Raw genomic sequence first — 72,089 nt, forward strand, 5'->3', positions numbered from 1 at the left:
AGTGTTGAAAACCCGCCAAAGTTCAATTAATAATTTTCTTTCAAAATTCTTCTCAGACATTTTACTGCTCATTATAATTTTATTTTAATGTTTGTTTGTAACTTCTTTTGGAGGGAGTACATATTTTATTTTTTATGTAGTAAAAGTTAGCCTCTATAAAATTACGTATATTACCAGCTGATGCTATCCACCATTACTGCTTGAAAACTGCGCCTATTTTCTCATTGTCTGTCAGCTTCAAAACAAAATTACGTATTTCGTGGCCATCTAGCAGATGCGCGATGTCTGTGTAAGCCCCTACAATAATTTGTTTTTACTTTTGCAGGTTTACTGGAATTATATTGACTTTAATTGTCCATGTGGCCCCGTTAAAATGATTTATCGCATCTATATAATAATTCTACTGAATTACCTAATTTATTTTTTTATTACATAAACATTGGCATACCATATTTAGATTAAAATTGACGTCTTATTGGTCTCACACAAGATTCTGCACGTTCTGACAAAGACTACGCCAATTTGTTTTCGTCCATAACTAACAGGAGTAATCAGATTCCATGTATAGGTCATGTTTTATTATTTAAAAAGTTTTTATTTTTTGAAAGTAGAGAACCAGTTTGTTTACAGTGGTGTTACAATTTTTATGGCAAGGATTGTACTTACTCTTAGTCCAGGATCAATGGCCTGTCCCTGAACCAACCGGCGATCTTCTGCGGGTCTTTCAGTATTTCCCTACATTATTTGGGCATACATGTCTTACTATACGCAACAGATTCACGGAATTTCTGACGTTTCCCACGTGTCATTTCTATGTGTTATAAGCATTACAGATCTCTCAGTGACTGGATAAATATTCCGCATGCGTGCTAATGACGGTCTTTCCCCTCGTCCCTATAGAGCGCTGTGGCATGGAAAGACTTTCAAAACCCGTATGAGCGACTAAAGGTCCGTGACAGATTGAACGGCACTGTCACGGAAATTAGAATGCTTGTCGGTGAAAGTCGAAAGTTGTAAATGTTTGTGGCCCCGCAGGCCATTGCCGCAGACAGGAATAAGGGAACGAGCTCTGACTACCATGGGAAGAAAGCCATAAGGTGAAGAGAATGCCGCTGAATGTTAGATTTAGTTCAGTTTGATCAAGATATGTTTGCTGATAACTCAAGTCAGCCCACTTAATAACATTTTGTGTTTATGGCATTAAAATCACAAGCTGACCACTTAGAGATGCCACAGTGGGAGACATTCCATAGCCTGATGAAGCCGAGAAGAAACCACTTTTGGAAGAGTATTGTTTTCGAGCGCTACTTCGGGTTAATGTGATAGCATTACTTCTGCTGCGAACAGCTGATGAACAATGCCATCACAAACTTCCGTCACAAAAGAACCAGAACACTCATATTCGTACAATATAAAATATAAAACAGTACCAAAATGAATGAAGAAACAATGTGACGTATTAACAAATAAAGAATAGTTGAAATATCATGATACATACGTACTACGACAAGGTAATACACAAAAGAAAAAAAAAAATCATTTCGACCTTCGGGGAAAGCAACGTCTTTACGAAGATGACAAACTAAAAACACCAAATCGGCATGAAGTATACAACATGCTTGGCTATGCGAACGACAGGCGTTTCAGCGGAACCGCACAATATAGGGAGATATACGACACTCACAGAAATCGCATAGGACTGTGTTGGTCGTTTGCGAGGACGCGTTCGGCCTCGTGTGTCACCAGCATTGAGTAGCACCTTGTATCTTTTCCTCAGCAGTCGTATAGCCAGTTTCCACTTCCTCCTACAGTCCAGAGGTACACGAACCCACCACTGTCCGCTGCTCACGCCCGAGTGAGGACAAAACGGTCAGATGTTGCACACCAGAAGACGCAGTCACAACAAGGTTTCCAGGGGATTCCAACGGCACCTAAGGTGTTTAAAGCAGTAGACTGTAGCATTTCAGCTGTGCCCGACTAGTTTCCTGGACAGCGACCAAATACCTTTGGTACCGAACACAATAAGCACAATCGTATTCATTTTATACCTTCTGAAAACTCAAAAAAGATATACACAGAAAACAATCAGTATCAATTGAGAAGGGATAGAGGTAGAATTAAGTGACTGGGTCTATTAAAATTACGATCCACACAAAATATAAACAAGAAAAATAGAAACTATCACTAAAACCGGTTCTACAAAGTTCTCAGTTCAATGTCAAAAAATCATGATACTTAAAAAAATGTAAACAGCTGATGTTCGTAGATTACGGTTTCACAAAATGCTCGAAAAATATGCAAGGACTTAGAAAATACACTCCTGGAAACGGAAAAAAGAACACATTGACACCGGTGTGTCAGACCCACCATACTTGCTCCGGACACTGCGAGAGGGCTGTACAAGCAATGATCACACGCACGGCACAGCGGACACACCAGGAACCGCGGTGTTGGCCGTCGAATGGCGTTAACTGCGCAGCATTTGTGCACCGCCGCCGTCAGTGTCAGCCAGTTTGCCGTGGCATACGGAGCTCCATCGCAGTCTTTAACACTGGTAGCATGCTGCGACAGCGTGGACGTGAACCGTATGTGCAGTTGACGGACTTTGAGCGAGGGCGTATAGTGGGCATGCGGGAGGCCGGGTGGACGTACCGCCGAATTGCTCAACACGTGGGGCGTGAGGTCTCCACAGTACATCGATGTTGTCGCCAGTGGTCGGCGGAAGGTGCACGTGCCCGTCGACCTGGGACCGGACCGCAGCGACGCACGGATGCACGCCAAGACCGTAGGATCCTACGCAGTGCCGTAGGGGACCGCACCGCCACTTCCCAGCAAATTAGGGACACCGTTGCTCCTGGGGTATCGGCGAGGACCATTCGCAACCGTCTCCATGAAACTGGGCTACGGTCCCGCACACCGTTAGCCCGTCTTCCGCTCACGCCCCAACATCGTGCAGCCCGCCTCCAGTGGTGTCGCGACAGGCGTGGATGGCGGGACGAATGGAGACGTGTCGCCTTCAGCGATGAGAGTCGCTTCTGCCTTGGTGCCAATGATGGTCGTATGCGTGTTTGGCGCCGTGCAGGTGAGCGCCACAATCAGGACTGCATACGACCGAGGCACACAGGGCCAACACCCGGCATCATGGTGTGGGGACCGATCTCCTACAGTGGCCGTACACCACTGGTGATCGTCGAGGGGACACTGAATAGTGCACGGTACATCCTAACCGTCATCGAACCCATCGTTCTACCATTCCTAGACCGGCAAGGGAACTTGCTGTTCCAACAGGACAATGCACGTCCGCATGTATCCCGTGCCACCCAACGTGCTCTAGAAGGTGTAAGTCAACTACCCTGGCCAGCAAGATCTCCGGATCTGTCCCCCATTGAGCATGTTTGGGACTGGATGAAGCGTCGTCTCACGCGGTCTGCACGTCCAGCACGAACGCTGGTCCAACTGAGGCGCCAGGTGGAAATGGCATGGCAAGCCGTTCCACAGCACTACATCCAGCATCTCTACGATCGTTTCCATGGGAGTATAGCAGCCTGCATTGCTGCGAAAGGTGGATATACACTGTACTAGTGCCGACATTGTGCATGCTCTGTTGCCTGTGTCTATGTGCCTGTGGTTCTGTCAGTGTGATCATGTGATGTATCTGACCCCAGGAATGTGTCAATAAAGTTTCCCCTTCCTGGGACAATGAATTCACGGTGTTCTTATTTCAATTTCCAGGAGTGTATATGAGTGTTCTTGCGGAATGGCTTGTGTTTAGTTGTACACTCCTGGAAATTGAAATAAGAACACCGTGAATTCATTGTCCCAGGAAGGGGAAACTTTATTGACACATTCCTGGGGTCAGATACATCACATGATCACACTGACAGAACCACAGGCACATAGACACAGGCAACAGAGCATGCACAATGTCGGCACTAGTACAGTGTATATCCACCTTTCGCAGCAATGCAGGCTGCTATTCTCCCATGGAGACGATCGTAGAGATGCTGGATGTAGTCCTGTGGAACGGCTTGCCATGCCATTTCCACCTGGCGCCTCAGTTGGACCAGCGTTCGTGCAGGACGTGCAGACCGCGTGAGACGACGCTTCATCCAGTCCCAAACATGCTCAATGGGGGACAGACCCGGAGATCTTGCTGGCCAGGGTAGTTGACTTACACCTTCTAGAGCGCGTTGGGTGGCACGGGATACATGCGGACGTGCATTGTCCTGTTGGAACAGCAAGTTCCCTTGCCGGTCTAGGAATGGTAGAACGATGGGTTCGATGACGGTTTGGATGTACCGTGCACTATTCAGTGTCCCCTCGACGATCACCAGTGGTGTACGGCCAGTGTAGGAGATCGCTCCCCACACCATGATGCCGGGTGTTGGCCCTGTGTGCCTCGGTCGTATGCAGTCCTGATTGTGGCGCTCACCTGCACGGCGCCAAACACGCATACGACCATCATTGGCACCAAGGCAGAAGCGACTCTCATCGCTGAAGGCGACACGTCTCCATTCGTCCCACCATTCACGCCTGTCGCGACACCACTGGAGGCGGGCTGCACGATGTTGGGACGTGAGCGGAAGACGGCCTAACGGTGTGCGGGACTGTAGCCCAGCTTCATGGAGACGGTTGCGAATGGTCCTCGCCGATACCCCAGGAGCAACAGTGTCCCTAATTTGCTGGAAAGTGGCGGTGCGGTCCCCTACGGCACTGCGTAGGATCCTACGGTCTTGGCGTGCATCCGTGCGTCGCTGCGGTCCGGTCCCAGGTCGACGGGCACGTGCACCTTCCGCCGACCACTGGCGACAACATCGATGTACTGTGGAGACCTCACGCCCCACGTGTTGAGCAATTCGGCGGTACGTCCACCCGGCCTCCCGCATGCCCACTATACGCCCTCGCTCAAAGTCCGTCAACTGCACATACGGTTCACGTCCACGCTGTCGCGGCACGCTACCAGTGTTAAAGACTGCGATGGAGCTCCGTATGCCACGGCAAACTGGCTGACACTGACGGCGGCGGTGCACAAATGCTGCGCAGCTAGCGCCATTCGACGGCCAACACCGCGGTTCCTGGTGTGTCCGCTGTGCCGTGCGTGTGATCATTGCTTGTACAGCCCTCTCGCAGTGTCCGGAGCAAGTATGGTGGGTCTGACACACCGGTGTCAATGTGTTCTTTTTTCCATTTCCAGGAGTGTATTTCATGCACCTTAACATAGGCAACTCCCTACATCATCCGCCCCAAGTGTGATAATGCAATCTAGGTTGCCTATCCATAATTTCTGACCAGTTTTATTCTGGCTATTTCTACGCCGATATTTTTTTTTTATAGTTACGTTCACGGTCAAGTTTCTCATGTAACTTTCACAGAAGTTCGACGTGCTCTCCACTAGACGAATGACAAACAGCCAGACAATAGCTAGATTCGTTTCATACGTTTACGACCATGTCTAAATTTCGCGCATTCACTGCTGTTGCTACGTATCATCGCAGTTCATCCAACGTTGTTGGAAATTAAGGCACTTAGTCGGAGTCTTTCACATGTTGTTGTTGTTGTTGTTGTTGTTGTTGTTGTGGTCTTCAGTCCAGAAACTGGTTTGATGCAGCTCTCCATGCTACTCTGTCCTGTGCAAGCTTCTTCATCTCCCAGTACCTACTGCAATCTGTTTAGTGTATTCATCTCTTGGTCTCCCTCTATGATTTTTACCCTCACGCTGCCCCCAACACTAAATTGGTGATTCCTTGATGCCTCAGAACATGTCCTACCAACCGATCCCTTCTTCTAGTCAAGTTGTGCCACAAATTTCTCTTCTCCCCAGTTCTATTCAATACCTCCTCATTAGTTATGTGATCTACCCATCTAATCTTCAGCAGTTTTCTGTAGCACCACATTTCGAAAGCTTCTATTCTCTTCTTGTCCAAACTATTTATCGTCCATGTTTCACTTCCATACGTGGCTACACTCCAAATACTTTCAGAAACGACTTCCTGACACTTAAATCTATACTCGATGTTAACAAATTTCTCTTCTTCAGAAACGCTTTCCTTGCATTTTATATCCTCTCTACCTCGACCATCATCAGTTATTTTGCTCCCCAAACAGCAAAACTCATTTACTACTTTAAGCGTCTCATTTCATAATCTAATTCCCTCAGCATCGCCCGATTTAATTCGACTACATTCTATTGTCGTCGTTTTGCTTTTGTTGATGATCATCTTATATCCTCCTTTCAAGGCACAGAAAAAAAATCATATACCGTCATACGTAGAAACCCAGTAGGTCATTAGTGCGATTCAGTATTCCTACACCAGTCATGCTGTAGGAAGTGTAGTGTCGTACGTTTGAGGAAAAACGCGCGCCACAGCTGCAACTGAATAGCACTAGTCGAAACGGAGAACTCAGAAGCCTTATATTTCTGTCATATCTCCATCTCGGCTAGACACACATCGGGTAACGGATGAGCGAGCTAATAGGGAAGTTAGCTCTACATCTGGTTGATTACTACCAGTAACCACATAAACTGGCAACTTGTAACTCGTACAAAGATAAACTTCAAGTTTCTGTGGACAGCCGGCCGGTGTGGCCGTGCGGTTCTAGGCGCTTCAGTCTGGAAACGCGTGACCGCTACGGTCGCAGGTTCGAATCCTGCCTCGGGCATGGATGTGTGTGATGTCCTTAGGTTAGTTAGGTTTAAGCAGTTCTATGGGACTGATGACCACAGATGTTAAGTCCCATAGTGCTCAGAGCCATTTGAACCATTTTTTTTCAGTGGACAAGTATATCTTAATTCAGGAGACATACTCTTGTGAAATCGGATGAATGTTTGACTTTTCAGTCGTAATGATAAGTTAGTTTTATAATAAATTTGTCAATACAGAAGTTATATCTGTAAACACTGCGTGAAGATGCCTGTGCGACTTTTTGGGTGTGCCAAAATGAACGCACATAAGCATACACAGGGGTGGCCAAAAGTAAGAACCACAAATGCAACACTGTACCAAGCCTAAAAGGTTGAGGGAAAACTTTTGACACTGAGAACAGCTTCCAGTCGGCTCGGAAGAATGGATACACACTGAAGAGCCAAAGAAATTGGTATCGGCATGCGTATTCACAGATATGCAGACAGGTAGAATACTGCACAGAGGTCGGAAATGCCTATATAAGACAAGTGTCTGGCGGAGTTGTTAGTTCGGTTTCTGTTGCTATAATGACAAGTTATCAAAATTTAAGTGAGTTTGAAGGTGGTGTTACAGTTGGCGAACGAGTGATGAGACAGAGAATCTTTGAGGTAGCGATGAAGTGGGAATTTTTACGTACGACCATTTCACGAGTGTTCCGTGAATATCAGGAATCCGGCAAAACATCAAATCTCCGACACCGCTGCAGCTGGAGAAAGATCCTGCAAGAGCGGGACCAACGACGACTGAAGAGAATCGTCCAACGTGACAGAAGTGCAAGCCTTCCGCAAATTGCTGCAGATTTCAGTACTGGGTCATCAACAAGTGTCAGTGTGCGAACCATTAAACATAACATCGTCGTTTTGGCCTTTGGAACCGAAGTCTCGCTCGTGTACCCTTGATCATTGCATGACACAAAGCTTTACGCCTCACCTGGGTCCGTCAACACCGACATTGGACTGTTGATGACTTGAAGCATGTTGCCTGGTCGAACGAGTCTCGTTTCAAATTGTGCTCGAGAGGATGGACTTGTACGAGTATAGAGACAACCTCATGAATCCATGGAACCTGCGTATCAGCAGGGGACTGTTCAAGCTAGTGGAGGCTCTGTAATGGTGTAGAGCGTGTGCAGTTCGAATAGTATGGGACTCCTGATACGTCTAGATACGACTCTGACAGACGACACGTACGTAAGCACTCTGTATGATCACCTGCATCCATTCAAGACCATTATGCATTCCGACGGACTTGGGCAATTCCAGCAGGTCAATGAGACACCCCATAAGTCCAAAATTGCTACAGAGTGGCTCCAGGAACACTCTTCTGAGTTTAAACACTTCTGCTGGCCACTAAACTCCCCAGACATGAGCATTATTGATCTGGGATGCTTGCAGCGTGCTTTTCAGAAGAGATCTCTCCCCCTCGTTCTCTTACTGGTTTGTGGACAGCCGTGCAGGATTCATGGTGTCAGTTCCCTCCAACGCTACTTCAGACATTATTCGAGTCCATGTCACGCAGTGTTACGGCACTTCTGCGTGCTCACGGGGGCCATACACGATATTAGGCAGGTGTACCAGCTCCTTTGGGTCTTCAGAGTAGGTCCTGTGTGGTTTTCAAGGGACCTGTATACCAATCTTCCTCTAAAATAGTGGCAAGTTCAGGTAATTATGATGGAAGTGGATAACTATCATGCACCCTTTTCTTCAAAGTAAACCACAAAGTATCAATGATATTGAGATCTGGTTAGTGGTGGCCATGGGCGATGCGACAATTCACCCTCGTGCTCACAAGATTGTGTGCATAGGCCCTGTTGACTTCGATCAAAGGATCACAATTTGAGACCGAACCATCATGGGATGGACTTCATCAGCAAAATTGGTCACATAATCCTTAGCAATAATGGGATTTTGCAGAGTAACCATGTGGCCGATGGAATACCACGTTATGGCTGCCCAAATCAGCACCGGACACCCAGCATGCTTCACACTTGCGACGTGAAGTCGACCAGAAGTTGGAAACTGTGAAACAAGATTCATCCGACCAAATGACATTCTTACATTGCTGCACAGTCTCGGTTTTACGGCTTCAGCACCATGTTTTCCTGTTATGGGCATATGCATCATTGCTGAGTCGTTTTGCGATTCCTGCTCGTATTGCAGTTCCCAGCTTAAGGAGCTCCCTTCGTGTTGTGTTACTATTGACAGGGTCCGTTAGTACGACATTCAGCTCTGCAGTGAGTTTTGCAGCTGTCGTCCTCTTACTTTTCGTTGCAATCCTCTTCAGTTATCGTCCATCAGGATCCCTCAACAAACATTATCGTCTACGTTGTGACTTAACGGACAACGTTGTCCCGCCGTCTCTGTATGAGGTATAAATATTCGATACTGCGCCTCGTGCAACTGAAACATGTACGTTTGAAATATGATTGAAGTTCCTTAACTGACAGTAATCTGAAACACAACTGTTAGAATGGGAATGGCATGTGAACGTGTATTTTATCTCGTCGCTTACGCGGTTTGCCCTGTACTGAACTTTACTGACTGCGTGAATATATATTTAATTTAGCAGCGAAAATATAAGCTATCAATAGCTTTAAAGCTAGCCAAAACTGCATGAATTTAGGTAACACAAAACTGAATCTCTGGTAACAAAACAAAACTTGATCAATTTTAAAGTAATGGTACGTGTGCTTAATGAATGCTGAAGTAATAAAAGTTCTTAGCTTTAACTGCGCAATGGTAACGCTCTTCGCACTGCTCTCTGTTAGTACTTTAAATTGCATAGTTAGCAAACAGCTGTTGTGCAAGGCTGTTGATTAGCATACGTTTTAATTAAAACGAATATGACTGAGACAATAACTTCTTGAGTAAAAAAGTTAATCATGGATCTGGGAACTGTTATTGACTTGGGATAAGTGACAATATGGCACTAACTTTAAAACTTTGACTCTTTGAAAATTAATATTGATCACAATTAACACATTCAATAAACTGATTATACATGAACAATTAGCTTTAAAAATCATTGGATGTGACTGCTATACATTGTTTCAATCATCATTTATGAATGCGGGCATTGCATTAGTAACAAAACAACTTATTTTACCTTAATTATTTCCAACTTCTGTTGAGATTCCTTTTACAGTTAGAAAATATCATAGTATCTTTGTCCAGCAGACAAAACTTGAAATTCCTCCATACATCTCTCTATCTAAATTTACTCTAACACATTACCCACAACACCTTGAATCAGCGATCGCTGTTGAGCAGCGACGCTACTGCACCATCTCTGGTTCAATATAATATTTTCTTTCAAAACTTGAATTAACTTACCCTATGTATATACCTTCCACAGCACCAAACACTCCAGCTCCATTGGTCACAGACGCACCACCACCTGACTCCAACAATTTGCCCACCTTCGAACTCACTCAGGATAAAATGCACTCATAGATCAGATTAGATTAGATTTACTTTCACTCCAATTGATCGGTAGTGAAGAGGTCCTCCAGGATTTAGAACACGCCAGAGAAACAATAATATATGACAAATATTTACAACTGAAACAAATGAGCTAACGTACCTTCCACAGGTCCCAAGTGGAATGATTGTCATTTCTTTAATGAATACGATATGAAAGAATCATTTTACAAATACTGATGCACTGAATTTAAAATAAAAAAGAGTTTTTTTATAAGGTAATAAATATGTAGTAGAAATACTATAATACTTATTTACAATGAACACATTACTGCACTGAAATGGTGCAGAAGTTAGATTGTACTTACATCCACTGTGCGGCTGGTCCCGGCGGAGGTTCGAGTCTTCCCTTGGGCATGGGTGTGTGTGTTTGTCCTTAGGATAATTTAGGTTAAGTAGTGTGTAAGCTTAGGGACTGATGACCTTAGCGGTTAGGTCCCAAAAGATTTCACACACACACACTTATTTACAATGAACACATTACTGCACTGAAATTGAGCAGAAGTTATATTGTACTTATACACACACACACACACACACACACACACACACACACCAAAAAAATGTTGGTTCTACTGAGAAATTCATCAATGGAGTAAAAGGAGTTGGCCACCAATAAATCCTTTAGGCTTCTCTTAAACTGAATTTCATTGGTTGTTAAGCTTTTTATGGCTGCTGGAAAGTTATTGAAAATGTGTGTTCCTGAATAATGCCCACCTTTTTGTACAAGACTACATGTCTTTAAATCCTTGTGAACATTATTCTTATTTCTAGTACTGATTCCATGAATTGAACTGTTGGTTAGAAAAAGTGATATATTTTTAATGACAAATATATTGCGAAGCAGTAGTTAGTATCCCTAGTTCCCTAAACAGGCTTGTGCAGGATGTTCTTGATTTCACACCACATATAACTCTTACTGCACGTTTCTGTGCCCGGAAAACTTTAGCTGGGCTTGATGAATTACCCCAAAAAAATAATCTCATATGACATTATGGAATGAAAGTAAGCATAGTATGCCAGCTTTTTCATTTTTATATCCCCTATGCCTGACGCAATTCACATTGCAAATAGATTTGTTAAGATGCTTCAGCAGTTCTGTGGTGTGCTCCTCCCAGTTGAATTTATTATCAAGCTGTAATTCCAAGAATTTAACATTGTCCGCTTCTTCTATCTGCTTGTCATCATATGTTAGGCACATACTTGTGGGACACCCCTTACAAGTTCTGAACTGCATGTAGTGTGTTTTTTGAAAGTTTGGTGGCAAAGAATTGGCTAGGAACTAGTGACTAATGTCCACAAATAGTTTATTAGCCGATTTTTCTAAGATTACACTTGATTTGCTATTTATTGCAATGTTTGTATCATCAGCAAACAAAACAAACTTGGCATCAGGTAATATTACTGATGAAAGGTCATTGATATGCACAAGAAAAAGTAAGGGCCCTAAATTGGAACCTTGTGAGACCCCACATGTAATTAGTTCCCAGTTGGATGATGCCTGATAGATTAATACATGTCACTTTCCTAATAACACACTTTTTTTCCTGCCAGAGATATAAGATTTGAACCATTTTGCAGCATTTCCTGTTACACCATAATATTCTAATTTACTTAAAAGGATATTGTGATTTACACAGTCAAATACCTTCGACATATCACAAAATATACCAGCTGCCTGCAATTTTTTGTCTAATGAATTAAGTACGTTTTCACTGTAAGTGTAGATAGCCTTCTCAATATCATAACCCTTTAGAAATCCGAATTGCGACTTTGACAGTATGTTATTTGAGATATTATGGTTATAAAACCGATTGTACATTACCTTTTCCAAGATTTTTGAGAATGCTGGCAAAAGTGAAATTAGACAGAAGTTTGATGCTATTACCTTATTTCCGTTCTTAAACAGTGCCTTAACTTCAGCATATTTAACTATTCAGGAAATATTCTAATGATAAACGACTGGTTACACAGATAGCTTAGTATGTTACTGAACTCAGAATCACATTCTTTAATTAACTTTGTTGATATTTCATCACACCCACTAGATGTTTTCATTTTAAGGATTTTATGGTGGACATTATTTCTGCTCGGGTAGTTAGGGTCAAATTCATATTATGGAAGTTACTTGAAATGTCTGGTCAGAGGTATTCCATAGCAGCATCTACAGAACCAGACAACCCCATCTTTTCAGTAACAGTTACAAAATGTTTGTTAAAAAGTTCTGCAACACTACACACATCTGTCACCAACGTATCATTTACTCTTAAAGCTATTTGTCGCTCTTCATGTCTGGTTCTACCGGTCTCTTCCTTCACTATATCCCATATTGTCTTTATTTTGTTATCTGATATGACTATCTTCTCCTTGTAAAATATTTGCTTTGATGTTCGTATTACAGTCTTTAATATTTTGCAGTATTTCTTGTAATGTGCTATAGCATCAACATCAGAACTGTTTCGGATTGACAGGTACAGTTTTCTTTTTGTTTTGCAAGATACCCCTATTCCTTGAGTAATCCATGGCTTCTTTGTAGACTTTGTACTAATCATGGTTATTTGTGGTGGAAAACAGTGTTCAAACAAGGTAAGCACTTTATTAGCAAAAGTGTTATGTTTTTCATTCATGCCATGAGCACTGAAAACATCAGTCCAGTAAATGTCTCTGAGGAGTGTCCTAAAATAATCAATTTTTGTCGTATTGATTACCCTCTTGCGCTGATTTAACAGATTTTATATCCTGTTCAGTATTAACATTTAACAGAAGGAACTGCATGTCAGGTCTGAGAGGCCATTGACTATTGGTTTTGGAACATAATTTTGTTCATTGGATTTTTCTATAAAGATATTATCAATGGTTGTTTGTGAGCAATTGGCTACCCTACTGAGGAACTTTACAGTGGAATTAAGTGGATTGATAGTGTTGCTAACTCAAATAACTTCTTATTGGGAGAGTCTTTAATGAAATCTAGATTGAAGTCACCAGCAACCACTATTTCTTTGTCTTTGGTTGTTAAATGGGCCAGTACAGCATAACTACACAGAACGCTGTTCTGACCATGATTGATATTTGAAACTTATTGAAGACATTGCACACGTGCTACTAGTGTTCAAATACAACAGTCCAGACTGAAAGGTTGCCTAGCATGTGCCCAACATTCAAGCATGCATTTCTCTCAGTGATTGCACATTCCTGTCCACCCCTGTATAGAATAGCGTCGCATATTGCGGTTACAGGAGGAGGAGGATAGCAGGAATGTGAAACAAGTGAACAATGATAGGGCACAGTGCTTTTTTCAGTCTGTATTGTTCTGGTAGAACTACAGTCGGAGGGGCCACTCTTCAAAGCATTTTAAATTTTCCCTCTTGAAGTTAACATTACTAGATGTGAAAATGGGAAGACTGGTAGTTCCCATATAATATTTTTACGATACAAAATGCAGTGTGCACCTTATAACTTGAGTCTCGTACACGCGATGAGACAGGAGGAATGGTCTAATATCAGGTATGTGACAGGAACAATCATTCGAACCACAGTCATTCGAACCACTAACCCTAGTAAACATAGGCTCTAAGAAGCATACACTAAGACCATGAGCTCTTCTTCAAATTCGATACTGTGAAACAATCTCTTCGATTACAAGCCCTATATTTTCCATATACTGACAAAAGCAAGAAAAAAATTTCCCACCTTAACAGCTATGAGCACTTGTTCATCGTCGCTGTTATTTAACACATCTATTGAAAATGTGTTCATAGACTTAAGGTATGCGCTTTACACTGAGTTGACAATGATCGTGGGATAGCGATATACACATATACATATGGTAGTACGAGGGTCACTCCAGAACAAATGCACACTATTTTTGTAAAAATACAGTTTTCATCCGGCATGTGTGAAAGTCTTACAGTGTGTAGATACATCCTTCCCGCTTGTTTGCAAACTTAGTTCAACCTGTTCCCGCGAGTGGCGCCGTCACAGCATGGCTTCAAGATGGCTGCTACACTTGACGTTCGTCAGAAGCAACGTGCTGTCATAGAATTCCTGTGCTGTGCAAACGAGACAGTGGGAAATATCCACAAGAGGTTGAAAAAGGTGTATGGAGATGCTGCTGTCGATCGCAGTACAGTTAATCGGTGGGCAAGCAGGTCACGTGATGAAAGCGGGCACGGCGATATTGAGGATTGTCCTCGCAGCGGCTGACCTCGTACTGCACACACTCCAGACCATGTGCAGAGAGTTAAACAATTGGTGACTGCTGACAGACGCATCACAGTGAACGAATTTTCACACTGGGATAGGGGAAGAAAGTGTTTGCAGAATACTGAAAGTGTTGGCGTTAAAACAGGTTTGTGCCTGGTGGGTTCCCAGGATGTTGACAGTGGCTCACAAAGAAACAAGAAAAACTGTATGCAGCGAACTTTTGGAACAGTACGAGAATGGTGAAGATGAATTTCTTGGAATAATTGTGACAGGTGATGAAACATGGCTCCATCAATTTTCACCTGAGACGAAAAGGCAATCAATGTAGTGGCATCATGCAAATTCACCCAAGAAAAAAAAAATTCAAAACCACACCTTCTGCTGGAAAAGTCATGGTTAAGGGGTTTTTCCATTCCGAAGGACTCTTGCTTGTGCACATCATGCCAAGTGGAACCACCATAAATTCTGATGCATATGTGACGACACTGAAGGAACTTCAAGCTCAACTGAGTCGTGTTCGACCACATCGGCAAAAGCAGGATGTTTTTCTGTTGGATGACAATGCACGGCCACATGTCAGTCAAAAAAACCATGGAAGCGATCTCAAAACTTGGTTGGACAACACTGAAACACCTGCCTTATAGTCCTGACCTGGCTCAATGTGACTATCATCTCTTTGGGAAACAGAAAGATTCTCTTCGTGGAACAAGGTTTGAAGATGATGACTTCCTTGTGCACCCTGCCAAACAGTGGCTCCAGCAGGTTGGTCCAGAACTTTACCGTGCGGGTATACAGGCGCTGGTTCCAAGATGGCGTAAGGCACTTGAGAGGGATGGAAATTATGTGGAGAAATAAAAATATTGTTCCTACAAGATGTATCTACACACTGTAAAACTTTCAAACATGTAGAATAAAAGATGGATTTTTTTAAAAAAATAGTGTGCATTTCTTTTGGAGTGACCCTCGTAGTATCGCTTACACGAAGTATAAAAGAGCACTGCATTGTCAGAGCTGTCATTTGTACTCAGGAGACTTACACGAAAATGTTTCCGACATGATTATCGCCGTACGACGAGAATTAACAGACTTTCAACGCAGAATGGTAGTTGGAGAGAAACGCATGGGACTTTACATTTCGGATATCATTAGGGAATTTAATATTGAGAGATTCACAGTGTCAAGAGTGTGCCGAGAATACCAAATTTCATGTATTACCTCTCACCACGGACAACGCAGTGGCCGACGGCCTTCACTTAAGGACCGAGACCAGTGGCGGTTGCGTAGATTTGTCAGTGCCAACAGGCAAGCAACACTGCGTGAAATAACGGCAGAAATCAATGTGGGACGTACGACAAACGTATCTGTTAGGGAATAATTCAAAATCCAAGATCGCTTAAATACTGTTTACTGGATAACCGGTTTCAACACACTAAAGGCGCCATAATCGCATCTGTGAAGATATAACAGGTTTGAGGGAGGGCTTACATGAGCTACACTATACACATTACTATTAGTACAGTACCACATACCTGAATGAAGATTGACATTTCTAAACCATCTGGATATACCGATAAATGAGGCAGACCAGCTGATATAAAATCATTGTTACTGCTCTCAGGTCATTCTTTTCCGTAAGATATGTAAAACCGAAGTCTCGAGACAAAACTATTTGGTACATGACCGCTGCTCGACTAACCACGGTCGCCATCACACTGCCCTGTTCCGCGCAGGTTCTGTTGTGTTGGCAGAAGTGCCAACACCGTGTTACTAGAGGAGGCCGAAATGCACGCGTTTTAGCTCACGCAGGCTGGCGTGAGGAGGGAAGGACTATATTGACGTGAGGTCTGGAACATGACAAGGAATTAGAATTCAGAAAGTAGACGTAATTAGTTTGTAACTTTAATCCATTAATGATGAACGTCGCTCTTGACGGTACATGATTCACAATATTATCTTCTCAGATTATGGCGCCTTGCTAGGTCGTAGCAAATGACGTAGCTGAAGGCTATGCTAACTATCGTCTCGGCAAATGACAACGTAATTTGTCAGTGAACCATCGCTAGCAAAGTCGGCTGTACAACTGGGGCGAGTGCTAGGAAGTCTCTCTAGACCTGCCGTGTGGCGGCGCTCGGTCTGCAATCACTGACAGTGGCGACACGCGGGTCCGACGTATACTAGCGGACCGCGGCCGATTTAAAGGCTACCACCTAGCAAGTGTGGTGTCTGGCGGTGACACCACAGGTTTGGCTGCTGCGATTCTAGTGGTTCACAACCGGCCACTACATAGCGCTGTCCAAGCAGCGTACACACAGTCCCACGGTATAAGCACTCAGTACTACTACATTACAACTTTACTATTACTGTTAATCAAAAACCCATGCAAAGAACACTTTTGCATACACTTACTATACATGCATACAGTATATAGTGTAGCTTATGTAAGCCATCCCTCAAACCTATCATGTTCTATCTTCACAGATCCGATGATGGCACCTTTAGTGTGTTGAAACCGGTTATCCAGTAAACAGTATTTAAACGATCTTGACTTTTGAATTATTTCTACAACAGGGTGATCGCCCCACTACGCACTATGTGTTCACTGCAAAAAAGTATCTATTAGACCAAGTGTTCGCGACTTGGTGTTAATGGTTTATGGCGGCAGACGACCGACGCTAGTGCCTGCAGCGACTTTCCTGGGCTCGTCACCTTGTCAGTTGCACCCTACAAGACTGGAAAACTGTGACAGGGTAAAATCAGTCCCGTTTACAGTTGATAAGAGCTGATGGTAGGAATAGATTGTGGCGCAGACCCTGCTAAGCCATGGAACCCTAGTTGTCAACAGGGCACTGTGCGAGCTGGTGGTGGCTCCATAATGGGCTGCGTCTACATGGAATAGCTGTCTCCTCTGGTCCAACTGAACCGATCATTGACTGAAAACGAATCGGCTATCTGGAAACCACTTGCAGCCCTTCGTAGTCTTCATACTATGGATGATAGTGACACGTCACAGGCCCACAACTCTTCGCGACTGGTTTGGAGAACATTTTGGACAGTTCGAGCGAATGATTTGGCCGCCCAGGTCGCCAGACGTGAATTCTATGGAACATTTCTGGGGCATAATTGAGAGGTCACTTCGTGCACAACATTCTGCACCAGCAACAAAGTACGAACGGCTGTAGAGGGGGCACGGTTCAGTTTTTCTGCAAGGGCTTCCAATGACTTGTTGAGTACGTGCCACGTCGAGCTGCTACACTACGCCTGGCAAAAGGAGGTCTGACACAATGTTAGGTGGTATCTCAAATATTTTGTTACGTCAGTGTTTTTTGGACGTTTTTGCTTCTAATGATCGTTCCTGTCATACGCCTGAATACTGAGCTATTCCTCTTGGGATACCCAGCCTGCCATGCATACATGCGTGCAATAGACCGCTGAGGAGTCGTATTTCCGGAGGGCAACAATTAAGTGTGGGCGGTCCGTCGGACAGGTCTGACCACTTGCGTCACTCTCGCCGCGGTGTCGGCGCCTGTTGCGTGAGCCCGCTTGCACACGCATTACACGCAAGCTGCGTCACGGCGCCCGGGCTAGAAGCCGCCCGCAACACGCGACAGGGACGGCCGCTGAAAGCGAATTAGGAGCACTGCCGCAGACTATAAAGTGTTTATCGCGAGGGAAGGCGCGTATCTCCACTCGGCTTCAGATATGAAGTTCCTAATACCTTGATCGCATGTAGTTACTCTGGATTAATAGTTTCGGCAGGGCTAAGCTGCAGCCTTCAGATCTGCTAGGTTACAAAAATTACAAAAATACGAAGTTTGTAACTTGAATAGTGGCAACTATTTATTTACAGCTCGTACAAAATAGATACATGTTTCAAAGTTGTACTCACCTTCAAAGTAGTCACCACCATTGTGTATAACCCGTTGCCAGCGATGTGGAAGTCATAGGATACTCTTAGCAGTGCCAGTTGTGTTGACAGTTGGAGCGGCGCGGTCTATTGCCCGACGAATTTGTAGAAGTTCTGAAGCGAATGCTGTGAAGTGTTTCCTTCAGTTTATAAATCGAGTTGAACTCACGAGGGCTTAAGTCAGGGGAGTGCAGTAGGTGGTATAGCACTTTTAGCAATCCCATCAGTCAAACAAATCAGTAACAGTTATCACTGTGCCTGCTTGAGCATTGTTCTGCAAAATGATGGTCAGATCCCACACAAAATGTCATCACTTCTGTGTCTATGCCGATCATTTTTGCAACACAACCTACGACCAGCTTAGAGACAGAAGTGATGACACTGTCTGTAGGACCTGGTCATCGTTTTGCAGGACAATGCTCAAGCAGGTACAGTGTAAGCTGTTACTGATTTGTTTGACTGCTGGGGCTGCTAAGAGTATCCTATGGCTTCCATATTGCTGGCAACGGGTTATACACAATGCTGGTGACTACTTTTAAGGTCAGTAAAACTTTGAAACACGTATCTATTTTGTATGAGCTGTAAATAAATAGTTTCCACCATTAAACTTCCAACGCTCGTATTACACTGTTGTAGCTGTAATCGTAAGTTAACGATTTTACATAATTTCTTTCTGACACACCCTCAGTATACAGGTTATGAGATCGTGCTGTGCCATAAACCGCACGTTTGTTTTTTGTATCACCGTAACGTTATTTGTAATAAAAACTAAAAATACCTTTACATAAATTATTACAGTAAATATAAAAATTCCAGTACATGCCTAAGGTAATACTACTTGATGATAAAAAGAGTAAAACAATAAAAAATATAACTGTGTTCTCATGCCAACACAGAATCAATAGGTGTGGCACATCAAGAAGCGATGCGTGTGTCTGACTGCTGCATACTGCCGGATACCAGTCGAGTTAATAGAGTAATAAAGAGGAGCACCAGTACCTGGCAGCAGTCTCATGAGTACTAGCGAACATTTTCTAGGTTTTTTAACAATATACAGGGTGGTCCATTGATAGTGATCGGGCCAAATATCTCACGAAATAAGCATCAAACGAAAAAACTGCAAAGAACAAAACTCGTCTAGCTTGAAGGGGGAAACCAGATGGTACTATGGTTGGCCCGCTAGATGGCGCTCCCATAGGTCAAACGGATATCAACTGTGTTTTTTTAAAATAGGAACCCACTTTTTTATTACATATTCGTGTAGTACATAAATAAATATGAATGTTTTAGTTGGATCACTTTTTTCGCTTTGTGACAGATGGCGTTGTAATAGTCACAAACGTATAAGTACGTGGTATCACGTAACATTCCGCCAGTGCGGATGGTATTTGTTCCGTGATACATTACCAGTGTTAAAATGGATCGTTTACCAATTGCGGAAAAGGTCGATATCGTGTTGATGTATGGCTATTGTGATCAAAATGCCCAACGAGCCTGTGCTATGTATGCTGCTCGGTATCCTGAACGACATCATAGACGTGTCCGGACCGTTCACAGGATAGTTACGTTATTTAAGGAAACAGGAAGTGTTCAGCCATATGTGAAACGTCAACCACGACCTGCAACAAATGACGATGCCCAAGTAGGGGTTTTAGCTGCTGTCGCGGCTAATCCGCACATCAGTAGCAGACAAATTGCGCGAGAATCGGAAATCTCAAAAAAAACGTCGGTGTTGAGAATGCTACATCAACATAGATTGCACCGTGCCATATTTCTATGCACCAGGAATTGCATGGAGTCGTGTACAGTTCTGCCATTGGGCACAAGAGATATTACGGGACGATGACAGATTTTTTTGCACGCGTTCTATTTAGCGACGAAGCGTCATTCACCAACAGCGGTAAAGAAAACCGGCATAATATGCACTATTGGGCAACAGAAAATCCACGATGGCTGCGACGAGTGGAACATCAGCGACCTTGGCTGGTTAACGTATGGTGCGGCGTTATGGGAGGAAGGATAGTTGGTCCCCATTTTATCGATGGCAATCTAAATGGAGCAACGTATGCTGATTTCCTACGTATTGTTCTACCGATGTTACTACAAGATGTTTCACTGCATGGTAGACTGGTGATGTACTTCCAACATGATGGATGTCCGGCACATACCTCACGTGCGGTTGAAGCGGTACTGAATAGCATATTTCATGACAGGTGGATTGGTCGTCGAAGCACCATACCATGGCCCGCACATTCACTGGATATGACGTCCCCGGATTTCTTTCTGTGGGATAGTTGAAGGATATTTGCTATCATGATCCACCGACAACGCCTGACAACATGCGTCAGCGCATTGTCAATGCATGTGCGAACATTACGGAAGGCGAACGACTCGCTGTTGAGAGGAATGTCGTTACACGTATTGCTAAATGCATTGAGGTTGACGGACATCATTTTGAGCATTTATTGTATTAATGTGGTATTTACAGGTAATCACGCTGTAACAGCATGCGTTCTCAGAAATGAGAAGTTCACAAAGGTACATGTATCGCATTGGAACAACCGAAATAAAATGTTCAAACGTACCTACGTTCTGTATTTTAATTTTAAAAATCTACCTGTTACCAACTGTTCGTCTACAATTGTGAGCCATATGATTGTGACTATTACAGCTACTATCTACCACAAAGCGAAAAAAGTGGTCAAACTAAAAAATTCATATTTCTTTACGTACTACACGAATATGTAATAAAAATGGGGGTTTCTATTTAAAAAAACGCAGCTGATATCTGTTTGACGTATGGCAGCGCCATCTAGCGGGCCAACAATAGCGCCATCTGGTTTCCCCCTTCAAGCTAGACAAGTTTCGTTCTACATCTACATCTACATCCATACTCCGCAAGCCACCTGACGGTGTGTGGCGGAGGGTACCTTCAGTACCTCTATCGGTTCTCCCTTCTATTCCAGTCTCGTATTGTTCGTGGAAAGAAGGATTGTCGGTATGCCTCTGTGTGGGCTCTAATCTCTCTGATTTTATCCTCATGGTCTCTTCGCGAGATATACGTAGGAGGGAGCAATATACTGCTTGACTCTTCGGTGAAGGTATGTTCTCGAAACTTTGACAAAAGCCCGTACCGAGCTACTGAGCGTCTCTCCTGCAGAGTCTTCCACTGGAGTTTATCTATCATCTCCGTAACGCTTTCGCGATTACTAAATGATCCTGTAACGAAGCGCGCTGCTCTCCGTTGGATCTTCTCTATGTCTTGTATCAACCCTATCTGGTACGGATCCCACACTGCTGAGCAGTATTCAAGCAGTGGGCGAACAAGCGTACTGTAACCTACTTCCTTTGTTTTCGGATTGCATTTCCTTAGGATTCTTCCAATGAATCTCAGTCTGGCATCTGCTTTACCGACAATCAACATTATATGATCATTCCATTTTAAATCACTCCTAATGCGTACTCCCAGATAATTTATGGTATTAACTGCTTCCAGTTGCTGACCTGCTATTTTGTAGCTAAATGATAAAGGATCTATCTTTCTGTGTATTCGCAGCACATTACACTTGTCTACATTGAGATTCAGTTGCCATTCCCTGCACCATGCGTCAATTCGCTGCAGATCCTCCTGCATTTCAGTACAATTTTCCATTGTTACAACCTCTCGATACACCACAGCATCATCTGCAAAAAGCCTCAGTGAACTTCCGATGTCATCCACCAGGTCATTTATGTATATTGTGAATAGCAACGGTCCTATGACACTCCCCTGCGGCACACCTGAAATTACTCTTACTTCGGAAGACTTCTCTCCATTGAGAATAACATGCTGCGTCCTGTTATCTAGGAACTCCTCAATCCAATCACACAATTGGTCTGATAGTCCATATGCTCTTACTTTGTTCATTAAACGACTGTGGGGAACTGTATCGAACGCCTTGCGGAAGTCAAGAAACACGGCATCTACCTGTGAACCCGTGTCTATGGCCCTCTGAGTTTCGTGGACGAATAGCGCGAGCTGGGTTTCACATGACCGTCTTTTTCGAAACCCATGCTGATTCCTACAGAGTAGATTTCTAGTCTCCAGAAAAGTCATTATACTCGAACACAATACGTGTTCCAAAATTCTACAACTGATCGACGTTAGAGATATAGGTCTATAGTTCTATGTAGTTTTTTTCGTTCGGCGCCTATTTCGTGAGATATTTGACCCGGTCACGTTCAATGGACCACCCACCCTTTGTAGTCGCATGCATGTCCAAAGGAACTTTGGATCGTAATCAGAATAACACAGGTACTGCAACATCGTATATGGGAGAGTACGACGTGAATCATTGGATCCAATGAGACTACATGCGATCGAGCCAACAAAACTTCACAGCTGAAGCTTTCTTTACAAAAACTTTAATATGTCACCAGTCCAGTGCTCTACTAGGCATGTTCATACTGGAGGTGGTATGTACTTCCCTCCGACCTTTGAATAGAGGGACCGGCAGCTTAACGTGAACTTCGAACCACGGAGCAACTTTCCATTTTTCAAAGTGAAAAAAAAAATCCTGCACTGCTGGAGTAAGTGATGAGACAAAACTCCTAGAACTGACTGCATATCAAACACCAGACCTTCGAGACCAGTAGCGTGTGTCACCGAGCTATTGAGAAATACACGAGGAGAAAACGAAAATCAAGGATGAACTTAGGGCAAAATGCATACTCCATGTACTTTTTATTTTCTCATCTGAACAGGAATCATACAGCTATCATAACACATATTGGATTTAATGCATTGAAAAGCAGCATACATATCGGATTTAATACGAGGGTTGCCCAGAAAATCATACACCGCATTCGTCAATACTTCATTGAACGCAATGAGAACTACACATATGAAAGAATGACATTTTCCACGTAATCTCCATCCCGTTCTGTGGCCTTCCTCCAGCGCGAAACAAGGGCGTGTATGCCCTGTCGGTATCAGTCCTTGTCCTGGTGGCGGATCGAGTGCTTCTCTGTTTGAAACGCCTCCTCATCGTCTTCGAAATGTCTTCCATGAATGGCATTCTTTAATGCTCCAAACAAGTGCAAATCCGAAGGGGCTATGTCAGAGCTGTAGTGTGGATGAGATAACACTATCCAACGCTGTTTTGTGATACGTTCAGTAGTCCTCAGACTTGCGTGAGGCCGAGCGTTATCGTGTTGCAGCAAAGCATCTCCTGGTTTGCTGTGGTGCCGAAGTCCTGAACTTTTTAATGTGTTACTTTTTTTTTTTTTTTTTTTTTGGCGTCGTCAGTCTACTGACTGGCTTGATGCAGCTCTCCACGAATTCCTTTCCTGTGCTAACCTCTTCATCTCAGAGTAGCACTTGCAACCTACGTCCTCAATTATTTGCTTGACGTATTCCAATCTCTGTCTTCCTCTACAGTTTTTGCCCTCTACAGCTCCCTCTAGTACCATGGAAGTCATTCCCTCATGTCTTAGCAGATGTCCTATCACCTGTCCCTTCTCCTTATCAGTGTTTTCCACATATTCCTTTCATCTCCGATTCTGCGTAGAACGTCCTCATTCCTTACCTTATCAGTCCACCTAATTTTCAACATTCGTCTATAGCACCACATCTCAAATGCTTCGAATCTCTTCTGTTCCGGTTTTCCCACAGTCCATGTTTCACTACCATACAATGCTGTACTCCAGACGTACCCCCTCAGAAATTTCTTCCACAAATTAAGGCCGGTATTTTATATTAGTAGACTTCTCTTGGCCAGAAATGCCTTTTTTGCCATAGCGAGTCTCCTTTTGATGTCCTCCTTGCTCCGTCCGTCATTGGTTATTTTACTGCCTAGGTAGCAGAATTCCTTAACTTCATTGACTTCGTCACCATCAATCCTGATGTTAAGTTTCTCGCTGTTCTCATTTCTACTACTTCTCATTACCTCCGTCTTTCTCCGATTTACTCTCAAACCATACTGTGTACTCATTAGACTGTTCATTCCGTTCAGCAGATCATTTAATTCTTCTTCACTTTCACTCAGGATACAATGTCATCAGCGAATCGTATCATTGATATCCTTTCACCTTGTATTTTAATTCCACTCCTGAACCTTTCTTTTATTTCCATCATTGCTTCCTCGATGTACAGATTGAAGAGTAGGGGCGAAAGGGTACAGCCTTGTCTTACACCCTTCTTAATACGAGCACTTCGTTCTTGATCGCCCACTCTTATTATTCCCTCTTGGTTGTTGTACATATTGTATATGACCCGTCTCTCCCTATAGCTTACCCCTACTTTTTTCAGAATCTCGAACAGCTTGCACCACTTTATATTGTCGAACGCTTTTTCCAGGTCGACAAATCCTATGAAAGTGTCTTGATTTTTCTTTAGCCTTGCTTCCATTATTAGCCGTAACGTCTGAATTGCCTCTCTCGTCCCTTTACTTTTCCTAAAGCCAAACTGATCGTCACCTAGCGCATTCTCAATTTTCTTTTCCATTCTTCTGTATATTATTCTTGTAAGCAGCTTCGATGCATGAGCTGTTAAGCTGATTGTGCGATAATTCTCGCACTTGTCAGCCCTTGCCGTCTTCGGAATCGTGTGCATGATGCTTTTCCGAAAGTCAGATGGTATATCGCCAGACTCATATATTCTACGCACCAACGTGAATAGTCGTTTTGTTGCCACTTGCCCCAATGATTTTAGAAATTCTGATGGAATGTTATCCATCCCTTCTGCCTTATTTGACCGTAAGTCCTCCAAAGCTGTTTTAAATTCCGATTCTAATGCTTGATCCCCTATCTCTTCAAAAATCGACTCCTGTTTCTTCTTCTATCACATCAGACAAATCTTCACCCTCATAGAGGCTTTCAATGTATTCTTTCCACCTATCTGCTGTCTCCTCTGCATTTAACAGTGGAATTCCCGTTGCACTCTTAATGTTACCACCGTTGCTTTTAATGTCGCCAAAGGTTGTTTTTACTTTCCTGTATGCTGAGTCTGTCCTTCCGACAATCATATATGCTTCTGAATTAATGGTACCGCCTCTTGGCATCACAGCAATCGGGATCACACGTCCGCAGTCCCAGATCACGGTGATCATGACCTTACCCGCGGAAGCAGTTGCTTTGATTTTTTTTTCTTCTGTGGGGAGTGGGAATGGCGCCATTTCATCGTCTGTCGTTTCGTTTCGGGCTCAAAATGGTGAACTCTTAACCGTTGTGATATTATCCTGTCCCTTCTTGTTGTCAGTGTTTTCCATACACGAGTATTCCTTTCCTCGTCGATTCTGCAGAGAATCTCCTCATTCCTTACCTTATAAGTCCATCTAGTTTTTAACGTTTCCTGGCTATGAAAGGAATCGAAACAAGGGGTTACCGTTCTCTTTTCGCAATGAAACCACAGCTCCCGCATTCCATTTAGGAAATGCTCGCTCTCCTAGTTCCGAAATCAGAACCTCCGGAATGTTGTAATTTCGACCTCTCGGTCCGCTGGTTCTCTTCATTCCATTCCACGACACTTCCTTACAGACGCCTTAGTTTCTCGAATAATGAGCATCTCTGTTAACATTCGGTACCTATTACAGCCAGTCATCTGTGAAATTACAGACTGATTAGCTCTTGTCATCTATAATGAAAGTATCATATGTTTCAGCTCCCACTTACGCAGTTCGCTGCTAATTTTCAGTCCGCGCTTGGCCTTTTACTACTATTACTACAGAAAACCCTGTGAAGCTTAGAGCAGATGAGAAGCTCTAACAGGAGAGTTCTGTGAGTACTCGAATACTCCTCAGAGTTTACAAAAGTCCTCACTGTGTCAGTGATTTGCAACTGGGGGGGATGTTGCAACTCGCCAGTTATTCGTAGACAATAAATTACACCTCTACCACAGTTGTCTCTCTCTACCCATTACGTGTATCTAAAACTTCTCCTAATTAAGATATCAGACGGATGAGTGATTTATATAAAATGTTCATTCTCTCAAGTTTGTCTTGGACATTGGTGCTTAACTAACATTGGGTAAAACATAGTGTGATTGATTGGAAATTCTTCAGATTTTATGTTTATTGGATACTAAAATACAGACGTAGTTTCGAAGTAAACATTTGCTGCCACAAAAATACACATTTTTAAAATTTATTACATTGTCTACCATTTCCAACATTAATTAGCACTTTGAACAAACCACAGTCCTAGTTGCAACCAATGACGTGATTTATTCAAATTTTTAAATGTGTCTGGCACATTGTAGACGTTGTTCAACATTTGTAACTGTGGCGCTAATCCTAACGCCATTGAGTGCATACAGCTACTGGATAAAGCCGTATGTGCTTTTCTTGTCCGTGTAATGTTGAGAGAAGATTTTTTTCAGCTGCACTGACAAAGAAAGAAAACGATTTAGAACGAGGTGCCTGCAGTACTGAAAGGAACAGACGAAGCGTCTTCTTAAGCAACAAATGAAATAATTAGTTCGTAAAACAAAACTAGGGTGATCCTGTATAGTAGAGGATAATTCCTTACATCATCATCATCATCATCATGATAGGCCTTGTTAAGAACTCATCCCCAATTAATCATGCTCTCTGTAAACGTGTAAAATTTGCGGAGATGATATCAGGCTATATTCTTCCTACAGCTAATGGGGATTGGTCTCAGATAATAACACAGTTCATTATGGTGGCTGCAAACACCTAAAATCTGTATATAGAATGTCAGAGCATGTCCTTCCTAAAACATATCGATCACAGTTACCCCTGTGAATTTTGTCATAGGACGAAAACTTCAACCCATAATACGTGGAAAGAAAGTTTTTCACTTGTTCTCATAGATAAGAGCTGATTTAATGTGGATAAAATCATGTATGTTCTTACTTTCAATACATCTATGGCTAATTCTTTATGATCTTTCTTCGTAGCAGTACCAGTGGCCAGTCTTCGATATCGATAGGTCGTTAACCGTAACCTTCCTTTTAATTCTGATGCTATATCTGATTGATAAGTCACGTTGCACCCGAATACAATTCATACGTTTATGGCGAAATACAATGGACAATGCAGCATCCTTATATATTGTAATGAATACGACAGGTGCATATCTGAGACTGGAGAGAGAGAGAAAGAGGAGGGAGATTAGGGGATGGGGGGAGGGGTTAAAAGTGGGTTTTGCGGTCATGCCTCAGTGACACAGAAGACCCACAAAAAGCACTACATCATGCATTCAAGAAAGTAGCGTTAAGAAATGCCGCGAAAGAGACCTTGGGGTGAGGCGTCATAGAGCGTCGCCGGACGACTCGGTAGAGCATCGACAGGCGTTCCAACAGGCGTGACCTGCGACCCCGCTTCAGCGTCGCTGACCACGCGCCGTTGCGCAACCGTAGGAGTGAGGAGGAGTGTCCAGCTGTTGCGAAGCGGCTGTAGACGTAGCCAGGACACGTCCTAGCAGGTAGGCCCACGCTGTGTAATACCCGAGGTACCTGCCACGGCCCCTGTGTGAAAGTAAACAGTCGGAGGCACTGGCCAACAGACAAGGGGGGGGGGGGGGGGAGATACTTGGTGATTTTTTTGCTACATGGGCATTCGGCCGTGGTCTGAGGCAAGTTTCTGTGTTTAACGTTTCATTTCCTAAACCTAGAGCCATCATCAGGTGCTATACAGACCCAGCAAGCCGAGTCAATGGTCTGGTCGCGACGTCATCAGACAGCTTCCTAAGATACACCGACGTGTATGAGGTGCATTAAAGTTCTAAGGCCTCCGATTTTTTTTTTCTCCGGACTGGAAAGAGATAGAAACATGCGCATTGTTTTAAAATGAGGCCGCATTCATTGTCAATACATCCCAGAGATGACAGCACCGTACGGCAGATGGAATTTTACTGCCAGTGGCGAGAATGAGAACTGTTTTAAATACTTAAAATGGCGACGTTTTCCTTACTTGAAAAGCGTACAATCATTCGTTTTCTGAATTTGCGTGGTGTGAAACCAATTGAAATTCATCGACAGTTGAAGGAGACATGTGGTGATGGAGTTATGGATGTGTCGAAAGTGCGTTCGTGGGTGCGACAGTTTAATGAAGGTCGAACATCGTGTGACAACAAACCGAAACAACCTCGGGCTCACACAAGCCAGTCTGACGACACGATCGAGAAAGTGGAGAGAATTGTTTTGGGGGATCGCCGAATGACTGTTGAACAGATCGCCTCCAGAGTTGGCATTTCTGTGGGTTCTGAGCACACAATCCTGCATGACGACCTGAAAATGCGAAAAGTGTCATCCAGGTGGGTGCCACGAATGGTGACGGACGACCACATGGCTGCCCGTGTGGCATGTTGCCGAGCAATGTTGACGCGCAACGACAGCATGAATGGGACTTTCTTTTCGTTGGTTATGACAATGGATGACACGTGGATGCCATTTTTCAATCCAGAAACAAAGCGCCAGTCAGCTCAATGGAAGCACACAGATTCACCGCCACCAAAAAAATTTCGGGTAACCGCCAGTGCTGAAAAAATGATGGTGTCCATGTTCTGGGACAGCGAGGGCATAATCGTTACCCATTGCGTTCCAAAGGGCACTACGGTAACAGGTGCATCCTACGAAAATGTTTTGAAGAACAAATTCCTTCCTGCACTGCAACAAAAACGTCCGGGAAGGGCTGCGCGTGTGCTGTTTCACCAAGACAACGCACCCGCACATCGAGCTAACGTTACGCAACAGGTTCTTCGTGATAACAACTTTGAAGTGATTCCTCATGCTCCCTACTCACCTGATCTGGCTCCTAGTGACTTTTGGCTTTTTCCAGCAATGAAAGACACTCTCCGTGGCCGCACATTCACTAGCCGTGCTGCTATTCCCTCAGCGATTTTCCAGTGGTCAAAACAGACTCCTAAAGAAGCCTTCGCCACTGCCATGGAATCATGGCGTCAGTGTTGTGAAAAATGTGTACGTCTGCAAGGCGATTACGTCGAGAAGTAACGCCAGTTTCATCGATTTCGGGTGAGTAGTTAATTAGAAAAAAAATCGGAGGCCTTAGAACTTGAATGCACCTCGTACTATGGAGTTTGTTGTGCGGAAGAGTTGGTACTGTTTGCTCTATTTAGTTACAAGTTCTACAGCTCGTTTTATTTAGATTCTTCTTTTTTCTGTTACGGTAGTTTCTCTGCTTTTCAATTTCTGTAGCCTCTCTGTACATCATAACAGAAATAATTGGACCCCAATAAAACTACACTATCGGAGACACGAATTTTCGGGCGCGATGGTTCCATATGACTACATAATCTGCTACTAACCGATTTATCCATGTTGTCCAGACAAAAATTATTCTTCTGTTCCTAACGCTTCTTTCAGCAATTCCTATGTACATTTTGCCACATGTACAAGAGATTTTGTTCATCGCTGCTGTGGCAAGCAGCAGGCATGTAACAGACTTGAGCAACTGCGTAGTAAAACTGATTACCAGAAGACTGATTTAGGTCATAAATTTGAACAACAGGACATTAATACGAGTAACAGATTTCGAAAACTATGTAGTAAGAGTGAACAATGGCATAGTAAGAAATAACTTTGAGAAGATTAATAGTAAACTACTATACCTACAGGCAGACAAACAAAGAGGTAATGGTCAGGTTGAAGAATGACAAGAAAGAGTAGATTATGCTGAAAACGAACTTCGAAATGAAATAGTAGAAAATGTAGGATTTCTTTTGAATAAACATGACAATTTAAATAAAATAGTTGAAACTTATGTCAGAGAGTACAAATCATTAAAATGTGATTTTTGAATCTTACCTGCTAGTTGTCTTGTTCTTCACTGTGAACGCCTATGTTTGAAGTTGTATTTTGAGCGTGATTATAAAAGTTCACTGGACTTAGTATTGCACTGAACGTGATCACTCTATGATTTAAATCGGTACGCAGTAATAATAATAATAATAAAGTTTCGAATTTATACTACCAGTGATGGAGTTTCCCTAGTTCGCGATATGTCTAAATGGTTTGAGAAAAGATGTGGCCGAGCGGTTCTAGGCGCTTCAGTCTGGAACCGCGCGACCGCTACGGTCGCAGGTTCGAATCCTGCTTCGGGCATGGATGTGTGTGATGTCCTTAGGTTAGTTAGGTTTAAGTAGTTCTTGGCGACTGATGACCTAAGATAAGTCCCATAGTGCTCAGAGCCATTTGAACCATTTGAAGAACTAGGTCATTAGAGACGGAGCACAAGCTCAGATTAGGGAAGAACGGGGACGGAAATCGGCCATGCCATTTCAGAGAAACCATCCCGGCATTTGCCTGAAGCGATTTAGGGAAATCACTGGAAACCCAAATCATGAAAGCCGGACGCAGGTCTGAACGGTCGGCCTCCAGATTGCGAGTCTAGTGTACTAACCACTGCCCGACCTCACTCGGTGTCAACGGGAGAATCTCAGACGTAGGAGGCTGAAGATGAGCATAGCGGGGGAGGAAGCCAACATCCCACTTACGAAGTCATGGTCATCAGTAGAGCACTCTGTAGTGCGGTTCCAGGCTGTCGTAGATGCTGATGATTGTCACAACGAACAACGTTTTTAACGTGTAACCATGATATGCAATTAACAAATGTTACCCTCTCATGTGAAAATTACGAGTAGAATGTGTTTCTTTCAATAGTTTATGCATTATTTCTCTTCTGTCTGTCCTTGAAAATGTTTCCACAAGATTTCATTGTCCAAAGATCACTCGGTTTTGATAAGGGCCCTCTCAAGTAACGAAAGTTTAATTATAGCCACGCGTTAGGTACAAGCCGTTTCACAAGTTGCTTTATGTGTTAAAATGTATGTTTCTTGCGTGACTACAGAAACTGTAATTTTCTCTTTTCATGTAACGGTTGTTTACAAGAAAAAACGTGAATCCTTCGAAGATCGACTGCGCTATCGAATGTCTGGTCAAGAGCTGTAACGCGCCGGAGGCCATCGTCCCTCAGAGCACCACCGTTCATATACTGTCCATGTTTTCTCCATGAGATTTTTAACTTAGGTTTTTGTAACGTTTCGTATATGAAATGGTTTTCAGTTTAGTGCAGTTTTTATCATGTGGGATTGTTCATTCACGTGTAAAAAGGTTACGGCAGCAAATAAATGTTTCTGAAGCCAGCCATTTTATGCCGGATTTGAATAAAGAGGGAAGTTTATCTGCAAAAGTACTGTAAACTTTCATTATAGGATGGAGCCTGCAGAGGTGTGTGATTGAGATGTACGCCACCTAATTACTTACAAGGGAATCTCCCAATCGCACCCCCCTCATATTTAGTTATAAGTTGGCACAGTGGATATGCCTTGAAAAACTGAACACAGATCAATCGAGAAAACAGGAAGAAGTTGTGCGGAACTATGAAAAAAAAAGCAAAATATACAAACTGAGTAGTCCATGCGCAACATAGGCAACTACAAGTAAAAAGCAAGCTCGTGGGTGCCGTGGTCCCGTGGTTAGCGTGAGCAGCGGCGGAACGAGAGGGCCTTGGTTCAAGCCTTCCCTCGGGTGAAAAGATTAACTTTTTAATTTTCAGTTTATGTGACAAACGCTTATGTTTTCATCATGTGACAAACGCTTATGTTTTCATCACTTTTTTGGGAGTGATTATCACATCCACAAGAAAACCTAAATCGGGCAAGGTAGGAGAATCTTTTTACCCATTCGCCAAGTGTACAAGTTAGGTGAGACGACAACATATTCCTGTCATATGACGCACATGCCGTCGCCAGTGTCGTATAGAATGTATCAGACGTGTTTTCCTGTGGAGGAATCGGTTGACCTATGACCTTGCGATCAAATGTTTTCGGTTCCCATTGGAAAGGCACGTCCTTTCGTCTACTAATCGCACGGTTTTGCAGTGCAGTCGCAAAACACAGACACTAAACTTATTACAGTGAACAGAGACGTCAATGAACGAACGGACAGATCATAACTTTGCGAAAATAAAGAAAGTAAAAATTTTCATCCGACGATAGACTCGAACCAAGGATCTCTCATTCCGCAGTTGCTCGCACTAACCACGAGACCACGGCGCTCCTCAGCTTGCACTGCCCTAGATGTTGCTTATCTTTCACATGGACTACTCAGTTTGTATATTTTGCTTATTTTTTCATACTTCCACACAACTTCTTCCTGTTTTCTCGATTGATCATTGTTTAGTTTTTCAAGGCCTATCGAATGTGCCAACCTATAACTAAATCTGAGGGGGGTGCGATGGGGAGGTTCCCTTGTTAGACATGCGAAGACGATCTCAAGAGAGGACATTTTGATTTATTAATGTTGAGCAGTGTATAGAAGTCCGCTCAGCAGCGATTTAAGATTGTCATAAACGACGGATGGACTCGAGGTTTGTCACCGTCTTCATTCCTGTTCTACGTATCCTTATCAGTGATCATAAGGCAGTTGCAGCATCCCTGAATATGGAAGTAAATAGGAATATAAAAAAAAGGGAGGAAGGTTTATCTGTTTAGCAAGAGTAGGCAGATTTCAGACTACCTAACAGGTCAAAACGAAAATTCCTGTTCCGACACTGACAATGTTGAATGTTTATGGAAAAAGTTCAAGACAATCGTAAAATGCGTTTTAGACATGTACGTGCCGAGTGAAACTGTGAGGGACGGGAAAAATCCACCGTGGTTCAACAACAAAGTTAGGTAACTACTGCGAATGCAAAGAGAGCTTCACTGCAAATTTAAACGCAGCCAAAACCTCTGAGACAAACAGAAGCTAAACGATGTCAAAGTTAGCGTAGGGATGGCTATGCGTGAAGCGTTCACTGAATTCGAAAGTAAAATTCTATGTACCGACTTGACAGAAAATCCTAGGAAGTTCTGGTCTTACGTTAAATCAGTAAGTGGATCGAAACAGCATATCCAGACACTCTGGGATGGTAATGGCATTGAAACAGAGGATCACGCGTAAAGCTGAAATACTAAACACCTTTTTTCAAAGCTGTTTCACAGAGGAAGACCGCACTGCAGTTCCTTCTCTAAATCCTTCCACGAACGAAAAAATGGCTGACATCTTAATGAGTGTCCAAGGAATAGAAAAGCAACTGAAATCGCTCAACAGAGGAAAGTCCACTGGACCTGACGGGATACCAATTCGATTCTACACAGAGTACGCGAAAGAACTTTCCCCCCTTCTAACAGCCGTGTACCGCAAGTCTCTAAAGGAACGGAGGGTTCCAAATGATTGGAAAAGAGCACATGTAGTTCCAGTTTTCAAGAAAGGTCGTCGAGCAGATGCGCAAACCTATAGGCCTATATCTCTGACATCGATCTGTTGTAGAATTTTATAATTTTTTTTTGCTCGCGCATGATGTCATTTCTGGAAACCTAGAATTTACTCTGTAGGAATCAACATGGATTCCGAAAACAGCGATCGTGAGAGACCCAACTCGCTTTATTTCTAACAGCCGTGTACCGCAAGTCTCTAAAGGAACGGAGGGTTCCAAATGATTGGAAAAGAGCACATGTAGTTCCAGTTTTCAAGAAAGGTCGTCGAGCAGATGCGCAAACCTATAGGCCTATATCTCTGACATCGATCTGTTGTAGAATTTTATAATTTTTTTTTGCTCGCGCATGATGTCATTTCTGGAAACCTAGAATTTACTCTGTAGGAATCAACATGGATTCCGAAAACAGCGATCGTGAGAGACCCAACTCGCTTTATTTGTTCATGAGACCCAGAAAATATTAGATACAGGCTCCCAGGTAGATGCCATTTTCCTTGACTTCCGGAAGGCGTTCGATACAGTTCCGCACTGTCGCCTGATAAACGAAGTAAGAGCCTACAGAATATCTGACCAGCTGTGTGGCTGGATTGAAGAGTTTTTAGCAAACAGAACACAGCATGCTGTTCTCAATGGAGAGACATCTACAGACGTTAAAGTAACCTCTGGTGTGCCACAGGGGAGTGTTATGGGACCATAGCTTTTCACAATTTATATAAATGACCTGTTCCATGCGGCTTTTCGCGGATGATGCTGTAGTATACAGAGATGTTGCAGCATTAGAAAATTGCAGCGAAATGCAGGAAGATCTGCAGCAGATAGGCACTTGGTGCAGAGAGTGGCAACTGACTCTTAACATAGACAAATGTAATGTATTGCGAATATATAGAAAAAGAATCCTTTATTGTAAGATTATATGATAGCGGAACAAACACTGGTAGCAGTTACTTCTGTAAAATATCTGGGAGTATGCGTACGGAAGTGGAATGAGCATATAAAATTAATTGTTGGTAAGGCGGGTGCCAGGTTGAGATTCATTGGGAGAGTCCTTAGAAAATGTCGTCCATCAACAAAGGAGGTGGCTTACAAAACACTCGTTCGACCTATACTTGAGTATTGCTCATCAGTGTGGGATCGGTACCAGGTCGGGTTGACGGAGGAGATAGAGAAGATCCAAAGAAGAGCGGCGCGTTCCTACACAGGGTTATTTGGTAAGCGTGATAGCGTCACGGAGATGTTAGCAAACTCAAGTGGCAGACTCTGCAAGAGAGGCGCTCTGCATCGCGGTGTAGCTTGCTGCCCAGGTTCGAGAGGGTGCGTTTCTGGATGAGGTATCGAATATACTGCTTTCCCCTACTTATACCTCCCGAGGAGATCACGAATGTAAAATTAGAGAGATTCGAGCGCGCACGGAGGCTTTCCGGCAGTTGTTCTTCCCGCGAACCATACGCGACTGGAACAGGAAAGGGAGGTAATGACAGTGGCACGTAAAGTGCCCTCCGCCACACACCGTTGGGTGGCTTGCGGAGTATATATGTAGATGTAGATGTATTTATTTTCTGTCTCACATAGTAGAAAGCCGAACCTGCAAACAAATAGAAATTTATATTCACAATTGAGGAAGAAGCTTCACCACAAAGGCAATAAAATCGTATTCGAGGAGAATGGAAGTTGGTTTTGAGGTCCTCTTCCAGCCATCGTGAATTTTGTTTCCCGAGATTTTTTACCCTGCAAGGAACCTTACCCTGTGTGGCAGAGAGTATCCCCGGTAACACTAGTACTTTTATCCCCCACATCTTGTTCCATTTGCCAATGTCTCATGGCCATAACTAGTGTCGGAAAGCCTAGTATGAGCTGGAATTCCTCTGCTTGGTATTGCTTCCAGTAACTCATGCGATCGGGAAAAGCATGTACGTCTGCACCTATTAAGCACAGCGCATTGGGCTCCTTCTTACCTTTAGGGTCAACTGCCAGTTCGTACTATTTATTGATTTACACTTTATTATTACTTGCTACAGTTTGTCTGCTCATGAGCCTACGGCACATAGCCTACCTATTCTCTCACACTGCTCTACTACTCCGTCCTTTCCAAAATTTTCTAATAATACTGAAGAGGTTGCAATATGTGCAGACTTATGTACGACACAGTTAATTTATTTCACTTTAATTTCATGTATCACTCTCCTACTTGTTCTGATCGCACTCACACTACAATTGCAGTCACTCCTTTTTCCCGAACTTAAATGAGTTTACCACTGTCAGTTCCTTACAGTGCGGTCACCCTTTCTGATTATATAACAACTCCCGATACGAAATTAATACTGATCTTATTATTTTAACCATGATCGCTTTTCTCACACACATACACCACATTCTCGTGTGGTGGCACTGGCGCAACTGACTCACTCCTACGCACCTTATGATCTCCGGGCGCCAATCTGTCCCTTCTAGAACTGTGGGGCACACCCGTCAGCGATGCCGCTGCGCTGTAGCAAAGAAGCGAACGTAAGGGGAGAAACAGCAAACATAGGAGGAAGGGATTGGCTCATTTAACGAAAACAATTAGCAGTGGGAACACTTTTTCCAAATTGGTTGATGCGTCTGGAGAAAGTTGATGCTAATTTATTGCAAAAACCAATTTATGGACCACTTTATGGGGAATCCTACAAAAATTGTGGACGTGGTGTGACACTTCCGTTATACGGCTAATAAGGGAAGGCCATGACGTTTGGATCACGGATTTATTTCAAACTTTGTACACTTTTAATAGCCCATTAGCACAGTACAGTTTTCTATAGTAAGACGTACTCTTTAGGCGATTTCGAGAAAATCACAAGAAAAGTTTTACGTGTCAGTGACGTAACTCTGCGTTGCAACCATGAGCACGGGAGAGTGAAAAAAAAAAAGAAAAGAAAGAGGCCTGTATGAAGCATGCAACGTTGGATTTGAAGTAGTGTCATGTGACGTACGCCCAGACTAGATGATCAGAGCAATGACGGACAAAATGGAAAAAATGTGGTTAGTATTCTAGCTCTGTACTCGGTGGATTGTTGGATCTTGTGCTGCACATCCTTTTTAATTATTTTTTTCAACGCTAGTCATATTGTTTCGTACATAAGACATCTGAAAGGTAATATGACGAAAAGACACGGGTTCTTACATGAACTTAAGTTTCGAATGTTATGTGGCTCTCTACTAACTTTTATAATTCCAACAAATATTATGCGACTTTTATTTCCATAGACAAGTTAAAAACTTTATCAAACGTTTTCAAACATCCGCTTCGATAGCTGCGCGGCGGTTTGCTACGTAAAGGGGTCCGGGTTCTGTTCCAGGCTGGAAGGGAGATTTTCTCCGCTCAGGGACTGGATATTGTGTTGTCCTTACATTCATACTGTCATAATTGACATTACTATTAAAATGGCTAAATAGGCACGGTTCGAAAGCAGATTTTGAAAAAAGAAAAGGACGTTCGAATTTGTTCACATGTGATCGACAACGAACGAGAAATTGTTTCTCGTGAAGATGCTATTAAAATACTTTCAGTCGCACATCGCCAATTGTCGGGACCAATATTTAGGAAAATGTTGCATGTGCATGGTCTGTGTCCAAATCGTCGGAAGAAAGAGAAATTTTTAAAAATGTCAACGAGCTTTGTTTTTCCTTTGAAACTCTGAAGATTCGTTGTGCACGCGGCAAGAATTGCAATCGCTCGATGTAGTAGATGCCGTTTTAATTTATGTTTTCCGTGTCTGTATGAAATATATCTTCCTGCACTCTGAAATGTCGAAAGCACATTGGACGATTAATCGTCAAACCACCATGTTCTGGCATATTGAAACTCATTGTATTATTGAATAAAATTGTTTGCATCTTTATTTATCGATGTTTTACTTGGGCTTTCCAAGTCTATCCCTCGTCCTTGGATCGTCTTCAGATCGAAGCATTCAGGTGCACAGCAGTTTTCGTTGTCTTACCCGACTGCAGGTACAAAATTACCATTCAGAAGTAATGTGCATGAAATAATATGCATAGTGCTGAAACAACATAAATTAAAAAAAAAAGAAACACCAACGGGACTCGATCCGGCGATCCACGGAGCTTGAATGGTAACCACATGACCGCCGCCATCTTGTTCTCAGGGTGTAGCGCATTGGTACATCACTGACGTATGAACCGTCTTGCGATTTTCTCGAAATCGCATAATTAGTACACCTTACTACTTGCCCACTATGTTGTCCTGATGGATTGCTGTTGTTTGTTGTTGCTGTGGTCTTCAGTCCAGAGACTAGTTTGATGCAGCTCTCCATGCTACTCTATCCTGTACAAGCTTCTTCTACTCCCAGTACCTACAGCAGCCTACATCCTTCTGAATCTGCTTAGTGTATTCATCTCTTGGTCTCCCTCTACGATTTTTATCCTCCACGCTGCCCTCCAGTACTAAATTGGTGATCCCTTGATGCCTCAGAACATGTCCTACCAACCGATCCCTTCTTCTAGTCAAGTTGTGAAGTTGTGCCACAAACTCATCTTCTCCCCAATTCTATTCAATACCTCCTCATTAGTTATGTGATCTACCCATCTAATCTTCAGCATTCTTCTGTAGCACCACATTTCGAAAGCTTCTATTCTCTTCTTGTCCAAACTATTTGTCGTCCATGTTTCACTTCCATACATGGCTACACTACAAATACTTTCAGAAACGACTTCCTGACACTTAAATCTATACTCGATGTTAACAAATTTCTCTTCTTCAGAAACGCTTTCCTTGCCATTGCCCGTCTACATTTTATATCCTCTCTACTTCGACCATCATCAGTTATTTTGCTCCCCAAACAGCAAAACTCCTTTACTACTTTAAGCGTCTCATTTCCTAATATAATTCCCGCAGCATCACCCGATTTAATTCGACTACATTCCATTATCCTCGTTTTGTTTTTGTTGATGTTCATCTTATATCCTCCTTTCTGTCCATTCCGTTCAACTGCTCTTCCAATTCCTTTGCTGTCTCTGACAGAATTACAATGTCATCGGCGAACCTCAAAGTTTTTATTTCTTCTCCATGGATTTTCATTCTTACTCCGAATTTTCTTTTGATTCCTTTATTGCTTGCTCGATATACAGATTGAATAACATCGGGGATAGGCTGCAACCCTGTCTCTCTCCCTTCCCAACCACTGCTTCCCTTTCATACCCCCCAACTCTTATAACTGCCATCTGGTTTCTGTACAAATTGTGAATAGCCTTTCGTTCCCTGTATTTTACCCCTGCCACCTTTAGAATTTGAAAGAGAGTATTCCAGTCAACATTGCCAAAAGCTTTCTCTAAGTCTACAAATGTTAGAAACGTAGGTTTGCCTTTCCTTAATCTTTCTTCTAAGATAAGTCGTAAGGTCAGTATTACCTCACGTGTTCCAGCATTTCTACGGAATCCAAACTGATCTTCCCCGAGGTCGGCTTCTACAAGTTTTTCCATTCGTCTGTAAAGAATTCCCGTTAGTATTTTGCAGCTGTGACTTATTAAACTGATAGTTCGGTAATTTTTACATCTGTCAACACCTGCTTTCTTTGGGATTGCAATTATTATATTCTTCTTGAAGTCTGAGGGTATTTCGCCTGTCTCATACATCTTGCTCACCAGATGGTAGAGTTTTGTCAGGACTACTAAAACTGTATAAGATCCGAAATAAATCCGCGATTCGGAAGTCGTCGCCTCCCACTGTAAGGTCTTTATTCTATTCCGTCCAATTTACCTGTGCTCATAAGAAAAGGGCTTACACGTAGTAAAGAAAGTCGAATTAAAAAGTGTTCGCACGCAAGATAATCAGGTACTGCTCAGTTCAGCTACATGTAGTTATCCTAAGCTGACAGTGGACTGCGGCATAGCCGAAAATGTGAAAAAGAACCTGAATTATGTTGCGACAGGAAACAAACCGCCGAAACTTGTTGCTAATTATCGGCTAAAGGCAAGAACTATTCAAGATACGTATCTCAGCGAAACTTTGTTTACTTATCACGCCAAAGCAATATGTAAACATTAGTACATCACTGTTAATGCCAGCTATCGACGTTTCTCATGTGAAACAGTCATCCTTGGACTTACTCAAAGATTTATGAACTCCAGCTCCAAATCCGAAGAATGTACAGGATAATCAGAAGTGGGCAGTCGTTGTTCATACACGATCCTGCTAACGAAAAATGGTTCAAATGGCTCTGAGCACTATGGGACTTAATTTCTGAGGTCATCAGCCCCCTAGAACTTATTTTTTTTTATCTATGACTAAAAGTTAGCAACAGATGGAAGAATCGCAGATTATTAAAAACTGTGTTTTGATGGTAGAAAATTACTGGCCACTGTTAAATAAAGTAGGTTAAAAATAAATATCAAATGCGTGTACAACGTTTAAGTGCAGTAGAACCGTATCAGGGGGTAAATTGTGTTCTGGGGATGTAATGAGTTTGGAGGGGGCGGGGATGGAGGGTAAAAGCGCGAGGAAGGGTAGGTCGTCGGGTCATGCAATGCCCTCCTTCAAAAGTCTGCAAACTGAAGTGTGAGATGGTGATTCCCCACTCTTTCTACCCAGCTTTGTCAAAATAAACTACTACAGAGAGTTTTACGAAACTGACCTTCCACAGTGCCCCTTATGAATCACTGACGACACAGTACGCGCAGACATGCCTGTGGTGGGCGGAGAGGTGACGAAAGGAAGGGGGGGGGGAAGGTGCGTGTTTATTTTCCACAAATTGCATTAGCACTCCATGAAATACAGTTAAGAGTTGCTAATAATACTAACACAAGAACACAAGAAACGAATGTGAACAGAGTCTAGTTAAATCTCTGCACACTGTACTACATTGCTAGCACGTAAATCGATTCTTGGTTTCCTTGTATGGCAGCTATAGCGTCCTTCTGCGAAACGCAACTTCCCCTACCACGAGCGCTACTCGCTCTTCAGTTTACAGACAAATTATACCTCCCCAAAATTTCCTGTCAAGACGTCTATAGAAGTCGCGGTTTTCAAGATATTCAAGAAAAACATAAAAAGTGACCTACGATTGCCCCACCACCCCACCCCCACGCTAACATTCCACCGATGTCGATTTTTAGCATGATATTATTCATGACACTCCACGATAATAGGGTACAAAAAATTTCGAATACTCGGTTTTTCCCCTATTGACCTTTGTTGGTCTTCGTTAACTGGGCTAATACTGGGCCAGCTTGTTACGTGTGTAGCATAAGACACATAATGTGTTTTCTCAAGTTTCGTGTGGAATAGTACCACAGTGCTCTGTTATCGGCTGTATTATTCGAATGAAGAAGATTACGAAACCTTATAAGATGCTTGATGAAGAGAGAGGCGCAGCAAAAATTACTGTTTTGCATTAACGTAAATCATCTTAAGTTTTAAGATTCAGCAACGAGTATGTCTTGGAACTATGTGCTGCAGTATTTCATTTTCAGAAAAGACATGATCAAAGTTTTTTCGTAATGATGTAAGGCTTAATATTTCAAGTATCTATGTTTTTTATTTATTTTAAGATGTTTGAAACAAATACTCTTATAAGTAAACCAAAACATTTGATTATTGTTTTATTTTGTTGTTTAGTTAATGTTATACTTTGAAGACTGCTGCACTCCATTCTCAATCCTTTACTTCTGTTTAGCGCATCGTTACAGCAAGAACAGAAATAAAATAAAACAAGAAAACTATAAAAGACATGCAAACGTGATTGAAATAGTGCACTCAGTTTTTAAAAAAAATCCTCGATATACACTACTGGCCATTAAAATTGCTACACCAAGAAGAAATGCAGATGATAAACGGGTTTTCATTGGACAAATATATTATACTAGAACTGGCATGCGATTACATTTTCACGCAATTTGGGTGCATAGATCCAGAGAAAACAGTACCCAGAACAACCACCTCTGGCCGTAATAACGGCCTTGATACGCCTGGGCATTGAGTCAAACAGAGCTTGGATGGCGTGTACAGGTACAGCTGACCATGCAGCTTCAACACCATACCACAGTTCATCAAGAGTAGTGACTGGCGTATTGTGACGAGCCAGTTGCCCGGCCACCATTGACCAGACGTTTTCAATTGGGGAGAGATCTGAAGAACGTGCTGGCCAGAGCAGCAGTCGAACATTTTCTGTATCCAGAAAGGCCCGTACAGGAACTGCAACATGCGGTCGTGCATTATCCTGCTGAAATGTAGGGTTTCGCAGGGATCGAATGAAGGGTAGAGCCACGGGTCGTAACACATCTGAAATGTAACGTCCACTGTTCAAAGTGTCGTCAGTGCGAACAAGAGGTGACCGAGACGTGTAATCAATGGCACCCCATACCATCACGCCAGGGTGTACGCTAGTATGGCGATGACGAATACACGCTTCCAATGTGCGTTCACCGCGATGTCGCCAAACACGGATGCGACCATCATGATGCTGTAAATAGAACCTGGATTCATTCGAAAAAATTACGTTTTGCCATTCGTGCACCCAGGTTCGTTGTTGAGTACACCACCGCATTCGCTCCTGTCTGATGCAGCGTCAAGGGTAACCGCAGCCATGGTCTCCGAGCTGATAGTCAATGCTGCTGAAAACGTCGTCGAACTGTTCGTGCAGATGGTTGTTGTCTTGCAAACGTCCCCATCTGTTGACTCAGGGGTCGAGACATGGCTGCACTATCCGTTACAGCCATTCGGATAAGATGCGTGTCATCTCAACTGCTAGTGGTACGAGGCCATAGGGATCCAGCACGGCGTTACGTATTACCCTCCTGAACCCACCGATTCCATATTCTGCTAACAGTCACTGGATCTCGACCAACGCGAGCAGCAATGTCGCGATACGATAAAACGCAATCGCGATAGGATACAATCCGACCTTTATCAAAGTCGGAAACGTGATGGTACGCATTTCTCCTCCTTACACGAGGCATTACAACAACGTTCTACCAGGCAACGCCGGTCAACTGCTGTTTGTGTATGAGAAATCGGTTGGAAACTTTCCTCGTGTCAGCACGTTTTAGGTGTCGCCACTGGCGCCAGTCTTGCGTGAATGCTCTGAAAAGCTAATCATTTGCATATCACAGCATCTTCTTCCTGTCGGTTAGATTTCGCGTCTGTAGCACGTCATCTTCGTGGTGTAGCAATTTTAATGGCCAGTAGTGTATTATGCATTAACGTAAATCATCTTAGGCTTTGACATTCAGCAACGAGTATGTCGTGGTACAAAAGGCTGCAATATTTTATTTTCAGAAAAGTCTTGGTCAAAGTTTTTTCGTAATCGTGTAAGGTTTAATTGCTCAAGTATCTATGTTTTTTATTTATTTTAAGATGGTTGAAATAAATAAAGATGATGCTCGTATAAGTAAACCAATATATTTCATTATTGTTTTATTTTGTTGTTTAGTTCATGTTAAACCTTGAAGACTGCGCTGTACTCCATTGTCATTCGTTTATTTGTGTTTAGCGTATCGTTACAGCAAGGAAAGAAATAAAAGAAGACAATAAAACTATAGAAAACATGAAAATGTGATTGAAACAGTTGACTCACTAATCCTCCACGTAGTCTCGAAGCTCTTTCCCTGTTGGAATAAACAATTTAGTACGCAAATACTAAGTGTAATATGTGCATCAATCACTACGACTGGCATACATTTGATCTCTTTGCGAAAAGCTCACCAGGAAGGTATTCTGTAGCTACTGCCGCAGTTAATGCATTTATTTTTGTTGGATTCTTTCATTTCATTAACACGTGATCTTCTACAGCTACTTCACTGGTTGGAGAAAAGGCAACCCCGCTCGAGGCGGACTACTTTTATGTCTTCTCTCTCGTATAGTAATGATTCTTAATTGTACTGTGAAGCGTTGCTGTTGTGTTCAATGATGGAAGTCAAGTGGAAAATGTGTATGTGCGGAAAGTACGAGAGACCACGAGAAAAAGAAACCCCAGGCAGTAAAGAATGCAAGAAAGGACGCGAAGGAAAAGATATCGCCAGCTGCCTCACGCAGTAGAAGTGCGTAGATAAAATGCAAACAAACCCGCAGGAATGTACATACTTGTGTGAGCAATGGTGGATGTGTGTCTCATATTCGCTGCTGCAAAATAAATTATAAGAAACCTGGTCTTAAACTTTGCCTTGTTTATTATTAGAATTTATCAGTTACGCTACAGGCACACTTCACTGTACTTGCATCATTATACGCCTTGTTTAATTAGTAACAAGAACACGTTACGATTATTTTATTTCTCGTGGGCCTGCAGCTTGATAAATCTCTTGTACAGACATTGAATAACTTGAATATACCGTTGCTGTAATATTATTTTATTCAGCTGCCCTTAAGGCTATGAGCTCATTTCGAGGCCATGGCCATTTTCAAGATACCTGCAAAACATATAAGATGTTGATACATAATCTTTGAATGTCTTTATCAGTTGTTAATTACGTTACAGTTTCTACGTTACACATCAAAACACAAACCCGATCTGGAAAAACGTAACCACCAGTCCATACATACACAACTGTATGTAATATCAACTGCAACAATTGTGTAAAACTCTGCATACGCAAAACTGGCATGAACTTCAACAAATGTATCAAGAACACATAAGAGATAGCTATACGAACCAATCCTCATTCTCACATCACATCAGAACAGAAAATCACAACTTGGATAAGATGGAAGACGCTACAGAAATGTTGCACTTAACACCAAAAGGCCCGAAACTAAGTTTTCTGAAAAAATAGAAATGTACACTCGTACGCGCAAATATCCGAACAAAATCTGAAATGAACAAACTGAATTAAAACATAAAAATTACATCGGCAACTTCATTGAAATCATCGAAAACGATGATGGATAAATAATCTATGCAAAGATAAAATCACCAGTAAATCATGGAGCCAAAAAAAGAGCGAAGATGGCACTGTAGACTTAACGCTGTACGTTGTGTTGAAGCCAGAGTGGGCGGGTCAGCCGCTATATTAAGTATCCCAAAACATTAGCGGACTACTGTTTACTGTTTCGAGTTCATTATTTCTGTCGTGAGCACACAATAACTGTTTCAAATACTAAAACCTACAATCCTTAGGGTCAGGAAGACTGTGTGGACGATTTTTCTGTACTTAAATGCGTATTTCCTCCAGTAATACGAAACATTTGAACCCGTTAATGGAACTTATTTTTTGTTGATATATTTCGAAAACCAAGACGAGAAGGAAGTGCTGTGCAGAGCATGCTTTTGTAATATATTTAATTCCACTTTTACTTTATTTGTGTCGATAGTAAATTTGTAGAAATTTGTGGTAAGCTCCTATGCTACCAAACTGTTGAGGTCATCAGTCCCAAGGTTAACACACTACTTAATCTAACTTAAACTAACTTACGCTAAGGACAACACACACACCCATGCCAGATGGAGGACTCGAACCTCTGACGGGGGAAACGTGCGAACCGTGGCAAGGCACCTAAGACCACGCGGTGCGGTGCTGGAACTGCGAAACTGATGCTTGTTTGCTTACCGATACTGCTTCTTGTTAGTCACATTTTCAACTTACAACTCATGCACGAAATTTTTAAGTCCACACTAGCAAAAAATTTACCTACACTGTTCTTTGTTAGCCAACAAACGTGTCCAATGAGGACAGAAGCAGGGTAACCTGTGGTATCTTGTGCATGTCAACGAAGTGAACGATTATTGAAATGTCAAAGAAACAGAACTGCATAGAGATGTACCTCCGCACAAGCGTCGTTTAGTGTGTGGCCAATGATAGCAACCTACAGGGTAGAAAAGATATAATTTTTTAAACATCTTCTAGCATTGTGGAATGCTATAAGTGTGATTAAGGGAATTTACGCAAACGCTTAAGACATCATAAAATGGATAGTTTGCTTTAACGTATGTGTAAGTAATTTATTTCGTAATGATTGCCTAACCTGTGTGAGATATAGACCTATCTTTCCAAAAGTAGCCTATCTGCTTCTTTTCCAGGAATATTTCTCGTCGCTATCTCTGTCAGTTTTCCAGGAAGAACCACACACAGCACAATTGTAATGTACATCTGTTTTGATCAGCTGCTTGATTTACTTGTGTATTTCATTTTAAGGTTTTCAAATTACAGTATATAGGCCTATACAAGGCTTTGTGATATACCAATAGTTAGTTAGTTTCATTTGCATGACAAATCGTAATGATGACGTCATTTTTTGTAAATTTGTTTCTTTTGCTTTTTAATCGAAGACAGACATGTTAGTTGGTAATTCCTACCTATCACCATGTACGCATTACAGTAACAGATAATCTTCTGCGGAATAGTATGAGCTGTCAACGAGAAACGTTTTCAGGTTAGTTTCAAATTTTACTTTGCTGTCTGTCAGGCGTTTTATATCAGTGACTAAGTTATCAAAACCTTTCGTTGCAGCAGTTTGAACTCCTGTTTGTAATTACAAACAACCTAATATGGCGTGATGAAAGTCTTTCTTTTCTTCTCGTATTGTAATTACGTACAACGTTGTTCCTGTTGATGCACAGTGGATTATTTGCAAGAAACTTAATGAGGGAATGACTATAATATGAAATGGATAAATTACTTCTCGCATGCTGAGCAGCAGGTAGGCACGACGAAAAGAGTGTTCTCAGTGTTCACATAAGTTTTCAGCCAAAGACTTCTTTAGAAATGAAACAAAGCAAGCATACACATTCATACAATGAAAGACACTAAACACACACACACACACACACACATGACAGTTGTCTCCGACTGTTGCAGCTAGAATCTTTTTCAAATAGGAAGCAAATGTGAACAATGAATAATTGTCGGCGGGAGCAATTTAAGACATGAGATACTTCCCCAACCATCAGCGTGGTTATATAATTGTGTGTCGTGCGTGGACGAGACCGTTAATAGAGTGTGGCTCGGATGTCGGATTGTTTGCGATTCGAACGGCAATGAAAAACACAGGAAAGAAGAGAAAAGACAAATCTAAAGTCAAATAACAGAAATAGAACAACGAGGATAAAAGTAAACAGTGAACAATAATTCATGTATGCAAAAGAAGATATTGCTTGAACGGCTCCACTTACGAATGAAGTGCGATTCCTTTAAACGTTGGACTACGATGGGATTGATTAGTACATCCATAAACAACGCAACCTGTCATTTTTTATGGAACACCACGTCTCCACACAATCTAAGCACCAAACATCGTCGAAAATGGGGACGTGCACGTCAGAGCGAGGTCGGGGGAAGTATCACCAGCAGGCGTCGACTTCAAGTTTGTAACGTAATGACAACTCTTTTATTTTTTTACCTCCATGAAGTAAACAATACAAAGATAATAATTACAGAGATACATACATTAATAAATCAGAGGTAGACATAGTACACAGGTAAAGATAATACCACAAGCAAACGATAAAAAGATCGTAATATCACACAAATCCCTAGGTTAATATACCAGACATCTAACAAAAGTACAGGGTGTTTCAAAATTGACCGGCATATTTGAAACGGCAATAAAAACTAAACGAGCAGCGATAGAAATACACCGTTTGTTGCAATATGCTTGGGACAACAGGACATTTTCAGGCGGACAAACTTTCGAAATTACAGTAGTTACAATTTTCAACAACAGATGGCGCTGCAAGTGATGTGAACGATATAGAAGACAACGCAGTCTGTGGGCGCGCCATTCTGTACGTCGTCTTTCTGCTGTAAGCGTGTGCTGTTCACAATGTGCAAGTGTGCTGTAGACAACATGGTTTATTCCTTAGAGCAGAGGATTTTTCTGGTGTTGGAATTCCACCGCCTAGAACACAGTGTTGTTGCAACAAGACGGAGTTTTCAATGGAGGTTTAATGTAACCAAAGGACCGAAAAGCGATACAATAAAGAATCTGTTTGAAAAATTTCAACGGACTGGGAAAGTGACGGATGAACGTGCTGGAAAGGTAGGGCGACCGCGTACGGCAACCTCAGAGGGCAATGCGCAGCTAGTGCAGCAGGTGATCCGACAGCGGCCTCGGGTTTCCGTTCGCCGTGTTGCAGCTGCGGTCCAAATGACGCCAACGTCCACGTATCGTCTCATGCGCCAGAGTTTACACGTCTATCCATACAAAATTCAAACGCGGCAACCCCTCAGCGCCGCTACCATTGCTGCATGAGAGACATTCGCTAACAATATAGTGCACAGGATTGATGACGGCGATATGCATGTGGGCAGCATTTGGTTTACTGACGAAGCTTATTTTTACCTGGACGGCTTCGTCAATAAACAGAACTGGCGCATATGGGGAACCGAAAAGACCCATGTTGCAGTCCCATCGTCCCTGCATCCTCAAAAAGTACTGGTCTGGGCCGCCATTTCTTCCAAAGGAATCATTGGCCCATTTTTCAGATCCGAAACGATTACTGCATCACGCTATCTGGACATTCGTCGTGAATTTGTGGCGGTACAAACTGCCTTAGACGACACTGCGAACACCTCGTGGTTTATGCAAGATGGTGCCCGGCCACATCGCACGGCCGACGTCTTTAATTTCCTGAATGAATATTTCGATGATCGTGTGATTGCTTTGGGCTATCCGAAACATACAGGAGGCGGCGTGGATTGGCCTCCCTATTCGCCAGACATGAACCCCTGTGACTTCTTTCTGTGGGGACAGTTGTAAGACCAGGTGTACCGCCAGAATCCAGAAACAATTGAACAGCTGAAGCAGTACATCTCATCTGCATGTGAAGCCATTCCGCCAGACACGTTGTCAAAGGTTTCGGGTAATTTCATTCAGAGACTACGCCATATTATTGCTACGCATGGTGGATATGTGGAAAATATCGTACTATAGAGTTTCCCAGACCGCAGCGCCATCTGTTGTTGAAAATTGTAACTACTGTAATTTCGAAAGTTTGTCTGCCTGAAAATGTACTGTTGTCCCAAGCATATTGCAACAAACGGTGTATTTCTATCGCTGCTCGTTTAGTTTTTATTGCCGTTTCAAATATACCGGTCATTTTTGAAACACCCTGTACATCGTTGCCAAGTTTCAACGGAAGCTGCCCATTTTAAAAACGAGTGATCAGCAACTGCAGATTAATGAAACTCCATCAACCTACTAACGTATGGCCAACGGCATTGCCGCAGCAGTGGTAACACCGGTTTCTGTCAGATTGGCGAAGCTAAGCGCTATCGGGGTTGGGCAGCACTAGGATGGGTGCTGTTGGCAAGCAGGGTGTACTCAGCCCTTGTTAGGCCAACTGAGGAGCTACTTGATTGAGCTCCGGTCACGGGAACTGACAACGGCCGGGACAGCCGCATCCAGTGACCCCTATAGGCTGACACTGCTGTCGGTCGGTACCGTTGCGTCTTCCCAGTCCTGTGCGGACTGAGAGAGATAACTTATTGACACACAGAAAATTTCAACAACACCAGCGATGACGATGTGCTAGGATATAAGTACTTCCAAATTATAACGTAAAAATTATAGCGTTTTTTATAACGAATGAAACCGCACAAAAATTATGCACCATCTTATATGTCTTGCAGATAGCTTGAAAATGAGCTCATAGCCGTAAGAACATTGGAAGAAAATACTATTATAGCTGCGTTATTGGTAAAAATTATTTAATGTCTTTACTTTTATATTACTGAAATGTTCGTAACGTAAAGCATAAAAATGATATCTCTTTGTTTGTTTGACGTCTTCTGTGCGTTCCTGTACCATTCATCCGATGGTAATCAAATTTGAGCAAGTTTTGTGTGTACGCCCGCGAAAGTATCAAAGTATCTGTGGATGTAAGAAGGGTGAAAAGGAGATGACACAGAAGTTTAACTCAGGAACTTCTGAAGCATTTCAATCAAATTTTATGTAAGTGTTACTCATTATTCTGTAATTGTTTCTATAAAAATATTATACCTCAGCCTCCCGTAGGAGTTCGGGAGACAATACGTCACATGCAAAAGTATTCGATATAGACCGATATTAGTGTCAATAGTTTCTGGGGTTGCTAGACTTATTGATGACACTCTCTACGACATTTCACTCCTGGATTTGGGATTTGGGAACAGGGGGCGGGCAGGGAGGCGGGAGTACAAGGGTGCAAAGGTTGTAACATATCATCACATACACCTCTGTAAGGTAAGAAATTTCTACTAAAATTGGCGCACGTATCCCTTGCTATCTGGAAATATTTACTGTGAGAGTAAGATAACCGAAATAACCTAAGACTGGTGGTCAGGGGCGAAAAGGAATGGCATAAAAGTATAACTCAGGAACACCAGGAGAAATTTCAACCAAATTTGGTTTATACTGACTCACTGTTTGTATAAAAATACCCTAGGGTAAGTTACCCATACTATCGCTAATGTTGGAGGTGACGATGAGAAGGGGTGGCATGAAGATAGGTCCGAAAACGTAGGTATTTACTTCCTGTAATTAGTTGATTTGGAATATTTTCAAAGCCTTAAACAATATTTGTTTCTTATTTGCGTTGTCCAGTGTACCAACTAGATCGTGAGACTGAGTGCTGCATCAGAGCGAATAATTTTGCCATCGTCTTTCGTAGCAAATATCGTGTCAAACGACTGAATACCGCAGATACATTCAACATCCTATCTCGAGTCGCATGGTGTGAAACAGCGGAGCCGAGATGGTTTATCTACATCTACATAGACACTCTGCAGGCCACCGTAAGGTGCGTGGCGGACGGAACCCTGTACCACTACTTGTCATTTCGTCTCCTCTTCCACTCGTAAACAGAGCGAGAGAAAAACGAATGTCTGTACGCCTCCGTATGAGTCCTAATTTCTCGTATCTTATCTTCGTCATCCTTACGCGCGATGTATATTGGCGGGAGGCTAATCGTTCGGCAGTCAGCTTCAAATGCCGTTTCTCCAAATTTTCTCAATAGTGTTTCCCGAAAAGAAGGTCGCCTTCCCTCCAGGGATTCCCATTTGAGTTCCCGAAGCATCTCCGTAACACTTAGGTGTTGTTCGAACCTACCGGCAACAAATCTAGCAGCCTTCCTCTGAATTGTTTCGATGTTGTCCTTCAATCCGACCTGCTACGGATCCCAAACACTCGAGCAGTACTCAAGAATACGTCGCACCAGCTTCTTGTACGCGGTCTCCTTTACAGGTGAACCACTCTTTCCTAATAATAGACCGAAATCGACCAGTTGCCTTCCGTACCACAGCATTCGCATGCTCGTTCTACCTCACATCGTTTTGCAACGTTACGCCCAGATATTTAAACGACTTGATTATGTCAAGTTGGACACTAGTAATACCCCATCCGAACATTACACGTTTGTTTTTCCTACACATCCGCATTAACTTACATTTTTTCACAGTTGGGATAGCTGCCATTTATCACATCAACAGGAAATTTCGTCTAAGTGGTCTCGTACCTTCCTACAACCACTCATCTTCGACATCTTACAGTGCACCATGCCATCATCAGCAAGCAATCACAAATTGTTGCTCACACTGTCCGCCAAATCATTTATGTATACAGAGAACAACAGCGGTCCCGTCACACTTCCCTGGGGCACACCTGACTATACCCATGTCTCTGATGAACATTCGCCGTCGAGGACAACATACGGGTTCTATTATTTAAGGGGCTCCGGAACGCCCTATACTTGCAATGTTAAAATAACGCTTATAAATTACATCTTTCCTCACAAAGTATTTGAGGTAGGAAGTTGAACTTTTTACAAATTATTTATTGGAATATGGGCTACAACTTAACACAGGGATTTTACAAAATTTTAGTTCAGTTATTAAAGATGATTTTTTTTCAATTGTAATGAAAATTCACAACTTTTTTTGCAATTTTTCATTTATATATTCTATAATATACAGTTTTTTTGGAAAAAGGCTGTGTTAAATTATGCAGAATGTACTGTGTAACATTTACTGAAAGTTTGAAACAAATATGTTTGGAAGATCCTTAGAAAACATGTAATTTGTATGAGAAAATAAAAGTTTTGGGAATCGAGCGACAAAGATTGGATTAACTTTTTAGTGCATTCCAGGTCCATAGGATGGATTATCTTCATCCTCTGCAAACTCCTCCTCCAGCTTCCTCTTGTTCCTCCTCCTGTTTACTCTTGCTTGTATTTCTAGACTCTTTAGAGCCCTGTCTGCAGCCCGAAGGCGTTCCTTGTCTAAAGCAAGCATCGCTCGTACCATGTTAGAACCTATCTTCATTCCCATATTTCTAAATACCTTGCACCTTACAATGTTGCCATCACTGAAAGTCGCAACAGCATCATACACACCAAAGTGAAGTGTTTCTATTCCAACAAATACAGTCTTGGGGATTCTCGACCATATAACGCTATTTACACTTTCATTGGGGTTTTGAGTTTTTCCGTGAATACACTTTTTCAACAGTTCAGGTGCTGCTAAGTCTCTGAAAATAGGTTTTATCACCTCCATTATTGCATGAGGCAGACTATGCTTATGAGTGTACACTTCACCAGTTAGCAATCCTTTGTTATATTTACACCAACTGTCTTCTTCTTTGGGACACAAGCTATGTTGGGGATTTTCATCGGTTCACTCACTTGGTTATCGTCTTTATTGTTTACAGTAATAACACATACCTTTGGCTATCCAACATTTCTCCTTTTCTTAAAAGCCTTCAGAGGATTTCTAATAACTTTTACTCATTATTATACTTCAACAAAACAGAGACTCAAGAAACAGAATTAATTACGAATATTTTCGAGATAACGACAGAGTAAATAAACATGAAACAATCGACAATCACACCAGCGATATATATTGAACCATCACAGGATAGCCACAACACATACTTTATCTCACATCACTAAAATGTACCTGATGAACACGGACGTTAATAATAACACCATTTGACAGCAGTTTAACAGCGCCACAGTGGGTCACGCCCATGTAGCACACATTTCAAAAAAAATTTAAAAATAGTTGAAGTCTTCGGAATTGAATAAATTATATATCTGCAGATTCAGAAAAGTCAAAAAAAATAAAAATTGAACTTTTCATGATTTTGAGCCTTTCCGGAGCCCCTTAAGAAGTCTTCCAGCCACTCACATATCTGTGAACTTATTACGTATGCTCGTACATTCGTTAACAGCCTGCAATTGCGCACCGTGTCAATGCTTTCCGGAAATCTAGAACATGGAATTCGCTCATTACCCTTCATCCATAGTTCTCAGTATATCTTGTGAGAAAAGGGCAAATTGAGTTTCGCAAGAGTGATGCTTTCTAAAACCATGCTAATTCGTGGATATAAGATGCTTAGTCTCAAGAAAGTTTATTATATTCACCAGTTTATTATGTTAGCCTAGTGGCAGAATTACAAGTCTCTTCATAATACAGATAAAACTGCAGGGCGAAATTCGCTAGTTACGGATGAAATATGTGTACAAATATGTGTGAAGTATGTTATGTGAAATACTAGGTCTACAATTGCTTCCGCCGTTTTTTCTCGAAGTTCGGGGCTTTATTGTGAAAAACTTACAAAAAAATTATGATTCATAGTATTGCCCACCGCTGGCCAATACATTCTCCCATCTTTCGGATAGCATACGAATCCCGTGGCGGAAGAACTGAGTGTCTTTTGTGGGGATCCATGATTCGGTTCAAGTTTTCACTTGTTCATATGTTCGGAAGCGCTGGTCAGCCAGACTGTATGCCACTGATCGAAAAAGGTGGTAGTCAGAGAGAGCAAAGCATAGAGAATACGGCGGGAGGGGTGAGACTTGTCATTTCAACGTTTCCATGTATATTTTGACGGGTTTTGCCACGTGCGGTCGAGCACTGACCTGCTGCAAAATTGCCTTTACTTGTCTATCGCTGTATTGTGGCCGTTTGTGTTCCAGCGCTGGGTTCTAACGCACCAGTTGCTTTCGATAATGATGTCCTGTGACTGTCTTCGTCTGTTTCAGTAGCTACGAAAACGTTCTGTCTTTCACCGCCATGCTGGTCTTCGACATCAAAATCACCGTTCTTAAGGCGTTGACAACATTCTATGCACGTTCTTCCACTAATAGTTCCCTCACCATTGGTCTTACCCAGCATTTTAAGAGACTCACCGGCAGATTTCTTCATGTTAAAGTAGAAAATTAAAACTTGAGTTTTAACTCTCCACTGGGAACCGCACCACAACACATGAAGGGCTTATTTCAATAGTGGTACAAGTCAATTTTTGTTCATTCGGAGATACAGAGTCCTAAAGTTAAATGAGCGCTGAAAAATCTGCAATTGAGATACCAGAAATATTCTAGTATATATACAGGGTTATAAACACAAAATCAAATAGGGGTAATGCAGTTGTAGGTTTAATAATTAATAGGAAAACAGGAATGAGGGCCGGCCGGAGTGGCCGAGCGGTTAAAGGCGCTACAGTCTGGAACCGCACGACCGCTACGGTCGCAGGTTCGAATCCTGCCTCGGGCATGGATGTGTGTGATGTCCTTAGGTTAGTTAGGTTTAAGTAGTCCTAAGTTCTAGGGGACTTATGACCACAGCAGTTGAGTCCCATAGTGCTCAGAGCCATTTAGCCAGGAATGCGGGTAAGGTACTACAAACAACATAGTGAACGCATTATTATGGCCAAGATAGATACGAAGCCCACACCTACTACAGTAGTACAAGTTTATATGCCAACTAGTTCTACAGATGATGAAGAAATTGATGAAATGTATGGTGAGATAAAAGAAATTATTCAGGTAGTGAAGGGAGACGAAAATTTAATAGTCATGGGTGACTGGAATTCGAGTGTAGGAAAAGGGAGAGAAGGAAACGTAGTAGGTGAATATGGATTGGGGCTAAGAAATGAAAGAGGAAGCCGCCTGGTAGAATTTTGCACAGAGCACAACTTAATCATAGCTAACACTTGGTTTAAGAATCATGAAAGAAGGTTGTATACATGGAAGAACCCTGAAGATACTAAAAGGTATCAGATAGATTATATAATGGTAAGACAGAGATTTAGGAACCAGGTTTTAATTTGTAAGACATTTCCAGGGGCAGATGAGGACTCTGACCACAATCTATTGGTTATGACCTGTAGATTGAAGAAACTGCAAAAAGGTGGGAATTTAAGGAGATGGGACCTGGATAAACTGAAAGAACCAGAGGTTGTACAGAGTTTCAGGGAGAGCATAAGGGAACAATTGACAGGAATGGGGGAAAGAAATACAGTAGAAGAAGAATGGGTAGCTTTGAGGGATGAAGTAGTGAAGGCAGCAGAGGATCAAGTAGGTAAAAAGACGAGGGCTAGTAGAAATCCTTGGGAAACAGAAGAAATATTACATTTAATTGATGAAATGAGAAAATATAAAAACGCAGTAAATGAAGCAGTCAAAAAGGAATACAAACGTCTCAAAAATGAGATCGACAGGAAGTGCAAAATGGTTAAGCAGGGATGGCTAGAGGACAAATGTAAGGATGTAGAGGCTTATCTCACTAGGGGTAAGATAGATACTGCCTACATAAAAATTAAAGAGACCTTTGGAGATAAGAGAACCACTTGTATGAACATCAAGAGCTCAGATGGAAACCCAATTCTAAGCAAAGAAGGGAAAGCAGAAAGGTGGAAGGAGTATACACAGGGTCTATACAAGGGCGATGTACTTGAGGACAATATTATGGAAATGGAAGAGGATGTAGATGAAGATGAAATGGGAGATACGATACTGCGTGACGAGTTTGACAGAGCACTGAAAGACCTGAGTCGACACAAGGCCCCCGGAGCAGACAACATTCCATTGGAACTACTGACGGCCTTGGGAGAGCCAGTCCTGACAAAACTCTACCATCTGGTGAGCAAGATGTATGAAACAGGCGAAATACCCTCAGACTTCAAGAAGAATATAATAATTCCAATCCCAAAGAAAGCAGGTGTTGACAGATGTGAAAATTACCAAACTATCAGTTTACTAAGCCACAGCTGCAAAATACTAACACGAATTCTTTACAGACGAATGGAAAAACTAGTAGAAGCCGACCTCGGGGAAGATCAGTTTGGATTCCGTAGAAATACTGGAACACTTGAGGCAATACTGACCTTACGACTTATCTTAGAAGACAGATTAAGGAAAGGCAAACCTACTTTTCTAGCATTTGTAGACTTAGAGAAAGCTTTTGACAATGTTAACTGGAACACTCTCTTTCAAATTCTAAAGGTGGCAGGGGTAAAATACAGAGAGCGAAAGGCTATTTACAATTTGTACAGAAACCAGGTGGCAGTTATAAGAGTCGAGGGGCATGAAAGGGAAGCAGTGGTTGGGAAGGGAGTAAGACAGGGTTGTAGCCTCTCCCCGATGTTATTCAATCTGTATATTGAGCAAGCAGTAAAGGAAACAAAAGAAAAATTCGGAGTAGGTATTAAAATACATGGAGAAGAAATAAAAACTTTGAGGTTCACCGATGACATTGTAATTCTGTCAGAGACAGCAAAGGATTTGGAAGAGCAGTTGAACGGTATGAATAGTGTCTTGAAAGGAGGATATAAGATGAACATAAACAAAAACAAAATGAGGATAATGGGATGTAGTCGAATTAAGTCGGGTGATGTTGAGGGTATTAGATTAGGAAATGAGACACTTAAAGTAGTAAAGGAGTTTTGCTATCTGGGGAGCAAAATAACTGATGATGGTCGAAGTAGAGAGGATATAAAATGTAGACTGGCGATGGCAAGGAAAGAGTTTCTGAAGAAGAGAAATTTGTTAACATCGAGCATAGATTTAAGTGTCAGGAAGTCATTTCTGAAAGTATTTGTATGGAGTGTAACCATGTATGGAAGTGAAACATGGACGGTAAATAGTTTAGACAAGAAGAGAATAGAAGCTTTCGAAATGTGGTGCTACAGAAGAATGCTGAAGATTATATGGGTAGATCACATAACTAATGAGGAAGTACTGAATAGGATTGGGGAGAAGAGAAGTTTGTGGCACAACTTGACTAGAAGAAGGGATCGGTTGGTGGACATGTTCTGAGGCATCAAGGGATCACCAATTTAGTATTGGAGGGCAGCGTGGAGGGTAAAAATCGTAGGGGGAGACCAAGAGATGAATACACTAAGCAGATTCAGAAGGATGTAGGTTGCAGTAGGTACTGGGAGATGAAGAAGCTTGCACAGGATAGAGTAGCATGGAGAGCTGCATCAAACCAGTCTCAGGACTGAAGACCACAAGAACAACAACATATACAGAGTCCTAAAGTTAAATGAGCGCTGAAAAATCTGCAGTTGAGATACCAGAAATATTCAAGTATATATACTTGGTATCTCAACTCCAGATTTTTCAGCGCTCATTTAACATTATGACTGCGTATCTCAGAATGAACAAAAATGGACCTGTACCAGTTGAAACTTCCAGGCAGATTAAAATTGTGTTCCGAAACGAGACTCGAACTCAGGGCAATCGTCTTTCACGGGCAAGTGCTCTACCAACTTTTTTTTTTCTATTAAGTGATTAAGAAAGACCTAAGCCTTTCAGACAAAAAATGTTGAAAAAAATTTTGGGCGAAGGTGGACGCGAATCTTCTACTCTTTTCTTCACAACTCATTTCTGCATGTGGCTATCAACAACTTTTTTTTGTGTGTGTGTGTGAAGAAACACTGTCAGCCGCAGGCTGGAGGAGGCAACGCGGGAAGGGGTCGAATCCCGAGGCCTGGCCACGACCTCTCCCCCCCCCCCTCCCACCACAAAGGTACACCGTCACAATGTATTTCTTTATATAAATTAAAAACCAACGATATATTGCAGCCATACGCCAAAAATTACATCATGTGGACTAAAAAGAGCTACCTTGCCGGCTGGGAACACCTTATCGAAGCGAGCGGCCAGCGAGAGGCGGTCGTCATTTCAACGGTTACCGCCAGGCACCAGCTGAGTGTCCGGGGCCGCTGCACACAGCCACAGACTGTTTTCATTTTCGTACGGGGATCGTGGAAACATCACGTCTGTAATTCAGCTTCTTCTCATACCCGGCACTCCCCAGCTGGACGACCCCAAATAGTTGCCAAAAAAGGATCCGGTGTTGCTTTCTGTTTGTTAAGACCATGAACTCGTCCATCGTGTTTCCACAAATCGAGGACTCCCTTCTCGCCGTCGCGGTACGTGTAATGTATCGCCATTCGCTTTACCCAACTGACCGCATTCACCCGGGTTATCGGGAAACAGACAGCGTCAGCATGAACGAGGTCCATGGCCGCTATCGGAATAAAGGGGCGGCGTAGAAGGAAAGCCAGTATCCGGCGGATCTGTTTCCAGCACTCGCGTGCGGGGCCACAGTTCCTTATCTACCATCGCGTAACGGGGGCACATGAGATCGTCAATTAGGTCGGGTCGGCAATTTCTCGTTAGTGACCACTTACCACGTCGACACAAAAGTGGACAGGAAGGGCGCGTGGATGGCTCGCCAAACAAAACCGCGTCCAATCGACCGTTGGGTCTTCTCGTACAATGTCGTTACCGGATTCCAGCGTTGAAGGACACTATAATAAATTTTTACTGTCGGATTTAGTGTCTCCGGTATAGCTGTGTTCCGCGAAAAGTGTTCTAGCATCAGGTAGTGCGGGTGACAAATGTCCAACAGGTACCGATGGGCACATCGTTTGTGGGCACCACCTGTGCTATCAAGATGCAAATAAGATTGTCTGTTGGAGAAAGCCAGAGTCGCCGCATTGAGCGAAGGTACAGCACCAGTGCTCTGCGCTTGACGTGGGTGAATCCAACACCTTCTTCGTGGAGGGGTAAAGTGAGAGTAACACAAAGGATTTTAAAAACTCCACCGGCATTCACCATGTGTCCGAACACTGTCTGCATCACGGAAACCACCGAGTCTATCATCAGTAGTATGTGGGAATAATGGATGAGGTGAGAAGCCATGTACAAATTGTCGCACTGGGCTCGTTGGATAAGGTCCAACGATCTAAATTTTTTGAGGCGATCCTGTGTTCGGAATCGTTGTAAGACCTTACGATATGTAAAGGCCGCCGTCCGCTGTATTTGTGGATGGAAAGATATCCGTAAACATTTGAGCATTGGGACCTTTGTCAGGGGTACATCTGCTTCTGCAGGTATGCTTCGTCCCACTTCCTCGTAAAGTGATTTCCGTAAGTTGATAACAATGCCCGACGCCGGCCCATACTTTTGGAGCCAGGAAAGCGCTGTACGCCTTTCGTACGAGTCCGTGCTAAGAACATCATATCATCGGCTTAAGCGCCATGTGGAAAGATCACGGAGCGGAGGGTAAGTTCTTCCAAGCGTCAAAGAATTCCGTGAAGAACTGGTTCGAGGGCAGCGGTGAAAAGCATGGCAGAAAGAGGGCAAGCGATGTGTTCCATAGTTGCACGCAGCAATCCATGATCGACGACATCGAAAGTGCGGTCAAAATCCAGCGCAACAAGAGCGCCGTGGAGACCAGGCACCACCACGTCTCTATAGGTGCTCAGCGTCGTAAACACATTAGCGTTGCCTCCGAAGCAGGTTTGATCAGTGTGAATGGCCGTCATTACTGTAGATTTGAGCCTCTCAGGAGGATGCGTGTCAGCAGCTTGTAGCTTGTGTTTAGCATTGTCAATGGACGAATTCAAGCCAGGTTTGGGCACCGGAGTCGAGAGGCCCTCAGTGAATACAGACGGTACTTGAAAATCGGGCTTCAGGAGTTCTCTGTACATTGATGTCGGGCCCATGACATCAAAAAACCATTTGTAAAATTCAAGAGGGAATCGGTCAGGGCCTGGCGTCTTTTTGGGAGCACCGCGCAACATCCCCTCCCGTAGTTCTTCCGAAGTCACTTCCGACAAGAGCGTAGCATCATCTTGTGAGTTCCGAGAGACGGGGAGGTTGGATAGGACTTCTCTGACTCCAGCATACATGTTGGAGTCTCGCTCGTGGAGTATATGACTGTGTGAACGCACGGACGATGTTTCGGCGAGTCGTCCATCCTCCATATCGACCTCTGTAATGAGCTGCCTCTTGCATCGTCTCCTGTCTTCCTTGAGTGACATGGTGGAGGGCAGCAAATATGCTTTGACGTGGTGATCTGCAGATTTTCGTTCCGGCGACGGCGGTTGCACTGTGTAGTAGAAATCAGTGGTGGCGGTATTCCAACGCGCTGTATTACGTCCTTAGCCGGCTAATGGTCGGCACAAAGGGTATCTGACACACCGTAATGACCACTTAAGTGTGGAACCGTAGACGGGTAAACGCCGTTGGCATCTGCTCCACGTGGACTCAACTTCGCTTCTGCAATTTAACTCATCAAGAAGGGCCATATGCAGGCGCCGCGGCCCTTGCTGCGTCGAACACGTTGGCTGGGGAGGATGAACGCTGCTGGCCATACACCAGCGTCGACAACTGCCGACCGCTGGCCACATGTGACGTAAACTCTATCCAAATGGCTCGCCGAATGGCTTGCAAAGTAGGTGTATTCATGTCGATCGCCGTGTTGTATGACCCAGTGTCCAACAGAACCACGCCCGTTACAAGCCCCTGAAGCGCCGGGCAGGTGGTATAGTGCGGCATCTGGTCGGATGGTCTAAGTTCGCAATCGAAATTTGCGCGTACTACCAAGCGGTCAGCATTGCCCTGGGAAAGCAGTGTTTGGCTTAGAAGCTGTGGAGTTATCTCTGTCCGTCGGTTCAGGAAGCAACGTACAGATTCATCAGACGAACTGTACCAACTGTGAGTGCCACCCCACGGGCCGACGGTAAATAGCATACATCAGTTGACATTCTCTGAGGAGAATAGCCGTAGATCCTCCGCTCACACCTGAAGGCAGGGCGTATAGGCGTCATATCCTCAGGTACCGAGACAAAAACCTGGTCGGACTTCTTGAAGGAGAAAAACATCCAGATCCGCAGCTCATAATGTATTCTGCAGCAAGCCAGTTTTAAGAGCAGAAGTAATACCGTTAATCATGGCGAGGCGGTATGCCTGTTCCATCAAGCCGCGGGGCTGTCCTTGCTGTTACAGGCGGCAGTATTTGCGGTGTGGAGCGTCTCCAGGGTGAAGAAACAGAATGCGAAGGGTCTAAGCGTCTGTCGCCGTCAACGTGGACGCGGCCAACGGCATCGGTGCATCGTCCTTGACCTGAAACGCATCTTGCACCTCCATCTGCTGCGCCCAGTCTCCCACGGGAAGTCGATAACACTGGATCTCGAGAGGCAGACGTGGTCGTGGGTTCATACCCGGTGACGGGGTTTCGGTGATCTTCCGCATCCCCACAATGCGCTGTGTCGCCGGTAGCGCGGGAATACATCGAACTTTGTGTCACGTTATTTTCGGCCGTGTCGGGCCAGTGTATCGGCTGACGCACCTCATCATCCGTCGTCGTTTCCTCGGGCTGGTCCACAGCCTCGGTCGTTATGCACCGTTACTTATATCGCTTCGGCAATTTCTGTTTACACTGTCTCGCCTCTGTGTGCTGCGCACGGCAAGGGGTAAATGCGGCGTCCCGTTCTTCAACGGCTACCTCAACGTCGTTGCAGCGGTGCCTGCGTTCCACCTGGGCTCGGCGAGAGGGCAACAGAGGCATCGGGGCTCCCAAGGAACTGTTGCAGGGGCCTCCAAGGCTTGCACCGCCATAGGTCGTCACAGATGGGTGGCGTCTCCCATATAGCCGCCGCAACATGTGTAGTCGGCATAGAGATCGCTATGGACGGTAGAATCAGATCGTCAGAGGGCGTCTGCACGAGACGCCGTTGTTGCGGGCATTCCGCTCATACATGCCCTCCTTAAAAAAAAAAAAAAAAAAAAAAAAAAAAATTCAACCAATAATATCATAAACGGTAACCACCACCTCATACATTATTAGGTCTTAAGTTCTACTATACATTCAGAGATATTTAGCAGCATTTACTAATTCTAGTTTTAACCTTCTTACATACTACAGGACGGGAGATGTTAGTTATTCAATGGGTAATAACTAGTCTAATCTAACTATTCTAAGAAGCTATCTCCTGCAGCGTTACAGGCGTGCCAGTGAATGTATAACTCTACTGTTTTGGTCATGCCCACCGAGCTAATCCCAGTGGGCGTGTCCCTGGCACTGGGCTGGTCTTTACAGAAAATCGCTGCAGGTGCTGTTTAAGGGTATCCTAATCTACCTTCTACTTAAAAATTGCCTCCCTACTAAGTCGTTAGCGGTGTGCAGTTGTCAAGTCAGAGATACTTGCGCACCTGCCCCCTGTTCCAAGACGTGGCGGATTCCTACCGTTACTGCGATTGGTCTATCCAAGCCCTGGCGGAATGGGATAGGTTGCAGTGTGTCATATAGTGATTAATAGTTCATATATTTTCCTTACGATATTCTCGCAGGACCTTTGCCGATACCTCGCTGGCAAGACGGTTTATAATCTTCAATGTAGTCGGGTTCCTAATTAGGTTATGAGTGTCGTTATTTGGTAGCTGGTGTCTTAGGTCAGTGGCTACATCATCGAAAATGGGACGCTCGTACATCACGTGATCCGGAGTGGCTATTTCAGCTACGTACTCGCACGATGGGGTAGTCCTTTTCCCGAACCGGCAAAGATATGGCGAGTACAGTCCATGACCTATGAGGAAGTGCAGCAGTCCCTTGTTAGGTTGAAAGTATGATAGTTGGAGTCGTTCTTTAATGTTTTGCAGCAGCTGGTGAGTCCTTCTACCTGTTTCCTCTCTGTTCCAGAGTTCCTGCCACAGTTTTTCTCCTCTTCTTTTAATTCCAAACTTATCCCCCACCCGCACCCGCAAAATGTTTTCAGTTTTTTCTACTCCCCCTCTTTTTACTCAATACCAGGCCGCCTGTTCTCGAATTTTCATATCCAGGGGACACACCCCCATGAGTATCAATAGTGCCTTCCCTGGAGATGTTCTGTAAGCTCCAATGGAACGTAAAAGCATGTTGCGCTGCACCCTCCTCACGGCCATGGCAGGCACGACCCTTGTGAGCCTGTGTGCCCACACTCCGGATCCGTAACTTACGATGGAGGCAAGAATGGTGTTATGGTATAACTTTATGAGTTCTGGTGGAAGATGAAATCTCATGTGTCCTATCATGATGAGGCTGTTCAAAGCTTCTAATGACCTTTGAGTTGCCTCTTCGATATGCTTTATTTTATTTTATTTTTTTTTTTTGTCATCAGTCTACTGACTGGTTTGATGCGGCCCGCCACGAATTCCTTTTCTGTGCTAACCTCTTCATCTCAGAGTACCACTTGCAACCTACGTCCTCAATTATTTGCTTCACGTATTCCAATCTCTGTCTTCCTCTACAGTTTTTGCCCTCTACAGCTACCTCTAGTACCATGGAAATCAATCCCTCATGTCTTAGCAGATGACCTGTCATCCTGTCCCTTCTGCTTATCAGTGTTTTCCACATATTCCTTTCCTCTCCGATTCTGTGTAGAACCTCCTCATTCCTTACCTTATCAGTCCACCTAATTTTCAACATTCGTCTATAGCACCACATCTCAAATGCTTCGATTCTCTTCTGTTCTGGTTTTTCCCACAGTCCATGTTTCACTACCATACAATGCTGTACTCCAGACGTACCTCCTCAGAAATTTCTTCCTCAAATTAAGGCCGGTATTTGATATTAATAGACTTCTCTTGGCCAGAAATGCCTTTTTTGCCATAGCGAGTCTACTTTTGATGTCCTCCTTGCTCCGTCCGTCATTGGTTATTTTACTGCCTAGGTAGCAGAATTCCTTAACTTCATTGACTTCGTGACCATCAATCCTGATGTTAAGTTTCTCGCTGTTCTCATTTCTACTATTTCTCATTACCTTCGTCTTTCTCCGATTTACTCTCAAACCATACTGTGTACTCATTAGACTGTTCATTCCGTTCAGCAGATCATTTAATTCTTCTTCACTTTCACTCAGGATAGCAATGTCATCAGCGAATCGTATCATTGATATCCTTTCACCTTGTATTTTAATTCCACTCCTGAACCTTTCTTTTATTTCCATCATTGCTTCCTCGATGTACAGATTGAAGAGTAGGGGCGAAAGGCTACAGCCTTGTCTTACACCCTTCTTAATACGAGCACTTCGTTCTTGATCGTCCACTCTTATTATTACCTCTTGGTTGTTGTACATATTGTATAAGACCCGCCTCTCCCTATAGCTTACCCCAACTTTTTTCAGAATCTCGAACAGCTTGCACCATTTTATATTGTCGAACGCTTTTTCCAGGTCGACAAATCTTATGAAAGTGTCTTGATTTTTCTTTAGCCTTGCTTCCATTGTTAGCCGTAACGTCAGAATGGCCTCTCTCGTCCCTTTACTTTTCCTAAAGCCAAACTGATCGTCACCTAGCGCTATCTCAATTTTCTTTTCCATTCTTCTGTACATTATTCTAGTAAGCAGCTTCGATGCATGAGCTGTTAAGCTGATTGTGCGATAATTCTCGCACTTGTCAGCTCTTGCCGTCTTTGGAATTGTGTTGATGATGCTTTTCCGAAAGTCAGATGGTATATCGCCAGACTCATGTATTCTACACACCAACATGAATAGTCGTTTTGTTGCCACTTCCCCCAATGATTTTAGAAATTCTGACTGAATGTTATCTATCCCTTCTGCCTTATTTGACCGTAAGTCCTCCAAAGCTCTTTTAAATTCCGATTCTAATACTGGATCCCCTATCTCTTCTAAATCGACTCCTGTTTCTTCTTCTATCACATCAGATAAATCTTCACCCTCATAGAGGTTTTCAATGTATTCTTTCCACCTATCTGCTCTCTCCTCTCCATTTAACAGTGAAATTCCCGTTGCACTCTTAATGCTAGCACCGTTGTTTTTAATGTCACCAAAGGTTGTTTTGACTTTCCTGTATGCTGAGTCTGTCCTTCCGACAATCATATCTTTTTCGATGTCTTCACATTTTTCCTGCAGCCATTTCGTCTTAGCTTCCCTGCACTTCCTATTTATTTCATTCCTCAGCGACTTGTATTTCTGTATTCCTGATTTTCCCGGAACAAGTTTGTACTTCCTCCTTTCATCAATCAACGGAAGTATTTCTTCTGTTACCCATGGTTTCTTCGCAGCTATCTTCTTTGTACCTGTTTTCCTTCTCAACTTCTGTGATGGCCCTTTTTAGAGATGTCCATTCTTCTTCAACTGTACTGCCTACTGCGCTATTCCTTATTGCTGTATCTATAGCGTTAGAGAACTTCAAACGTAACTCGTCATTCCTTAGTACTTCCGTATCCCACTTCTTTGCGTATTGATTCTTCCGGACTAATGTCTTGAACTTCAGCCTACTCTTCATCACTACTATATTGTGATCTCAGTCTATATCTGCTCCTGGGTACGCCTTACAATCCAGTATCTGATTTCGGAATCTCTGTCTGACCATGATGTAATCTAATTGAAATCTTCCCGTATCTCCCGGCCTTTTCCAAGTATACCTCATCCTCTTGTGATTCTTGAACAGGGTATTCGCTATTACTAGGTGAAACTTGTTACAGAACTCAATTAGTCTTTCTCCTCTTTCATTCCTTGTCCCAAGCCCATAACTCCTGTAACCTTTTCTTCTACTCCTTCCCCTACAACTTTATTCCAGTCGCCCATGACTACTAGATTTTCGTCCCCCTTTACATACTGCATTACCCTTTCAATATCCTCATACACTTTCTCTATCTGTTCATCTTCAGCTTGCGACGTCGGCATGTATACCTGAACTATCGTTGTCGGTGTTGGTCTGCTGTCGATTCTGATTAGAACAACCCGGTCACTGAACTGTTCACAGTAACACACCCTCTGCCCTACCTTCCTATTCATAACGAATCCTACACCTGTTGTACCATTTTCTGCTGCTGTTGATATTACCCGATACTCATCTGACCAGAAATCCTGGTCTTCCTTCCACTTCACTTCACTGACCTCTACTATATCTAGATTGAGCCTTTGCATTTCCCTTTTCAGATTTTCTAGTTTCCCTACCACGTTCAAGCTTCTGACATTCCACGCCCCGACTCTATAGAACGTTATCCTTTCGTAGATTATTCAATCTTTTTCTCATGGTAACCTCCCCCTTGGCAGTCCCCCTCCTTCTTCAATTACAGGCCACATTTCCTGTGGATACACGTTACGTGTCTTTAATGCAGCGGCCAATTGCACTGACGTTTGCAAAACACGTGACGTCACGCCGCGGCGCGGGGGCGCGCGGACACGGAATTTAGCGGCAGTCAGTAGCGAGCCAGTGTGTGTGTTGGACCTTCCATCAAGCTACGGACCCCCTTGAAGATGTCTCCCGCAGTCGGAGACGAAACGTTGGGAATCACCACAGAATTCATCAACCGACCACGGCATAACAGCCCGGATAATTATAATGGACAGTGGTTTCCATTGCCTTCTGCATCCTCATGTCGTTGATCATTGCTGATTCTTCCGCCTTTAGGGGCAATTTCCCACCCCTAGGACAAGAGAGTGCCCTGAACCTCTATCCGTTCCTCCGCCCTCTTTGACAAGGCCGTTGGCAGAATGAGGCTGACTTCTTATGCCGGAAGTCTTCGGCCGCCAATGCTGATTATTTATCAAAATTTAGGTAGTGACGCGGAGCGAACCCGGGACCGGAGACGTTTTGATTATGAATCAAAGACACTACCCCTAGACCACGGGTACCCTCGATATGCTTAGCAAAGCTCTGTCTCTCATCATGGCTTCCTTGTTCACTTCCGGTGCAGGTCCTCGGTTGACCGTCATGAATAATTATCGCCCAGCAACCAGCGACCGTGAGTTATGAAGGTATATGGCGGCACAGCTCAATGCGGACCTGTCGCATCCCGATAAGGACAGGGTAAGTTTCGGTCTTTCATTTCTCGACCGTATGGCCGAGGACTGCGGCGTAAGGTCGAAGTGCATGGGTGACTTGAATAGTAGCTCAAACAAGCGCACGTTTTGTATTACCATTCCAGCACGTTCAATGTTGCCACACCTACGCTTCCATCAGAGTGGCAGAATGGACTATCTTCCGTCGAGCGGCGGAGAAATTTATCACAGGCCTCATCTTCAGTGAACTTGAAATAGACAATGCTGGAGACGATAGACAAGTGGATACCAGCAGCTCCTTCGATTCAGTGTGTATCAGGTATTGTAAAAATCTTTCTACTTCGTGGCTCTTGGGTCTGGAGTCTAACGCGTCGAATTGCATCATTATTGTGGCTTTCCGATACGAAAGACCATCACATGTCAGGAACGTAGCTATGACACTCGACAACAGCGCGATGGTGGGGTAAACAACAGACCCGGGAACGCGTCACGGAATGGCAGGGACATAACGTACCGCCCGCAGCCAAAGGCCGACTGCCGACTGAGCAGCCCAACCATGATTCACGACCCATCCTCCCAGCCTTACTTCCGCCAGTACCTTGTCTTCTACCTTCGGAATGTACGTTGCTGTTTCATGACTCTAGAAAGTGGACGGGACTTTTAAGTCACGTCATGCAGGAAAGGGTTAAAAGCACATCGTTACCGCTAAAGAAACGACACTCATCACAAATTGAATAATGGTGCAGAAACTGCTGTTCTGTTCGATTAACGGTCACTAACCGTTAATGCTCTCAAGAATGCCTTCTGTCACACTACTCGTAGAAAATAGCTTGAATTTACCTGGACGACAACTCAAAATTTTGCAAAACAGGGAAAGGGTACTGGCAAAATATATGACCAATGCTACTGAGACCTCAGCCCGTACGTAGTGAACCTATACACAGTATCAGTAATCCAACTCATAAACCCAACGTCAGTCAATTACCTTTGAGCACTCCGAGCAGATCTCTCTTCATAAGCGATCGGAATTATATATCGTGTTACGCTCCGATACCATAAAATTTAACGGCTAATTCAGTATTGCGTCCTCTGCTCGCAGCCATCTACGCTCTACATTAAAACGTCAGATCCTAAATAAAACTAACCCAAGCTCAGTGTTATCTATGCCTGGACTACCAGAACTATCCACCTGTGTTTAGTCACTGTGGGCAAGAACATCATCTACACTCCTGGAAATTGAAATAAGAACACCGTGAATTCATTGTCCCAGGAAGGGGAAACTTTATTGGCACATTCCTGGGATCAGATACATCACATGATCACACTGACAGAACCACAGGCACATAGACACAGGCAACAGAGCATGCACAATGTCGGCACTAGTACAGTGTATATCCACCTTTCGCAGCAATGCAGGCTGCTATTCTCCCATGGAGACGATCGTAGAGATGCTGGATGTAGTCCTGTGGAATGGCTTGCCATGCCATTTCCACCTGGCGCTTCAGTTGGACCAGCGTTCGTGCTGGACGTGCAGACCGCGTGAGACGACGCTTCATCCAGTCCCAAACATGCTCAATGGGGGACAGATCCGGAGATCTTGCTGGCCAGGGTAGTTGACTTACACCTTCTAGAGCACGTTGGGTGGCACGGGATACATGCGGACGTGCATTGTCCTGTTGGAACAGCAAGTTCCCTTGCCGGTCTAGGAATGGTAGAACGATGGGTTCGATGACGGTTTGGATGTACCGTGCACTATTCAGTGTCCCCTCGACGATCACCAGTGGTGTACGGCCAGTGTAGGAGATCGCTCCCCACACCATGATGCCGGGTGTTGGCCCTGTGTGCCTCGGTCGTATGCAGTCCTGATTGTGGCGCTCACCTGCACGGCGCCAAACACGCATACGACCATCATTGGCACCAAGGCAGAAGCGACTCTCATCGCTGAAGACGACACGTCTCCATTCGTCCCTCCATTCACGCCTGTCGCGACACCACTGGAGGCGGGCTGCACGATGTTGGGGCGTGAGCGGAAGACGGCCTAACGGTGTGCGGGACCGTAGCCCAGCTTCATGGAGACGGTTGCGAATGGTCCTCGCCGATACCCCAGGAGCAACAGTGTCCCTAATTTGCTGGGAAGTGGCGGTGCGGTCCCCTACGGCACTGCGTAGGATCCTACGGTCTTGGCGTGCATCCGTGCGTCGCTGCGGTCCGGTCCCAGGTCGACGGGCACGAGCACCTTCCGCCGACCACTGGCGACAACATCGATGTACTGTGGAGACCTCACGCCCCACGTGTTGAGCAATTCGGCGGTACGTCCACCCGGCCTCCCGCATGCCCACTATACGCCCGCGCTCAAAGTCCGTCAACTGCACATACGGTTCACGTCCACGCTGTCGCGGCATGCTACCAGTGTTAAAGACTGCGATGGAGCTCCGTATGCCACGGCAAACTGGCTGACACTGACGGCGGCGGTGCACAAATGCTGCGCAGCTAGCGCCATTCGACGGCCAACACCGCGGTTCCTGGTGTGTCCGCTGTGCCGTGCGTGTGATCATTGCTTGTACAGCCCTCTCGCAGTGTCCGGAGCAAGTATGGTGGGTCTGACACACTGGTGTCAATGTGTTCTTTTTTCCATTTCCAGGAGTGTATTAAAAGCGAGCCGGCCGGAGTGGCCGTGCGGTTCTAGGCGCTACAGTCTGGAACCGAGCGACCGTTACGGTCACAGGTTCGAATCCTGCCTCGGGCAGGGATGTGTGTGATGTCCTTAGGTTAGTTAGGTTTAATTAGTTCTAAGTTCTAGGCGACTGATGACCTCACAAGTTAAGTCGCATAGTGCTCAGAGCCATTTTATTAAAAGCGACCTCACGAACATCAATTATATTCGTATCAAGTATTTGACTCACCGTCTATTCCCATTTAGTTCCGATTGCGGTGTAGCAACGGTCTTTTTCGAAACAGCTAAATATGGGATGCTACCCACGTCCAATAATCGAGATGTAGCAATGTAAATTCAAGAACAGCCACTCTATTAAGTCAATGTAGGACCAAATGGTAGACAATTAAACGAATAAAACAAACAGCGCTTTCCGTTCTTTACAGTAATAAGTGCATTTTTTATAAAAACCGTCGGTCTCTGCTATGACGGCCAGCTGCTTCTCTTTGCTATTCTTTGGGGCAGTCCTGGCTACTTGGCAAGAAGACATCTTCACCCCTCGACGGTTAAGCCGATATTCACTGTTCATCTACGATAGTGGTTTGCACACAAATATTAGTACAACATAACTATAAAACACAATAACTCTGTAAAAAATTAACCTAAATTACAATGCGTAATAAGGGAAGGTGAACAGAGAAACAGTGTCGCGGCAATAAAAAAAAATTTTGGCACCCCACAACCTGCAACCTCATGGGACATTTACTGTACAATCAACGATTTTCGTTTATAGCATTTGTTTGGAACTATCAGATATAAACAGAGAAAACTTTAGTATACAATCAAGTTATTTCGTTCCACTAAAACTGATTTGTTATGGTAGTTTTCAGTTCAAAAGTATTTAGATGTTACCTGAAAATTAGTTGTATGTTCATGTGTTACAATATTTATTGTTTGAGTGGTGAAGTACATTTTAGGCTATGGTTCTTTCATCAAGAATTTCGCAGAATTCGTTTGTTTTACCTCTGGATTTGTTGTTGCTGTAGTCTTTATACAGATGGGTACCTCTGCGGTTTTATGTTTGGTAAATATGATGTCTTGACTCAATCTTGACTGGCAGGCAGCTGAGGTTATCTGAGCAGACGGTTGTTGCGGAAGCCAGGGCTGTGACTGTTTCGCGTATCTCTTGGATTTTCCGGGAAGAAGCAAGTACCGCATTGTTCGCCATTCCGCATGGACTCTGTGAAACTTCCCCTTTCAAAATTAAGAATGACAGTGATGGAAAAATTCTTATGTTATTTGATACAGGAACAACTGAGTAAAACTCAACGTAATCAGACAGTTTTCTCCTTACCTATTCTGATCATCACTAAACTGACGCACAATATTTTAGCGCAACGCAATCTGACTTTCAATAATCCCTATAAAAGAATAGCCCTGACTAACAATAAATTATATCTTTCACGAATCACGTACCTCACAAAAATCTTTGTTACTCGAACTACTGCAATACAGCGATCGCCAATACTGCCAGCGAAATAAAAGATTCTAACTAGTGAAGGCATTAACTACTGATAGTCATAGTTAGAAAATGAAAGATTTTTATAGAGTACAAACAATGTATTTACCTTAATAGTGTTCAAAAGTCATGTTCGTGACAACCAGTTTTACAAATTTCCTTTTTCTGACCGACACACGTCCAGATCGTCCGCTCATAGTAACCTCTCAAAACTCTGGCATCTCTCCCCACATCCACCATTGCTGGCGGCTCACCTCCAACTGCCCAACGCTAAACGCTGTTCACATCCAACTGCCCAACGCTAAACTAGTGAATATTCCAAGAATGAGGTCAACCAGCCAAAGACTGCACACAGTGCAGTCAGCGATTTTCATACAGAGCGCTACGTGGCGTTACCAACATAAAAACCTAAACAGACTACTTACGACGAAACAATCGTAATGAAAAATAATTGAAAACAGACAAAATTATGCATTTCCTGAGTAAGAAACACGCAAATGACTAGTCATAAACAGGAGGCAGATGTATGTTTGCTGGCCATAACTCGTAAACGATTCTAACTTAGCGCCTGAAATGGTGGAGGTCAGAGAGTAATGATCTGTGACGAATCACTTACGGTGTCCTTTTAAGTTTTTCTTCTTTTCACACCAGTTTCTCTCTTTTGTTCCGGTTCTTACGAAATTGTCTGGTTTTGTAACGTCTCGTCCTCATATTGCGTACAAGCAGCTTTTTTAGCGTCTCTGTAGTCCTTGCCTTGCATTTTAACTTTGTTCAAAACACAGTCTAACGCTGGCTGTTGTGTTTAACGCCACACCAACAATGCTGCCTGCTGGAAAACTGGAGTGCCTTTTCGCAGGCGCCATTTAGTTACAGTTCGTTTACGACTGCGTTCGTGCGACGAATGCACAATGTCTTTCCCTGGCACACACATGGATTTGCGTTTACGCCTAGGATCGTTTCCACGCACAACCACACACGCTAGAGGTCCACGTCACCCCAGATGAAATTGTTGTTTTAAGATAAATATCACTTATCATTTGCCTCATATGTACACGTCTTCCTTTCTTTATTGCTTTATTTTCTCCTCTGTGTTAGTTCACTTGCTACTAACAACACACCTTAGCGATTAAATGATCATATTGCGTTCAGCGTACATCAATCAGTTTGATTCGTATAACATGGCCATGATATGATGCTCCTAGACCATCGTTCCAACTCCCTCGCTATCGCAGGCTGTTCTACATTTATTCAAAATCAATTTATTTCACAATGATACCATGAAGTTTCACTAGCACCTCTGCTTCGCATTGTCCGTGGCGACACTCTTACTACCGGTTTAGCAGATCTACATAGACACGAACAACTCAGAGTTACTATTGGTCCTTATTTACAGTGTTTCATACTGATACCACTTGTATCAAGCTCGTTGAAACAAACAAGTGGCATTCAAATCACATAGACAACAACTCTGAATGCAAACTTTGTGTCTATCTTGAACTATCTTACTCAGTTTAGCATTCCTTACAATTCATTAGTTAATAGATTTGGCACTTTATGTTATCGGATTGTTAACAATTCCTGTTGCTCGGCTTTCGCTTAAGTGTCCTTCCTTTCATGCGTAAATGAACTTCAATCTCCATAGTCCTCTATAAAGTTAATACCTGCA

Source organism: Schistocerca cancellata, chromosome 8 (genome assembly GCF_023864275.1).
Source record: "Schistocerca cancellata isolate TAMUIC-IGC-003103 chromosome 8, iqSchCanc2.1, whole genome shotgun sequence".
NCBI classification, from domain to species: domain Eukaryota; kingdom Metazoa; phylum Arthropoda; class Insecta; order Orthoptera; family Acrididae; genus Schistocerca; species Schistocerca cancellata.